Genomic DNA, 72,089 nt, shown 5'->3' on the forward strand with positions numbered 1-72,089 from the left:
TGCGGGTTAGTGTTGTAAACGGCTTGGCTATTTTGGAGAAATTCTCTATGAATCTACGGTAATAGCCAGCAAGTCCTAAGAATTGACGCACTTCTGTTGGCGTCTTTGGTGCTTCCCAATTCTTAATTGCTTCAATCTTGGAGGGGTCAACATGAATTCCTTCGTTGCTAACTACATGACCTAAAAATTTGTACTTCTATAATCCAAAATTCACATTCAGAGAATTTGGCGTACAACTTTTCTTTTCTTAGTAGTTCCAAGATTATTTGCAAGTGTTGACCGTGTTCTTCCTTGGTTCGTGAATATATCAATATATCATCGATAACTACTATCTCGAATTTATCCAAGTACGGTTTGCAAACACTATTCATGAGGTCCTTGAATATTGTTGGAGAGATGGTCAATCCAAAGGCATAACTAAGAACTCTTAATGACCATATCGAGTCCTAAATGTTGTTTTTGGAACATCGTCTTCTTGTACTCCGAGGTGATGGTATCCTGATTTAAGATCTATCTTGAATCTTCTAGAATCTTCGGGTGTTTTAGTCTATCAACCACCGTATCCAAGTTTAGTTGTGCATCGGCCTGACCATAATTAAACATAGGTGATCAGTCTACGTTTAGTAGTGGTTCGTCCCATGTACAATAAAACTCGACTAAGTAGTTTGACCTAAAACATTGTGTTGTATAGTTTTCGAGGGTTTGGGTTTTCTATATTTTGGTATATACATGTGTTCTCATCGCAGGATTGAGTTCATACATAACTCTATATCTTTGTGTTTGTTATGTTCATGGGTATTATTAATTATTGTTTATTACTTCAGGTCTAGCTGATAAGGCACCGACCAGTCAGGACAGTCGAAAGGGCAGGATCATTTTAGCATATAGCCGTTCTGAAATCCAGCAACCCAAATCGACATGTCTATCCTTGTCACCGCTCCCGTAAGTAGTCCTTCAGTAGTATAATTACTAATACTTTTTATTGTAGGCTAAGGGATATACCCAAACCTAACAGAGTTAGCCCTAAACTATAGTCGTGCTTTCCTAAGAAAGTAGTAATTCACTATAGTTAATAGCTCTGATACCAATCTGTCACACCCCGGCCGTCGGCGGAAACACCGGGCGGTGTAACGTCATTTCTCGTATCATACTTATCAACTTCCTGAAAACACATGCAATTTAAAATACGTCAACATAAAGTTGGTGAGTTCACAGGTTTTGACTCCATAAAATAATACATTTTCCAAGTTCAAAAGTATAGTTTTGAAAGTATCATTTTGATTCTCCAACGTTTAGTATATATATCCTAGGTATAAAAGTTTACTTACCAAATAAGTAGTTTAACTATAAGTCTCATATATTATACATATAAGTGTTTGTAATTGCATACAAACGAAAGTTGCTACGTATAAATGTTATTTCAATTCTATACGAGTAAAACCGCTACGTATAAATCTATTTCAATTCTATACGAGTAAAACCGCTGCGTATAAATCTATTTCAAATCTATAAGAGTAAAACCGCTACGCATAAATCTATTTCAATCCTATACGAGTAAAACCGCTACGTATAAATCTATTTCAATTCTATATGAGTATGTGTGTCAGGTATAATTATCTACTTAATATGCAAGTAGTATACCTACAAGTTTCTTGTACCTAGAGTATAAGTGTTTGGGAAACTTATACTTAACATTAATACTTGTATACCGACAAAGTATAATGCTTCTAACAATTTGCTACCATGAGTCTGTAACCGCGGCTATATGACTAGTTTCAAACCTCTGCTTGATGCTACAAGTTTCGCATCTTGAGATAAGTTCCACACGCTTCATCAACGTCGGAACAATAAACAAACAAAAGGACAGTTCGTCACTCGCACACTGTTGTGTTCTAGCTAGCAACCACGAGTGGGGTTGTCAACCCGTATCTATTTCATACACGACTTCCTCGCTCACACGGGATTAACGGTTACAGGTCAGAGGATTTTCCCTAAGATTTCCAATCTTAGTTGATGAATACAATAGCTCATGTAGACTTGTCGAGTTCCGTTAGTTCTAGTAGTAAAATCATATTCGTGTCTAAAACCCTAGTTTATTAGACTATGCTTTTAACATTACTCCTAATATTTATAATACTTAGGCAGTACAACAACTATAATTAGAATTAAAACCAGGTTTTATCTTGACATAAAACCAATAACAACAACATATAACATACCTGGTTTTATCTTGACATAAAACCACCAATAACAACGTACGTATCAATTAACATATAGAACTTCCGAGTATAACTCTGGAACTATATCGCACACGAAATATATATAGAATCCTATGTATAACTCAAGATCTACATTAATACAAGAACAAGTTGGTAATAGTTGTATATATTCAAAATATTATATTTAGAACGACTATATCCCGGTTATTATAACTATCTACGTTAATACTAATATATTATCATATAGACATGATAATAACGTATATATAATATTTAGCATGCGTTTCCCCCCGAAATATTAGAAAGTAGGGCCGTGAAACTCACGTTAATAGCGTGATCTATAGAATCTAAACGGTCAGAGGCTCGTCATATTGAGGCTCGGGAAGGGAAACAACCTTCGGAAATGAGAGAGAATGAAAGTAGAAGGTTTAAGGATTGAATGAGCATTGATTGCTATTTATAGGGTGTTCTGGGCCATTCCACGTCGTGGAATACATATGGCCATGTCGTGGACATCCATGAGTTATCCAGTAGCTTTAACACGTGTTTTCTAGCCCCGATTAGTGTCCCAGACACGTTTCACGTCTTGGCCTTAATTGCCACGTCGTGGCTTAAGGCGGCTAGGGTTTTTGCCATGTGTCATGCCCTTAGACAGCTTCATCTTCGGAAGGCCATAACTTTTGCATACGAACTCCGTTTTTGACGTTCTTTATATCCACGCGTAGGTAATTCCAAGTACTACAACTATCTAATAGATTACAATAGGTAATCCTAAGCCTATTTTAAATTTCCTAGTTATAAAGATTTTATAGTGTTCGGTTTATCATAACTTCTTCACACGAAGTCAGATTTAGACGTTCTCTACATTTTTGGAATTGTATGGACGTATACTTTGAGTTATATGATAAATTATGTATGAATGTTCATACTTTTACATGAATTACATAGTAAGTTTATCACATTACTATTTTAACAAAATCACATTACATGATTGGCATAATCACATGTGATTTGTTGTTGACCTAATTTTGACGGGTGTTACATATTTCTATTTCTATTTTCCATGTTCTCATAATTTAGATTATGAAAAGGGATGCGGTAATCACAATCGAATTTTAGAACGCAAATAATGTTCCCATATATAGAATTTCCTTATGTTGAACCATTCCAACATAACATCCATATATATATACTTGACTAAATTTGAGTAAAATCTCATGATCTAAGATTTTAGATTTGAAATGAAGTATAATTTCCTCTCCTTTAATTATAGCAAAACAAAATTTTCCCAATTGAAACTTTTGTTTTTCTATAATTAACATTGCTAACTTGCAACACTTATTATAATTATCATACTCCCACTTGCATGATGATTATTAGCATAACACTTATGCTCCCACTAGCTTTGACATGTACTTAGAAATCAGCTGGACTTCTAGAAATCAATACTTTATTGACTTTCTTACCAAAGTTCAGATTTCTGATACGAGATGCTTTGATCAAACTTTATCAAAATCATACACCTTTCCTTAGATAGCACACATGTGTATCTAAACAATTTCAGAACTATGAAAAGGGATGTCGTAATCATAGTCTCAATTGTTTAGACCCTTGCCATTTCTCACAAGTCCATGTTAGTGTGCCGGTTTTCATGAAAGCGTTTCTTACAAGTCCATGTTAGAATGCAACTATCACAATTGCTATCTACTTAAAACCTCTTAGTGAAAGCGTTTCCTCACCATCATTTTCATGAATCGGAGAGAAACCTTATGACACTTAGATTTTATGATGTATGTGTTCCTTTTCCATGTGAGTTTGTTACAACCATAATCACAAGACACGGTTAGTGACAAATTCATATGGACTGAACTTGTGCAGTCTTAACTTCTTGCCACCTGGCAGCACAAGGGCCTGCCATTGCTTCAAAGTTGTTATGCAATCAATTGAGAACTCTCAGAACTCATATGCAAAGCCAAATTTAATTAGAATGGGCACAGAAATAGGAATATGTCAACACGAAAGGTTATAAACCTCAAGTCGTGTGCTAGTCATAAACTATAGGTTTTATTCTTGATTAGACTCTTTCAAGATCTTTTAGACTCCCACTACACTCTTGACATATAAAACTCTCTTGCCAAGACCCATTCTTTGACAAACAAATATTCAAGAGATAGTGCAGTTTCTTATCAAGACAAAAACTTCACACAATTTGCCTTAGTTGGTCTTTGTTTTATCCAAAACATCACAAACTTACCAATTTCAAATCTACAAGAGTAGAAAACCTTTTACTCTACATTTGACAAGTGTTAATAAACTTTCTTTAAGATGTGTCACTCAAATTACAATCTTGGAGTATGACTCTAAGACTTGTTTTGGAAATCAGTATGATTCATCGTTTGATTTAACCAATTCAACAATTCACTATTCCTTTTCTTAGTTAAACAAATGCTCTAAGATGTCCTTAGAGCATCAATTGTGATATGGTTTCATAATCATTAAGATGATCATAAAACATGATACTAAAGTACTCTCCTATCTTTTCAAATTTGAGAAACTTTTATTTTTCAGCCAAATTTGATTCTTATCATTCGTTCTGCCATACGTCGAAACTTTTCCAATGTTTCATAATTATACTTAAACTTGTAAGTATAACCATATTTACTGAACTTCGGTAAACAATGACGAATAATCTTATCGATCTTTCTGGTGGACTTGATCAGTGCACAAGAATGTGTAATCGATCCCTTAGTCCTTCACTTGACTCACATATACATGTGAACAAGGAACTAGTCTTAATTTTCCAAAGATGAAAATTCTCATTCACCATATAATACAACTTGCATAATTCCATGTTTCTATCCAACTGAAACTTGGTTTATGAGAATCTTTCCTTATTTGGTAAATTATAACACTACCACAAACGAAAGAATCAAATCCATTTTCCAATGTTACCATCAATGGAATCATATAAACAACAATTTTTTCCATAAATGCCACTGCAAGGATATTTACAATAAATAAAAACGAAACTTTTCTTTTATTTAAAACTTGCGGAAAAATTTATCCTTACAATGCAAATGCATATGAAAACTATGTTGTTATCTATTCCTAAGCAATCTATCACAACTATTAAGCGGAAGCTCAAACATTCTGATCACCGGACCATGCGATCGAAATAGATCTTCGCGATCAGAATCAACTTACTCTTCTTTAAGCTTCCTCTACTTTTTTTGATTCTTAAAACTTCAACATGTGACCCAGTCACAACATGTAATAAGAATCTCCAAATAGGAACTTAAGAGAGTTAGATATTGGACTTACCAACCTTATGATCTTTCAGGTAAATAGGGCAGCTTCGCAACCGATGCCCCTTCCTTTGGCAATATAAGCATATGGACTCTACAAGAATGGTAAATGAGACTGTCTCAGACTTAGCCTTTCTCTTTACCATTTGGTCAACCGAGTTGACTATGGCCGATCCCTTTCCATTGGGAAGAGAAAGCTTTTGTGGATTTCCAATGTTACCATTGTCAATGTCCATGAAGTTGGGGAAGTCGATCTTCCAATCAAATTTGCTTTACCAGTCCCCCAAATCATTGTTGATTCAGCAGCACCAAGCAAATAGATAAGATCAGTAAGGGTCATTTCATAGTCTTTTTCATAGTAGTCCCAAAGGAACTCACTATGTGACTTAGAAAGTGATTGAACAACCAACTTTCTCAAGACTTTGACACCCAACTCTCCCGGCTTTTCAATATGTGACTTTATCTCCAAGATGTGAGCACACATAGACTTTGCTTGCCAATAGGGCTTGAGTGACCTTGAACTTTTCAAAAAACTTGTGGGTTAGGGAGAATAATTGGAGGAGGTGAAGTATGATTTCCATGAACCAACCATGGGACATCATCTTCATTGGGAAAGCTTGTTCCTAGGGATTTGGGAAGATCATAGTTGTCTGAACCTGACATCTACAATGGGAGAAATTCTGGTTAGTTGATTTAAAGTCCTTAATATAACACCCAATATGAAATATTAAGGCTAGGACCCAACACAATATTTTATAACTTGGAAGAGGGATGTCGTAATCCAACCTATAAAATATTTGAAGGTAGGTGAATGACGATTCACCAATTTCCACCATGAAAAACGAAATGGGAATTAGGTTTTAATTGGTTTTGAAACTCCTAGATCTTTTGAGATTCATTGAACTTTCCAATGGCATGTTTCAATCTCGATTGTGCCCTCTCAAGTTTTGTGACTGGGATGCCGAGGACCACAAAACAAGGTGTGAATAACCATGCAAATATACTTGGTACCCTTAATATTTATCACTTAATCGATGTGCCGGTTAACCACATGTGCTCCACCGATCCTATGATTAACATTAAGTTACCCTTTACCTACCTTGTTAAATCCAAGTTAGTGTGTCGGTTAACCACACACGCTCCACTAACGACTTAACCAAATTGCAAAGTGTAATTTCATGGGTTAGCACTAAATTCACATTTTCCTAAAGTAACTAAGATTGGGAATTTATTATAGGTTTAGTTACTTTATATTTATCATTAATACTTTTAATGAAGGACGAATTATAGTCCTGTCAAACCCGTTCGGCAAACGACCCTCCACCAGTCAAGGAAGCGGTGGGTGAGAGTGGACACCCATTAAGTTTCCATTTTATAGACAACAACCTTATACCCCCCTTATAGACCGGCTTCGTGAATGAGGCCTACTAAAGGTAAGACTGACTTGCTCTTATAAATATATATATTATTAACTTATAATACCATAAAGTATAAGGGTTGAATTTTAACTTTTAAAACTCTAGGGTTTGGAATTAAAGTGTATGTGAGACTTTACATATTCCAAAACTTGAGGGCAAGTTTTGAACTATTCAAAAACTTTTGGATTTTCATAACTTATGAGTTTAATTAAGGTTTTTAAAAAACATTAATGAAGAGACTCTTGAACATCCATAACTTGAGGACAAGTTTTGGAGTCCATAAAACTATTTATGAGAAAAGACTCTTCAATTATGTAACCTTTGGCTTTTTAATGGATATTTAAAAGAAATGGCTTTTGGTAATCCATAACTTGAGGACAAATTATGGACTCCATTAAAACACATTTAGATCAAGAATTAACTAACAACAGTTTGCAAATAATTCCTATGATCTACCAAAACTCATAAGTGTATGAACAATCATATCAACAATTTCAAGAATCACATAAACACATATAAAACTTGAAATTTTGATAATAACCTTGAAATTGGTTTACCATAATCATTATCTCGTCAAAAACAGGTTTACAAGTTCAAAAAACAACTTAGGGTAATGATTCTAGTCCAATTTCAGCCAAAAACATCGAAAATCTGCAAACTGGAAGGCCAACTCGTCGAGATCTATAAGGAACTCGTCGAGTTCATGCTTTAACTCATGAACTTGTCGAGTTTTTGGCCAGAACTCGTCGAGTATTCAGTCTGGGCAGATTCTTGGTTTTGAAAAATAAGTTGCATCAAGTATAATTGAAAACAAACCTAGGCTCTGATACCACTGATGGGTTTTGAGCATTCTAACACTCCTATGGTGTACATGCAACCCTATAAACCTTGGATCTATGTTTTCTCTATTATACTTGAAAATATTCAATATTCCAAGGTTTCATCCTAACTAGCATAATATAGAGCAACTATACTACAAAGCCTAGTTAGATGACATACCATTTGATGGAGCTTGTGGTCTTGAAACTTTAAGAGCTTAGCCCCAATAGTGTGGAAGCCTCAAGTGGAATCACAAATCACCAAAAAACACCTCAGAAAACTTGAGAGAATAGAAAGCACTTCTAGAAATCGGCCCACGCTTGTATCCTCACACACTAGTCCCATTTCATGTGCCAAAGACCTCTTTATATAGTATGGAGGATTAGGGTTACATTCATGTAAACCCTAATACCCATGACCTTTTATTTCCATAGGATCCATGGGTTAAACACTCCATGGACTATCCATGAAAGCTTAGCCCAACCTAAATGAAGTTGGCCCATTACATATATATATATATATATCTATATATATATATATATATATATATATATATATATATATAAGAGTCCATATTTAATTAGTTCCTTTTTTATCACTAAATTAATTCTAAATTAATTCTTGATCAATACTAATTAAATAATATGATTCTATATTAATATATTAGAACTTATAATATATTAATATAAATCATAAACATACTATTCTAAAAAGACTATCCAAAAAAATTGTTCTGGTAAAGTGCAACCCAAATGGACCATGCCAAGTCGGGTCAAGTACATACCAATTATAGTTATGGGCTTAGACACTAATCCAACACTAACTACTACGTGCAATGGATATTTATTCATTATTCACCGATTCCTAATATGACTAGCATTATGATCAGATTACTAATCCTTTGATTTTAACAAAACTATTAACTCAGTGATCAAATGAAAAAATAATCACGTAAATCAGTGTTTAGTTCGAATTATGTAAGACTTGACTTATAAATTGATATTAATGTTCATAATACCATTTATATAGATGAATGATCATCAATATGTTGTCTGGATTTTATCACGACATGGTAAGTAAATTTTTATCGGGGGCAAGTTGAATGACCAGGGCGTGGCCATTAGTGGCCATGACGTGGAAGGCAGTTAGAGTTGACTTTGACCATTGACCTTGATCATTGATTTTTGACCTGGTTTGACTTTTAGTCAAATGGCTAGTTTTAGAAGGTAGACTTAGAGTTTACCTTGTGTGATTCGTTAGGAGGTGTGTAGCATCCACTTTTCCACTGTGTGAGCATGTTAGCTGTCGACTGCGTTTGTGAGGTGAGTCTTCTCACTATACTATGTAGGATGCTAGCTGTCTTGGTTACTCTTACATGGACGACTAGGGTTTGGCCCGTGGTATTTGTATGAAAGACTAGGGTTTGGCCCATGACATTTGCATGGAAGACCAGGATTTGGCCCTTGATAATGGTATGGAAGACCAGGATTCGGCCCCTGGCACTTGTATAAGTAAAGAACGTGATTTAGCCCATGACAGGAAGTAAGACTATGATGTGGCCCATAACATCCGTTTGGGGTTGAAATGGGCCTGTTATGTTATGTATGGTATGTGGTATTTTGGGGAACTCACTAAGCTTTATGCTTACGGTTTTATGTTTAAAATGTTTCAGGTACTTCAGGTTTGAAAGGGAAGGGTCGACTTGATCGCACATCATCCCCACAGATTTATTATGTACTATCTGTTTGATACACTCTGATGTTTTGAGAATTTTACATACATTGATTGGTTTTGAACAAATGGTTATATGGTTTTGGTGGTTTAAAATCAAAAGTTTTACTTAGTATTTATGGGAAGTTACACTTCTCGACCTATCTTTTGCAATGCATGGAGTAGTAAAGTAACATTCATAAAATTCTGGAAAATTTTAAACTTTTTAAACAACCCAAAAATCATCATTGTTTACAAATTGTTTTCAAAATAAGTGTCACATCTGAGAAATCCCAAAATCGTGAAATAAAATATGAGGATGTGCAAGATCACGCCTTCGCCTTCCCACGATCCTCTGAAGTACCTAAAACATAATCCAAAAATGTAAGCCAAAAGCTTAGTGAGCTTCCCCCAAAATACCAATACATAGCAAACAGCACAAATATAATAACAATATACAATGGGTCCAGAACTAACAGACTGGATTACCTCTGAGCCCACAATATAATTCTGGCTTGGCCGCTCGGCCCACAGCTTATGTCTGTCTTTCTCCCCGGCCCTCAGTACAAGTCTGGCATGCCCTACCCAGCCCTGAGCTCGTATCTGGAATGGTCATGAGTCCTCAGTATGAGTCTAGCATGCCCTCCCTAGCCCTCAGCTCATATTTGGCATACTCCAGGGTTTGTTAGCTACAGCACAAAGTACTACAACCTCAACCCTACCCACATAATATGTCGACATATAATAGATAATATCACATACATATAAATAGACAATGTCACAGGTAGTCCTACAGATCTGCCAGACTAGCATATCAATAACTATCATATTCATGCATATCTATTCCATACTCAACATATTAGCAATGTCAGATTATCAAACCAAAGGGCCGGCCTTGGTGGCTTCGACCCGAAAGTATATTGAGGAAGACTCACCTCACAAAGTCGAACTGTACTGAAACCTCCGACTGCTGACTAACAGAAAATCCCGAACTATCACAATAAACAAACACCCAATTAACAATTGGGACACCATTCTTGACTAAGGCCCAAACATAGGGTAATTGTCCACTTAACCCTTTCCTAATTAGGCCAAGGCCCAAATCCAAATCTTTGATCCAAAAGGCCCAACTTACTTCAAGGCCCATGATTAGTCCAATTTTCCCAATTGGGCCTAAACCCCTAATTGGGCGTCATCAAAAGGTCCGATCCTTCAATTAGCCCAAAACACACTTATCCAGATGGTCCATTAGGGCCTAAGTATCAAAGCCCAACAGATGGCCCAATACCCGAAGCCCAAAGTTCGAAACCCAAATAGAAGGTGTACGCGGGGCATACCCCTTCGGTACGATGGGCGTACTTCGCCTCGCATTGATCACCATCGGGGTGGTTGACTTAGTACGCAGGGCGTACCTCACTTATGCGGGGCGTACCCTTGCAAGTCTTAAAATCCTTATAAGTGCTTAATCGATTAAGCACTTAACCTCAAACCTCATATCCATGACTCAGAAGCACTGAAGAACCATAAAGTCTCAAACTTTAAGACTTTGGTCGTCCAAAAAGAGCTTAATACATGGTATTAATCCATTAAGACCTCCCACAAAGAACAAGGGACCAAACTAGCTCAAGGGACCTCATTTTTATGCCTTAGGACCCAACCTAGGGTCTGAAAGGACAACCCAACACGATCAAAACAAAGCATGCACAATATTGGGACTCTTGGGACAAGAAGAATACCAAAAAGCTACCAAAACAAGATCTAAACAATCCAAGCATAAAGGTAGAAGCTTTATACCTTCTGGAGCTCCTCAAGAAGATGATAATCTCATATTTACAAGCTTGCTTCCTTCCTTGACTCCTTTGATGCACTATTTTCTCCTTTTGGCACACAAAGATCACACTATAAGCTCAAAATGCTCACTATGGGGATTAGGGTTCTCTCAAAATGGCTAAGGGACTTGGAAGCTGAAAGAGTGAGCCAAAATGACCCATAATAGTTCTTAAATACCCTACAAACCCTAAAAATTTGGGTGTCACTCGGACACGCATACGCCCTGCGTATACATGTGTACGACCAGCGTACCCACATGTACGCCCAACGTACAACTCAAGCTCCCAAGATTTACCAATTTGCCACTAGGGCTTCTTAGGGCTTAAATCCAACCAACATCAAGGACCAAAAATGACATATTACAATACCAAGGGAAGGATTTGAAAATACCTGAAAACCCGGGATGTTACAAGTAACTTGTGGTTGTGAATATGTTGATTTTTCAAAAACAACGGACTCATCTGGGAAGAAGAAACTTTTTCCTCAATTGTACTTTGAATGGTAGTCGGTGGGGTAGGAAGTCTCATCAAAAGTAACATACCTTGAGATAATAAACTTCTTCAGATCAAAACCACATAATTTGTACCCTTTTACCCCTAGATTGTACCTAAGAAAAACACATTTTATTGCTCTCGGTTGTAGCTTCCCATTGTCAACACATGCATAAGTTGGACATCCAAACAGTTTTAAATCTTTCTGAGACCATAACTCAAATGGATTTTTTCTTCTCAATTGCTCGTGACGGTGATTGGTTGATAATATAGCAAGTTGTCGAATCCGCCGAGAAGGACTTTGGCAATTTGGAATTAGAAAGCATACACTGGACCTGCTCCATGATAGTGCGATTCATAATTTCGGCTACACCATCTTGTTGAGGTGTATGGACCACTATGTGATATCGAGTAATGCCTTCATTTTGGAATTAGGCACTAAACTCTTCTGAAAAAGATTTGAGTCCATTATCCGTATGAAGATACTTTACCTCCAAACCTGATTGCTTTTCAACCTGTACTTTCTAATTTCTAAAATTCAAAAAAATGTATCCCTTATGTTTTAAAAATAAGTACTATACATTTCTTGAGAAATTGTTAATAATAGTAAGCATATAGAAAGCTCCACCTTTCGAAGCAACTCGAGCAGCTCCCCATAAATACGAGTGGACATAATCAAGTGGTCCTTTCATTGTATGAATACCACTCATAAACCTTACATGTTTTACTTTTTTCATATAGACAGTCTTCACAAAACTCTAAATCGACAACCTATTGTTCACCAAGTAATGCTTTTCGACTCAATTCAAACATGCATTGAAAACTCATATGGTCGAGTCGAAGGTGCCAAAGACGGGATTGATCTGGGTCAGATAGAGACTTTAAAACCATAGCTACATCACTCGAAATTGTTTTCCCGTCAAGAAATAGGGATTTAAGGTCTTCCATTTGGCCCTTAAAGTGTAAGAAACATCTTTGAATTCCCTAACAACATCACATTTACTAGCAAACTCGTACCCATTTTCATCAAAGGAGCTGTGAGATAATGCTAGAAACCATGAAAGTTGAAATTTCATACTATTCAATTTACATTCTAAACCAAGATATATGTTGATGATTAGGTTCTCTATCATAAGATGATAAATGAAATAGTTTATCAATAAAGTGTAAGTTATTCTCGTGCTTAGGGATAATCATCAAAGTTCAATACCGATCAACAAAATTAGCATCGTTCAGTTTCTCAATTCCTTAAAAAGACTAGAGTGAAAGTTTATTTATAATTATGGTTAGCATCTAGTAAAAGGAAATAAAAGTTATTTTGTATTTTTTATATTTTTTGTTATAATTCAATCACCTTTATGTTTGTTAAACAATATTATTTAATAAAGGATAAGATCCACATTAAATTTTATTGTCATTCGTTGTTGATCATACATAAATAATAAATTTATTAGGTAGCAAGTATCATGTAACATCCCATTTTTTCGGTATGTTATTATTTCGTATTTTGATTATTTCTAATTATAAAAAGAAAATATATAATGAAAAAAATATAATAAAATAAAATAGCTAATAATAATAATTAAGTGATTTAAGGACTTAAGTTTCATAAGTATATGAATTTGGGGATGAAGTTGGAAACTTAGAACATTTAGATGCAAAGAAAATTATTTTGAGGGTATTATGTGCCATTAAAGAAAAAATGAGGGTCAAAAATGAAAAATCCAAAATTTTGTCCATGAAATCGCCGTGATGGGAATTGTTTTGTTTTCCTTTATACTAATTCAAAGAATTTGTGTATATATACACATATATTAAGCAAACCCTATTTTTTCCTTGATTATTATTTTGTGTGCGGCCGAGAACAACCATCACCACCATGTCGTCGTCATGCTCTTGTGTCTCATAGCCTATGTGTCGCCACCACAATGCCACCTCTCCATGGTGGTTGTGGTTGATTGTTTTATTGTTGTGGAGTGTCATGTTTGAAGCAAAACCCTAAAGTTTTGAGTTTATCTATTAGGCATTGCACTTTAGTTTTTCCTTCCTTTTTAGCAATGTACTTTGGGTGTGTCACACCCCAAAACCGGAACGGCGGAAACGTTCTGGGGTGGAGGACGTCATGTTTAGTATCACAACACATGCATCATAGTAATCAAAGTAATAAGCAACCATTTCATTAGAAAGAAAGTGTTTACAAAGTGTGTTCACAAAACATAGAATACATATGCAAATAACAAACAGGACTTGAGCTATGCTGCTCCATCTTCTAAATTCCCAGAGCGAGTACATGTCTACTAGTTTCCAGAGTATACAAGTTATTTGAAATAATTGATCAGCAATTAAGCTGGTGAGTTCATAAGATTTTAGTGATGTAAGTAAGTTATAAAATGTTATGGTAAAATGCTGTTGAAAATGTAGTTGAAAAATGTAGTGAGTTGTAATTTCTGTTTAGAAAAGTTCGCCTGTTCCTCTTAGAAAATCCTATATTTTCTACTTTGATAAAACATAAAGTACAAATGATTCTACAATCCTTTCTATGAGTACTAAATGGATACAAGTGGTATAAAACTCTGAGTAAACAAACAATCGATTGTGTGCGTCTGTCCTAAGGCGGAAAGCACACATCCCATTGTTTGTTTGATCATTGTGGTATATGACCCTGGTGCATTCACTTGTTACTCATGGAGTTAATTGTAATGGTCCCTTTATATTTAATGAAAAGATTCTTTAAGAAAACCCTTATCTCTTATAATAAAATGGTGACCACAGTGATTACTTCTATAATCACTTAGTTTATACTAGTTGTATAGGATCTGATATCGGATAGAGAGTTAATTGGGTGAATCTGCCCTAAGCCCACAACCAAACAAGGAACAGGAAGTAAGGCGGAAAGCACACATCCAACTATCTATTAGATATTAATGATATATAACCGTGAGGTATAAACTAAAATATTATAGAGTTAATCACCTAAGGTCCTTTAAGTATATACTGGTTTAATAAAATGGATTAAACCCTTAGCTGGTAAGTTTCTAGTTTTGTATACAAAAAGTTCTGATTTGGAAGTGTGATTTGTACTAGAAAACTATGCATTGACTCTGTGTCCTATGACTTGGCTCATACCTGGTGCCCTTATGATGACTCAATGTATACTGGACATATATATCTAGAATCGAATAGATAATAGACTGGGTGAATCTGCTCCAAGCCCACAACCAAACAAGGAACAGGAAATGAAGCGGAGAGCACACATCCTATTATCTGTCGGATCCTATTGATATATATGTATCCTTTTATGTATACATTAAGGAATCATAATGTTAGCATTTTAATGTAATCTTCTTGGTATGTTTCAAACTTGTTATCGCGTTATAGTATTCTAACTCAAATGTACTCGTTCTAGTATTCTCTTGACTTAGTATTTGGTAAGATTTAAGACTGTTGCAACACCACGTCACTCCCAAACACATGTCCGTCACATCTCGAATGAATATAGTTGATTAAGCTATATTGATCCTAGCTATGATTACATAACTGTTCAGGTTTGACGACAGTGTTCAACCTTTCAATACTTTTAGTTCTGTTCTTCATGTGATACTTGGCCTAGTATGTACATGTATAAGCAAGTAGGTATATTTTTATAACTTATCGTTATACTTTTAAACTATACCATTATCCAGAGCACTTAAGCCCCATTGTATTTATAGTTGTAGATCTTTTATCGGTTGATATACTTAGTTCACTATAAACAATGCTCTGATACCAATCTGTCACACCCCAAAACCGGAACGGCGGAAACGTTCTGGGGTGGAGGACGTCATGTTTAGTATCACAAGACATGCATCATAGTAATCAAAGTAATAAGCAACCATTTCATTAGAAAGAAAGTGTTTACAAAGTGTGTTCACAAAACATAGAATACATATGCAAATAACAAACAGGACTTGAGCTATGCTGCTCCATCTTCTGAATTCCCAGAGCGAGTACCTGTCTACTAGTTTCCTGAGAATACAAGTTATTTGAAAGAGTTGATCAGCAATTAAGCTGGTGAGTTCATAAGATTTTAGTGATGTAAGTAAGTTATAAAATGTTATGGTAAAATGCTATTGAAAATGTAGTTGAAAAATGTAGTGAGTTGTAAATTCTGTTTAGAAAAGTTTGCCTGTTCCTCTTAGAAAATCCTATATTTTCTACTTTGATGAAAGATATGTAAAAATGATTATACAATCCTTTCTATGAGTACGAAATGGATACAAGTGGTATAAAACTCTGAGTAAACAAACAATCGATTGTGCGCGTCTGTCCTAAGGCGGAAAGCACACATCCCATTGTTTGTTTGATCATTGTGGTATATGACCCTGGTGTATTCACTTGTTACTCATGGAGTTAATTGTAATGGTCCCTTTATATTTAATGAAAATATTCTTTAAGAAAACCCTTATCTCTTATAATAAAATGGTGACCACAGTGATTACTTCTATAATCACTTAGTTTATACTAGTTGTATAGGATCTGATATCGGATAGAGAGTTAATTGGGTGAATCTGCCCTAAGCCCACAACCAAACAAGGAACAGGAAGTAAGGCGGAAAGCACACATCCAACTATCTATTGGATATTAATGATATATAACCGTGAGGTATAAACTAAAATATTATAGAGTTAATCACCTAAGGTCCTTTAAGTATATACTGGTTTAATAAAATGGATTAAACCCTTAGCTGGTAAGTTTCTAGTTTTGTATACCAAAAGTTCTGATTTGGAAGTGTGATCTGTAGTAGAAAACTATGCATTGACTCTGTGTCCTATGACTTGGCTCATACCTGGTACCCTTATGATGACTCAATGTATACTGGACATATATATCTAGAATCAAATAGATAATAGACTGGGTGAATATGCTCCAAGCCCACAACCAAACAAGGAACAGGAAATGAAGCGGAGAGCACACATCCTATTATCTGTCGGATCCTATTGATATATATGTATCCTTTGATGTATACATTAAGGAATCATAATGTTAGCATTATGGTCCTTTCTACTAAACGTAGCCTTGGTATTTGAGAGCATTACGCGATCCATTTCTATGTTCAATGCTGGAATGTACTGAGCCTTGAACCTTTTAAATGGACTCCAAATGAGGCTAAATGTAGTTGAAAAATGTAGTGAGTTGTAAATTCTGTTTAGAAAAGTTCGCCTGTTGTCACAGGGTGGTATTATTCAATGATTGGGTTTCGTAAAAAAGTCGTTAAGTCATTGTTAAGAACTCAATATACAGATTATGGTTGTTCTGATTGTGACTTAATAGGTTAAGAAGACACTTAACCCTTAAAAAACCAAAACTGAAAATGTTATGAAATTGACTAATCTTCCCATATCTTGGAAAAATTATAGAAAAATCTTAGAGAGTCGAAATTAGAATTGGCCAACTCTCAAAGTTCATAATTTGAGTCTACTTTGTGCCTGATTTTTTTCCCTGACCTGAAGTCGGTTCTTACTAAGGTGAAAGTAGTCATTTTACCAGACTGGTCCGAAATTAGTTGCATTGATATGCAATTTTGTAAAATTCATTATAAATTGTAGAAAAATCGTATGGACTTGTGAGAATAGTCACAAAAAAGGAATTAACTTGTAATTCATGAAAATGGTTTCATAACTTGGTTGATATATTTAGTAGTCTAAATATATGTTTAGAGTGAAAGGGTAGCCATTTCTAACCTTGATTGATATACTTAGGAGAACTGAAGGGTGACCTAGTGTGAGTTAGTCTCGAGATATGTTCGGAGTTTTACCTTAGTACTTGAGGTGAGTTTCTCACTACATCGCGTTGTATTGTATTTTCTTTATGTTAGCTCATGTGTGCAAAGTGTTGTTTATGTGGGTAGCGGTAGGCGAGATTAGAGTCTAGTGATGGTATAGCTTCCCTCACGTATTGAGGATATTCATGGTAGGACTCGGCGCATCTGAGTGGGGATCGGGCGTAGCTAATATGTCTGAATGGCTCCATAAACTGCGCAAGGGTATGTACTTGGCCAATGTGTTGGATTTGGTGTCTAAGCCCATAACTATAACTGGTATGTACTTGACCCGATTGTAGCATGGTCCTTTTGGGTTGTCTTCACCAGTGCAATTTGATACGATGGACTTTTGAGAATAAGGGTATTTATGATTTATTAATATATTACAAGTATAATATATTAATATGAAATCATATTATTTAATTAGTATTGATCAAGAATTAATTTGGAATTAATTTTGTGGTCAAAGGAGACTAATTAAATATATGGGGATCGATTGTGTAAATCAATGATTCTTATAGTGTGGGGCAATGATCCATGATTATTTAGATGGGCTAAACAAATGAGATAATCCATGGAGCTTAAACCCATGGAGCATAAGAATGTGAAAGGTCATGGAGCATTAGGGTTTGCATGAATGTAACCCTAGCTTAGCAACACTATAAAAGCATACTCCTAATGCCAAAATCGACCAACCCATTGCATTCTAAGAGAGTGAAGTTGATTTTGTGCCAAGTAACCTATTCTCTCAAGCCTCCTCTTGCATATTGGTGTTTGTGAACCATTAGAGGCATCACACTTGAGGTGCTCAAGCTTTCAAAGGTCAAGAACTACAAGTCCTTCAAAAAGGTAAGTCATCTAACTAGTTGTATTGTTCATTTGACAATTTGTATGCTAGTTAGGGAGAACGCTTTGGAAAATTGAAAATATGCATGTATAATAGAGAAAACATAGATCCAAAGCATTTACGATTGCATGTGCACCATAGGAGTGTTATAGTGCTCAAAACCCAACAGTGGTATCAGAGCCTACGATTGTTTTCTGTTACACTTGATGCTAGTTAGTTTTCCAAGTTGAAAAAATCAAATTTTTTGCATCTGACTGATGAACTCGCCGAGTCCACTGGCTGACTCGACGACTCCACTCAGTAACAGAGCAACTCGGCGAGTCTGTTCATGCACTCGACGAGTTGCAGACTCTGTTTGCAGAATTTCAAGTTTCTTGGCCTGGATTGGACTGGGAACACTACCACAAACTGTTTTCGATCATTAAAAATGTTTTTTTTTCTGATTTGGTAGTGCTTGTACTCATCTAACCACAAGATAATTGTCAAAGTTTTGATAAAATTGCTGTTTTTATATGATAAACAAAGTTGCTTGCAGATTGTTGACTTGATGTTATCTTGTTTATGAGTTTAGCCAGATCAATCTTGAATTATATGATTATTTTAGTTGTTAGAAAATTGATCTAAATGAATTTTAATGACCTCCATAACTTGTCCTCAAGTTATGGAAAGTGAAAGGTCTCATCTTTAAAATTGCATTAAACTCATAAGTTATGAATACCAAGAGTTTTGACAAGTTTCAAAACTTGCCCTCAAGTTTTGGAATTTGTAAAGTCTCACTAATGTAACTTTAATTCCAAACCCTATAGTTTTAAAAGTTAAAATTCAACCCTTATACTTTATAATATTATAAGTTTAATAATATATATATATATATATATATATATATATATATATATATATATAAGACAAGTCAGTCTGACCATTAGTAGACCTCATTCACGAAGCAGGTCAATAAGGGGGGTATAAGGTTACTGCCTATAAAATGGAAGTTTAATGGGTGTCCACTCTCACCCACCGCTTCCTTGACTGGTGGAGGTCGTTAGCCGAACGGGTAGGATAGGACATTAATTCTCCCTCATTAAAAGTATAATGATAAAGATAAAGTAACTAAACTTTTATTAAATTCCCAATCTTAGTTACTTTACGAAAATGTGAAAATGGTGCTAATCCATGAAATTACACTTTGCACCTTGTTAAGTCGTTAGTGGAGCGTGTGTGGTTAACCGACACACTAATCTGGGACTGACAATATGTGGCAAAGGGTAACTTGATGTTAATCATAGATCAATGGAGCGTGTGTGGTTAACTGGCACATTGATTAGGTGATTTGTAACATTGAGTGTACCAAGCTAATTTGCATGATTATTCACACCTTGTTTGTGATCCTCGGCATCCCAGTCACAAACTTGATGGGCACAATCGAGATTTAAACATGCCATTGAAAAGTTCAATGAATCTAAAAGGATCTAGGAATTTCAATCCAATTAAAACATAATAATCTATTTCGTTTTTCATGGTGGAAATTGGTAAATCGTCATTTACCTACCTTTAAATATTTTACAATTGGATTACGACGTCCCTTTTCCCAATTGTAGAATATTGTGTTGGTTCCTAGCCTTAATATTTCATTTGGGTGTAATATTAAAGATTATCATATAACCTAAACTTTGTTCTTCTTCCTTTTCAGATGTCTATCCCAAACAATGCTTCCAACCTAATCCCTTCAGGCTCTTTCTCCCTCATGAACCTATATGGGGGGGTCATTTTCGAGGGTTCGAACTTCAATGACTGGATTCGAAACATCATAATGGCTATTCGCTACGAGGATAAAGAATATGTCCTATATAAAGAGCTTAAGGAGATTGATGTCATCACTGCTACGCCCGAACAAATCGCTGAACATACTACTCATGAGAGGGATGCGACAAAGGTTTCGTGTCTAATGATTGCTACCATGACTGCTGAGCTACAGAAGTCCTATGAGGACTACTATCCTTTTGAAATGTATCAAGATTTGATGGAAAGATACCATCAAAGTGCTCGGCAGGAGAGGTATGAGATCATTGCCTCCATGATCACAACCAAAATTAAGGATGGTGAACCCATCACGGCCCACTTGCAAAAGATGTAGAGATTTGTGGACCGCTTGCTTAAATTGAATGTCAATTTTGATGAAGAGTTGGCCATAGATATCATTCTACACTCTTTACCTTCTTGTTATGATCAGTTTCATATGACTTATCATATGAACAAGGAGGACGTCACTTTTACCAAGCTTCAAGGCCTTCTAAGAACTGCAGAAAGCAACTTGAAAGGCAAGTCGGTTGTGTCTACTCCTACTACTACTACTTCTGCCCCAGTTCTGACAATCGGACATGGGAAGGGAAAGAAGAGGAAGGCTCCTTACAAGAGTCGCAAGGGAAAGTCTCTTGATGGATCCTCTTCCAGTGGGACCAAATCTGGTTCTGCTAATCCCTCTTCCAATTTGAAGGAAGCAGAGTGCTTCCACTGTCATGAAAAAGGGAATTGGAAACGAAGCTGCCCCAAGTACTTGCAGGACATAAAGGATGTCAAGATCAAGCCCTCCTTTGCAGGTATTTACACTATTCAATCTAATAACTCATCACATGCTAATTCTTGGGTCCTTGATACATGATGTTGTATTCACATTTGTTCTGATTTGCATGGACTAAAAAGAAGTAGGGATGTGGAGCACGGGAAGATAAACTTAATCATGGGAAATAGGAAAGTGTCGCCTGTTACTAAGATTGGAGTTTATTCTTTATTTCTTAGTAATGGTTTAAATTTAGCTTTGAATAATTGTTGTTACTCGGCCGATATGGCGAGAAATATTATTTCTTTTCACAGTTTGTATATAAAAGGTTTTACCTTTTCTTTCAATAAAGAAAATGGTGGTATTTATGCTTATTGTAATGGTGTATTTTATTTTGAAGCATTACCTTGCAGTGGTATATATGAAACTGTGATGGTTGTAGATAACTTAGGAAATAATGTGTTGAATATTGATTCTTCCAATGATTTGGATAAGGCATGCTTATGGCATTGTCGTCTTGGACATGTCAACAAGAAGTGCATAGCCCAACTACAAAAGGATGGAGTTTTGGAGTCATTCGACTTAATGTTGGATGACACTTCCGAATCTTGTTTGCTTGGAAAGATGACCAAGTCACCCTTCACTGGTACTTATGAAAGGGGTGAAGGTTTGTTGGATCTCATACACACTGATGTGTGTGGACCATTCAGAACCGCCACAAGGGATGATAACCGCTTCTATGTGACTTTTACCGATGATTACAGTAGATATGGGTATATTTACTTAATCAACCATAATTCGGAAACTTTTGAAAAGTTCAAGGAGTTTAAGCAAGAAGTGGAGAATCAATTGGGCAGGAAGATAAAGATGTTGCGATCCGATCGAGGAGGAGAGTATCTTAGTATCGAGTTCCTAGACTATCTTAAGGAATGTGGAATTGTTTCACAATTGACGCCACCAAGGACACCACAGCTTAATGGTGTGGCTAAAAGGTACAATCGAACATTGCTAGACATGTTTCGTTCCATGATGATTCGAGCTTCGTTACCTATCTCATTCTGGGGGTATGTCTTAGAGACTGCCGCCCATATCCTTAATCTAGTCCCTACCAAAAAGGTTTCCAAAACACTTCACGAGATGTGGACATGGAAAGTTCCCACATTATACGACATCAAAGTTTGGGGTTGCGAGACTTTTGTGAGAAAAGAAACTCAAGACAAGCTCGAACCTCAGAGTGAGCGATATATTTTCATTGGCTACCCACAGAAGCCCTTTGGATATCTCTTCTATAGACCGAGTGACAATGTTGTCTTCGTTGCAAGGGGAGGAGTCTTTCGTGAGAGAGAACTCATATGCCAAGGGGACAGTGGGAGGAAAATTGACCTTGAAGAGCTTCAAGAGTCAAGCGGTGAAGGAACCTCAAACACTAGCAGTCAACCTAAGGAGGAAACTCTCGTTGATCCAATTGACGAGTCCTTACCTCTGAGGCGTTCCAGTAGAGTTAGAAATACACCTAAGTTTTATGGTTTCCATATTATCACTGAAGGTGATACATTTATCAGTGATAGCACACTGGTAAATCTGGATGAACCTAACAACTACAAGGAAGCCATGGCAGGCCCCGAGTCTGCAAAATGGAAAGAGGCTATGGACATGATGAATCATGGAATCAAGTATTAATCAATATCAGAGTGAAACAAATGCAGATTGAACAAACGATGTAAATAAGATCTGGTTTCTGCTCATTTATGCTTTCAACGTTTACAGAGAAAAATAGACAGGTTCTGTAAAGGACTCCTATCTAACTCTAGTAAAGTTCCATATTTATAGGAACAGTGAAAGCATACAAAAAAAATACTAAGGCATTGACACTAAAGCTTCGTACGAAATACACCTTAGTAAATAAACTTAACAAACATACGAAGGGTACAAAAGACTTCGATATATTACAACTAAATTCGTCCCTTACAATCTCCCCCTTTGTAATAATGTCGACCTTCATCAGTTCAAGAGTATCTGTATAGCATACAGCATTACCCTTCGAATCTCAGTGTACCATGAGATAATCTTCTTCAGCTCCTTCTTATCTCCTTCGTTATTCTTCTTGTAGCTATTCATACGAACAATGAAATTCGTATATTGGGATGTTGTTTATCTTTCCACTTCGGAAGCTTGGAATAAAAATCTTTTAGCCTTCCCAACAAATACCAAGCCAAACGGCTTCAAACAAATTTCCCCGTCTGCATACTTCTTCAACTCAGGTTGAGTTAAAGGAAGTTCCATTGACACTTTTACTGTCAATCCCTTTGCAGTAGCTAACTCAACATCGGTAAGAGCTAAACACTCATAATAGTTGTCAATGAAAATCTTGATGTGAGTAAGCCCAAGTCGAAAAACTTCATGATCAGTTTCTCGAAGATATGAAGCATCTTTATCCTTTAACAACAATGCAACTTGTATCAGATCATACAAGTTCATCAAAGGAAAGTCTGCCACTGAGAAATCACAAACTTGACAACTTGCACTCGAAACAAAGAAACGAAGATTCTGCATGATATTTTCGAATAACACGTCCTTCTTTATACTTATCACCTTCTTTATCTTCACGAGTGACCAAATTTCCTCTGGAAGCTTTCCATGTACAGCATGAAATCTGATTTTCATGTATGTGTACTCATCATCATTGTCAAACTTCTCAGCTATTTTGTACTGAGCCATAATAAACATCATCTCATTAATTGGAAAATCCAGTTGATTCATGTCTGTGTTGAGAACATAGCTCTACTTCGGCTTCTTTTCAAAAGCATACATACAATTATATGCAACTTTTGACTCAATTGTTTCATAGTTGTAATGGTTTGAAGGATCACCCTTGTTCATTCCAGTTGGATCATTCGCACGAAGTCGCATTATGCTTTGCACAATTCGTAACTTTTCAACCTCAGCCTCTGCTTCAGCTTTCTTTTCCTCCTTCGATTTTTCGATCAAAATTGTTTTTCCTTTATCTTTGATCGAAGAGCCACCAACATTTTCTTTAGGCTTTGAACTACTGCCACCTTCCCCAATCACAATTCCTTTAGAGATTGGCTTAGTGAGAATTGGCACCTTAGTAACAATTGTTGAAGTAACTGGCCCAGTTGTTGACATAATTGGTTTTGTTGTTGGAATCTTCGAAGAAAACACCGTTCCAACAACCTTTGCATCTGCATGCGAATTTTCACCACCAGCCTTCGTACCACCAACTTTCTTCTCTCCCCCTTGCACCCCTGTATAAACAGGTGGGGCATCCGTTGGAAGAAGGCTCGAAATTTGAGAAAGAGGAGCCAATTGCTTGTGTAAAATGGCTTCGAAATAGGTGAACTTCTGAGACAAAAATTCCGGAGTAATCAACGAAGATGAAACTGATTTTTCAGTTAAATCTTTCAGCTCCTTCAGCAGCTTGAGCACTTCCATAAAACTTTGATCTTCCATTGTAGAAAGTTGAGTAAGTTGAGGACTCAAATTTTCGTACAACTTGACATATTTGGTAACTGCATCACAAATAATGTCAACTTTTTGATTTATCGAAGCATAATCCCTTTGTACGATTGTAATCTCCTTTTGCATATCCTGACGAAGCTCCTGAATTTGCGAATTCACATCCTCCCTGAGTTTCTTTACATCCTGAACAAATAACACATGTCGTTCCTTCACCAAATTCTTGAATTCTTTCACCTCCCCTCTAAACATCGAAGCTAGAGAATTCACTCTTAACTCATCATTCTAATCATTGTGATCAACCTTCTCCAAGACTCTAGTCTCTGAGTCGCGAACCATTCCTGAAACTTTACTCACCACCTTTGCTTCGAAAGTTTTCAACAAACTGTCAACTTCCATACTTGACACAGACGAACTACTCCCCAAATCTTCTTGAGATTGAAGAATAGAATTCAATTTCTTGTTTAGAATCTTGAATTGTTTCATCGTCATCAACATATGATCAGGAAAGTTGTCTTCTTCATCATCAAACTCCAAGTCTTCAAACATTCCTCCAAAACCTTCGTTGTCAGTATCAGTTTCAAGAACAGGTGAACCTTTAATAGGTGAATCGATTTTGGGTGGATCAGTGGATTGAGATGGAAAAAGAGTTGTAAAAGGTTGATGGAGAATGTTTTCAAAGGTAGGTGAATGTGTAGTATTCGGACCAATAAAAGGAGGTAATGATACAAAAGTATCCGTTATCGAAGATGCAGGAATACCTTGAGTTGTAGCACCAATATCTTTGTTAGACTCTCCTTCACCCATATTGACATTTACATCCGTATCAGATACGTGTGTAAAAATGCCTGAAGATCGAACCTCCTCAGTATGTGATTCAATTAATGAAACTTCGGGTGAGATGACAGTAGTCTTCTCAGGAGTAGATAGAGATTGAAAAATAATTGTTTCTGGTGTTTCAGGAACAATCTCTTCTTTAGACGACTCCTCTTGTATAACCAACTTTTGTTGCCTTTTCTTCTTCTTCGAAATGTGTTCAGCCACGTCTTCATCTCTACGTTTCTTTGACAAAGGTGAAACTGGAGCTGGAACCTCACGAAAAATTACTCCTTGATGATAAAAGTTGTGGTTTACGAACATTTGAAGGAGAACATTTGAACAAAACATCTGAAGATTTTCGTGAACCCCGAGTCCTCTTCTTTAATCTTCGAAAAACACCAGATTTTGAAGGAATTTTCTCCTTAACAAGAGTATCATCAACAGGTTCCACTGGCTTGAGTACAACTGTCGAAACATTTACTTCTGACTTCTTAGGCTTCTTTGGGGACAACTTGGATTCGTGCACATGCTTCTCAGGAGACTTCTTAGTTTCGTGCACTGGTTTATCAGGTGTAGCCTTTGCATCCTTCTTAGAATGTTTTGGTTTCTTCGAAGGACCAGCCTCTTCTTTCGACAATAACTTTCCAGTTGCAACATCAGGATTGATTGTTTTCAAGTACTCAACCAACACCGAATTTGTTGGCTCAACCCTCTTTAGCATTGCATCAGGAATCCGGGAAATGTGTGTGAACACTTCCATATCATCAGAAACTTCCTTTCGGAAGTGATACTTCATAAACTCAACTCTTTCTTCATCAGCAGGTACTGCAATTCCTTCTTTTTCATAAAAATAACCAAGGCTCAAACTCCAATACCTAGCACACAAAATACCTTGAACCACATTCGTGTTTTCGACACTCTTTTGAAATTCCTTCCATAGCTGTGTAGAGTAGTCGACTGAAAGATCATAGTACAATCCTGCCACCATCGCATAAACCTCCACGTGACCTTTGTCTAATCCAACACTTCGACCAGTCAAGCATCGAAGAAAAATTCCGAACAAGAAATTCCAAATAGTTGGAAGAGCTGACTTCTTGAAATCACTAATCTTCGTGAGTGGGGGTTGATGACCCATATCATTAAACATGTGAACAACTTGTGCATAAGTGAGATCAGTAACAAGTTGAGAATTGGGAATATCAAGAATCTGGCAAAAGATCTTCTTAGATAAATGGATTTTCTTGTCATTCACCAGTTGAAAAGTGATGATATCCATTGCTTTGTTATACGTAGCAGTGGATCCTTCCTGTGAAAGCCAAGAGAGAGGAACTGCAAATGAGTTGAACATCGCCTTCGGAAGAACAAAACTCTTCAATGCGACGGTCAACATCTTCAACTCTTTAGGATATAGAGACACATCCCCTTCCACTTGATAATTGGTGCTTTGAATCTTCATTATTGGTTGAGAAGTGATGTCTTCGGTTGTTCGAGAAGCAGAATCAACACCAGCCATGATTAGGGTTTTGAAGCTTTGAAGAACAGAGAGAATTTGGGTATTTGTTTTCTTTTGTGAGCGTCAAGAGACAAAGAACCCATAAATACCCTTTTTATATGTAACCCTGAATTTTGAATTGAACGCGGGATAAGCATTAATTGAGAGCTGACGTGGCACCTTGAAAATCGCACCAGTCTGCCAATAAAGTTGCCATGCGTCAAAAAGTAACTGTCACACCACCTTGAAACCCGGACTGAAGACAAAACGTCTCATCAGACAGTCTGTTCGAGTCACCTCAAGGAATAGTAATCGTCATCAACCTTCGGATGGAGGTTAAGCTCTTTCGTCTTTGGGTTTATAGACGAAGTCATTTGCTAGACTGTCGAAATCATCAGCTTGAGTTGGTATTACTCATAACCTCAAGGATTTCGTGTGTGAAGTGTGCCAAAGAAAAGATAAGAAGCAAATTAACGAAAATTTGGATCTGTGATGACAAAAAAAATTCGACACAAAAGCAGAAAAACCCCGGGCAAAGGTTGCTTCATTAATTATCAAGAGAGATAATCAACTGCTTGTGTATGTTCCCGTGAATTACAATCGAATACTTATAGAGAAGTATCGAAGGGCTTCTTTTGTTAGGCTTATCGGGTGGGTTATAATTTCGTTACATATCAACCTTAACATAAGGTGAGTAATTGTAACAAAAATTAATTGTTTGACCAGTGTAGTCAGTGTCAAGTATGCTTTGAATTATGTTGATAGTAACTTTGAAAGCAAATGAAACTCATATAGAAATCATATTCGTGAAAAAATATTTGTTCTGGATCCTGTTGGGTAACAAACATCGTGGGCTTCGATAGTTTGATCAAGATCACTCATGAGAAAGAAATATGATTTTGAGTTTCGAAAAATGGTACTGAAACACATGTTTCATCAAAACTAGAACATAGTTCCCCGTCAATTCCTTACGAAGATAGAAAGTTGGGTTTCACTTTCATCACGACCTCATGATGTCAGATCATTAACACAAAATTTTGATATATCTAAATCTTGATGGGTCGAATCAAAGATCTCTTGGACATATGTCTTCGTGTGTGCAAGTGTAAGAAATTTGGTGATGAAAAAGATTGATTTTAAGTAACGAATTGTACTTCTGTTATTTTCGGACAAAACAGATAACTCTTAACTCATGTGAGAAGAGTAAGGTAGCTCAATTGACTAATGTGAATATAAGCCTGACTTGGGAAGAAATTTTCGTATGAAAAACTTCATTAAGGCTTTCGTAAACACACATTGAGTCTACAGAGGCTTGGGTCAACATGCTGCAGCATGCTTCTAAGGACAGTCTAACTAGTACATAGTTGTCGAATGTTTACCTTCCCATAGAAACGCAAGCACGACCCTTGAAAAAAATTTCGTGAAATCTGCACAAAGAAAAAAACAAAGTAAATAACATAAATCTTTTTAATATTTTTGATTTTTCTAACAAAAAGAAAATATTTTTGTGTTTTTGTGAATTTTTCGAAAAAGAAAACAATTAACAAAATAAAATCTTTTTGGAATTTTTGATTTTTTGAAAAGAAAACAACAAAACGAAAATAAAATCTTTTTGGAGTTTTTGATTTTTCGAAAATAAAACTAAGATACAAACTTACGAAAAACATTTTTACAATCATACGAAAATTTGTAAACAAACTGCAATTTGCCATTCTTACGAAAATTTGACAAACTAACGAAAATTTTGTACCACACAACCAACATGCAAATTGTCGAATTCGAAGCGTGTCGAAGCGTTGACTATGAACAGTAACCGCTGTATGACATCTTATTGCCTCTGAATCGACACATTTGTATAGCCCTCCTTTGCTATACATTCGAACTCCTTCCTGGAACAGAACTCGCTTCAATCATTCCCAAACCTGTCAATATTCGAACAAATGACTTTTCATCCAAAGCTTTTGTAAAAATATCAGCAAGCTGATCAGTTGTTTTTACAAAATGAACTTCAATGTTTCCATCTTCCACATGATCTTTGATAAAGTGATAACGAAGAGCTATATGTTTTGTTTTAGAATGTTGTACTGGATTATGACAAATGCGTATAGCACTTTGAGAATCACAGTACAATGGAATCTTTTTCATATTCACAGCATAATCTCTCAACTGACTTTGGATCCAAATAATTTGTGATGTACAAGCAGCAACTGCAACATATTCGGCTTCAGCAGTAGAAATCGAAACACACGTTTGCTTCTTCGACTGCCAACTAACCAACTTTCCATCCAAAAATTGACAACCACCACTTGTACTTTTTCGATCCAAGGTACAACCTCCTAGATCTGCATCTGAATATGCCTGAATAAAAAATCCTGTTTTCGAAGGATACCACAATCCTAACGAAATTGTTCCCTTGAGATAACGAAAGATATTCTTCACTGCTGTTAAATGTGGTTCTCGTGGATTTGCTTGATACCTAGCACAATTACATACAGAAAACATGATATCAGGTCTACTTGCAGTAAGATAAAGCAATAAACCTATCATGCTCCTGTATAAAGTAAGATCAACCGCAGGCGTTTCTAACGAAGGTGTTAGCCTTGTGCCAACAACCATTGGTACTCTTCTTCGTGCTATTTGTCAATCCAAACTTTTCGAGCAAATTCCTTGTATATTTTTCCTGATTGATGAAAATGTCTTCTCTTTTTTGACATATGTTTAAACCAATAAAATTATTGATTTTGCCCATCATGCTCATTTCGAATTGGCTTTTCATCAAATTTTCAAATTCACTAGACAAAGCAGGGTCAGTAGAGCCAAAAATAATATCGTCAAAAAAAATTTGAACAACCATCAGATGATTCCCAACTTTCTTTCGAAATAATGTGGGGTCAGCTGATCCTTGTTTAAATTTCGACTGTTTTAAGAAACTGGTAAGAGTTGCATACCATGCTCTTGGTGCTTGTTTTAACCAATAAACTACTTTATCTAAAATGCATACATGATCAGGATGTTTTTCATTTACGAAACCTGGAGGTTGTTCAATGTAAACAGTTTCTTCAAGTTCACCATTGAGAAAAACACATTTCACATCCATTTGATAGACATCAAAATCCTTATGAGCTGCAAAAGCTAAGAATATTCGAACAGCCTCGAGTCTTGCGACAGGGGCAAAGGTTTCTTCATAATCGATCCATTCTTGTTGTGAATATCCTTTTACAACTAGTCGTGCTTTATTTCGAACAATATTTCCATCTTTGTCGGTTTTGTTTTTGAAAATTCATTTTAACCCGACAATCGAAACATTTTCAGGTTTAGGAATTAATCTCCAAACCTTGTTTCTTTCAAATTCAGCCAGTTCAAATTGCATTGCAACAACCCAATCTGAGTGTTCCATTGCCATCTTAACTGTCTTTGGTTCAATTTTAGATATGAAAACATTGAACATGCAAAATTCTTGATGAGTATTTAATACCTCATTCTTCGCACGAATTTGAGCTCTTGTTAATACTCCATCTTGAGGATTTCCAATGACTTGATCTATCAGATGAGTCTTTGTCCATTTCTCCAACGGTGGATATGCAGGATCAAATTCCAAAGGTGCATCTTCGTACATCTCTTCATTTTCAGATCCTACAACAGAAACATTATCATTTAGATCATGAAAATCATTGTTTTGATTAAAATTTATTGTATCATTTTCCTCCTCATCACGATTATCATTTTGATGCTCCGCCTCAACTAGATGCTCCCCCTCAACAACATCATCCATTCTCCCATTCTCCCCCTCGAAAGAATGCTCCCCCTCAACCAGAGTATTCGAATCCAAGTGCTCTCCTTCCACTGGATTATTATGCATACTTTCGCCAACTCCGGGAGAATTCGCTGTTGAATGAACATCTACAATATTTTGAGGAATTTCCAAGTCATCATTATGCTTCGAACATTCAGAGTGATGATTATCATTCGCATGAACTTCAGCATCCACAGCCCTATCAGGAATACCAAAAATTAAATCATAATCAAAGTCAGATGACTTTGATTCTTCAGTTTCATCAGATGATTCATTAATAATTGGTTTTTGTTCAAATTTCTTTTCAACTTATTTGACATAATAATCATCGAAAGTAAGATTGAAAGTCTCTTCGACTTTTCTTGTGCGTTTATTTAACACTTTGTATGCAACCGAATTGTGCGAATATCCCAAAAATATGCCTTCGTCAGCTTTGGCTTGAAATTTTGAAAGGCTATCTTTAAGATTCATTATAAAACACCTGCAACCAAAAACATGAAAGAACTTGACATTAGGTTTTCGGTTATTGATAATTTCATACGGAGTGATATTGAATCAACGATGAATGAAAGATCGATTTTGAATGAAACAAGCTGTCGAAACTGCTTCAGCCCATAGATATTGAGGAAGATTCGCATATGTCAACATAGTTCTCGCTGCTTCGCAAAGTGACCTACTTCATCTTTCAACCACACCATTTTGCTGCGGTGTATAGGGCGAAGAGAAGTTATGCGAAATTCCATTTTCTATTAAGTACGAATCCAGCACTTTGTTCTTAAACTCAGATCCATTATCACTTTTGATCTTTCGAACATTTTTCTTCAGACTCATCTCAATCTTTTTAATAAACTCGATCATCGTTTGAGCAACCTCAGATTTTAACCTGAGAAAATATACCCAAGTACATCGAGAAAAATCATCAACAATAACCAAAATGTATCTTTTCTTGTTGAGAGTTTCAACAGTCGATGGTCCACAAAGGTCAATGTGTAGAAGTTCCAACGGTTCCACAACTTTCGAATCTATCACAATTGGATGTCCTTTCCTGTGTTGTTTCCCTTGTTCACAAGCTGCACATAATGTATCATTGTCAAATTTTAGTACAGGTAAACCTCGAACAAGATCATCAACAACCAATTTATTCAAATTTCGAAAGTTTAAATGCGATAAACGTCGATGGCATAACCAGCTGATGTCAGAGGAAGCTTTCGAAAGTAAGCACACTGAAGGTTTGCCGATGATTGGTTTGATATCAAGAGTAAACATGTCACCATGTCTTTTGGATTTAAGCAACACTTCGTTAATTTCAACATTTGAAATGATGATGCCTTCTTCGTTAAACACCACTTGATTGCTAGTGCCCACAACAAGTTGAGAAACACTTATCAAGTTATGTTGAAGGCCTTCGACACAAGCAACATGATTAACAGTGAACTTTCCATTCGTGACTTTGTCATAACCTTTTACTTGGCATTTGTGATTATTGCCAAACTTCACAACTCCTGCATTTTCCAAGCTTCGAAAATCTCTCAGATTTTCCTTTCGTCCTGTCATGTGACGTGAGCAACCACTATCGATATACCATTTCTCATCATATTGCTCGTCACATAGTACCTGCGATCAATAAAAGAATTTAGGTACCCAAGGCTGTTTGGGTCCTTGGAAATTGGTTTTGAAAACAGAATGAAACGAGTAACTTTTAACCCAATCACAAACTTTACTTTTGAGACTATCAATTAAGTGTACATCAGTATTTAACGGAACAGAAACATAAGACTTTGTTATTTTGGGATTGTCACTGACACATGCCTTTGTCTTTTTAGATTGTGTTTATCGGTTGCCAAGTTTTTACCGAAACATTCGAATCTTTTGAAGATGAGCTTTCAGTTGACGAATTATTCACATAATTCTCATAATCTTCGTGAATTTGTTGTTGAGAATATTTCCTTGATTGATATTTTCGTCATTTTCCTTCAAGCCAATGATCGATGTTTTTGTCACGAGACAACCCTTTTGTGTACGAAACTTTTAACATTTGTTTCCCTTTAGGATTTAGAAAATTCGGTTTTTTGTGGGAAGAAATCAACATTTGATTGAGGTCGAAATGCCATGGCGTATCGACTTCCATCATTGTTTCCAACACTTCGATTTTGAGAAAATCGATTTGGAGATTTTTGTTTTTGAGAAAACCTTGTTTGTTGATTAGAAGAGAATTTTTGTTGTGATGGTTGATTTTGAACATTCTTTGAAGTGTTTTTGTTCTCTTTTGACAATGATGAGTTTGAAACTTTCGAAGAATTTGTTTTTGGATGAATTTCAGATTTAGCTTTATTTGTTTGAGCGGGATTTAGCTTTTGATCTGAATGAACTACTGAATTAGAAGACTTGTTCTCAACAGATTTAGTCTTTATGTTTTCAGCTGTTTTCAAGTTCAAACCATTTTGTTGTTTTCGAAGCTCCATGGTTTGCCAAAAAATCTTCTTTCGAGCTTGTCTTTTTGAAATTTCATTTTCTTTTGAAAACTTGTCAATTTGTTCTTTAAATTATTTAGAATTTAATTTGACAACATTTTCATTTTCCACAACAACTTCTTTTTTAACTTCTTTCACAATTTTCGATTTTTCAACCCATTTGCGTTCTGGTTTTTGTCTTTGAAAAACATATGAATTCTTTGTTAGATTATTTTCAACTGTGCTTTGATTTGAAAATAACCCTTTGTTTGTTGTTTTCTTGTTGTCATCTTCGACCATTTTGTTGAATTTTGGTTTAATGTTCTCAACATTTCCAGTGGTGACAAACACTTGATTTGGAAAAACAACATCATCAGTACACTTGAAATTCGGATGCACCACTTGATTTGTTTCCAAATAATGGGCTCCTTTATCAGACAACACTTTTTCGAAATTTTCAGTATCCCCAAGTACTTGATCAACAATAACACGTGGAATTTCTTTTTATTTCGAATCTTTTTTTGATGTGACCTTTTTATCCAAATTGTCATCAACACTTTCATCATCACTGCTATCCGTTTGACTATCTCGGATATCCACAAACTCACAATCACAAACTTTCGAAGTGGAAGGTTTGTCAGTGTCAATCTTAACTTCCAAATCCTTAAGTTTTTCTTTTCCTTTAGATTTTGATGCGACATTAATGATAGACAACTCAGATAAATTAACATCCTCAATATCACTAATTTCGCTAATATTGTCAGAATTATCTTCAATATCGGCAAAATTAGATTGAGAATTAGATGTCAAATTCTCAGTCTTTTTCAAAATTTTAATTTGTTCTGATTTGTCAAAGTATCATTCACAATGTTAACTAATTCATTTGTATCAAGCCATTCATCAATTTTGACAATTCCATAAGCGTATCTATCATCAGGAATTTTGTCAAACTCAGCAATATTTTTCTCACAATCATACAAAATATTATCTACCTTCGCTCTTTCATATGCTATAAAAAGTAATAATTTCCTATGTTGTTCCTTGCTAATATCACACGAATGATGCAATGCAGTTAATTTGCCATATAGACGTTTAACAGAATTGCAGTAGATATTTCGTTGAGCTAACAAAAGTTTTACATCACTAGATAACGAATCTCGATCACACATTATGTTTGTTATTTGCAATTCTAAACATTCTATCTTGACAACTTTCGAATCTAACTTCCTCTGTGTCTCTAACAACTGATTGCTTAATTTCTTAGCTTCATTGCTTGTAGAAACAACCAAATTATCGAAATAAGCAACAGTATCATCAAAAGCAACAATTTCAGAATCATATGCACTTAAAGGTATATTGAAAGATTGAAGAATATTACGTACATTTGTTGTCATTGGAGACTTGTCAGCAAATTTTGACACAAAGCAATGGCCCTTGACCTCTTCGTCTGAATCTTCCTCCAGCTTCGCATACATTGCCCCATGTGTAGGATTACGTATTTCCTCATCATTGGAGCCCAAAGACCAGATTTGATATGTGCCATCATTCTCCTGTTCACCTTGAGCCACCAAAGACAAAATTTTCGCCTTCGTAAGTACCTCTTCCAACCTCTCCACATAATACGCCTCATCCTTCACTTTATTCTTCTTCTCATCTTTCTTTCGAAGCATGCAATCATTTGCTAGATGATTAGCTCCATTGCAATAATGACAATCCATACGAGAATCTCCATTCAATTTCTTCTCTTTCTTCTCCTCAGCACCCTTCGCATCATTCTTCTCATACTTTTTCTTCTCTTCTCCTGCAGCCTTGTTCACGAAACTTCCTTTTCCCTCATTTTGCTTCATCTTCGAATTAAACGGTTTCTTGAAAAACTTTTTGACTCGGTTGTTAGAGTAAAAAGAAATTGCCTCATCATCCGAACTCCTGAGAAATCCCTCTTCATCATCAGAATCACCTTTTTCGACAGTTTCCTTTTCAGACACTTTAGAGACAAGTGCTAACGGATCTCCCAGACTAAGCTTCGACTCTTCTGCCATTTCGTTCACTTCACTTTCGTGAGTTTTCAGTTGATTGTACAAATCATTCAAAGAAGATGTGTCGAAACTCTGTTGATTTTTCACCATCATGCTAACACTCCTCCATTCTTTACGGAGTCCCATAACAAAGGTGAGATTGAATTCCATGGAAGACCTTGTGATTCCATAACGATTGCATTTGTAAATCAGCTCGTTCATCCTATCATAGTAACTTTCAATCGTTTCACCGTCTTTTAGCTTGAAGTCCTTTAATTCAATCAAACATTGCTTAACTGAATTGATTTTCGTCTTCTCGCTACCTTGAAACTTTTCATTGAGATTATTCCAGATGTCCTTTGTAGTTGTACAACTTCTTACATAGTTATACACAACTGGAGGCAATGCACCACGTAGCTCCCTTATGCATCATTTTTCAAGTTTCTTCATTCGATCAGTTTGATTTTCCACACTCGTAGTACTAGATGACAATCCAACTGGTTGAAGGTTCGTTGGAAGAGTAATATTCCCTGAGATGCAAGACCAAAGCTCTTCATCGATTCCATACAAGTAATCCTGCATACGATCAGACCACTGATCATAGTATTCAGGAATGAGCATAGGGATCTTAGTTGAAGATCCTAGCAGATGAGAGTATGAAGTCATCGAGTTGAGATTGAAGTTCGCCATTGATGCACGGAATAAATTTTTTGAGAGTTTTTAAGAAATCAAAGAGAATTTGAAAGCAAATTTTTGAATTGATTAGAAAAACAAAGTAGAATACTCGATTCAACAAATCTGTTGCAGAATCAAATCACAACTTAAGATCTAGAAAGCTTTTTCACGTCAAAAGATGCGGAACTTTTTGAACCAGAATTTTGATTCAAAAACCTTTTGAAACAGAGTGAAAATTAGATCTCAGATCATGATTCCTGCTCTGATACCAATTGATGAGTCGTGGAATCAAGTATTAATCAATATCAGAGTGAAACAAATGCAGATTGAACAAACGATGTAAATAAGATCTGGTTTCTACTCATTTATGCTTTCAACGTTTACAGAGAAAAGTAGACAGGTTCTGTAAAGGACTCTTATCTAACTCTAGTAAAGTTCCATATTTAAAGGAACAATGAAAGCATACAAAAAAATACTAAGGCATTGACACTAAAGCTTCGTACGAAGGGTACAAAAGACTTCGACATATTACAACTAAACTCGTCCCTTACAGGACAGCGAGATTCAGTCCATATATGAAAATCAAGTTTGGAACTTGGTTGACAATGTATCGGTTCGTAAGACAGTCGGGTGCAAATGGATCTTCAAGAAGAAGACCGACATGGATGGGAAAGTACACACATATAAGGCGCGACTGGTTGCGAAGGGCTTTACTCAAACTTATGGAGTTGGATTTGACTATGATGAGACCTTCTCACCAGTAGCGAAGATTAAATCTATAATGGTTATGTTGGCCATAGCTGCATTTCATGATTATGAAATATGGAAAATGGATGTTAAAACCGCTTTCCTTGATGGAAAGTTGGCTGAAGATGTATACATGAGTCAGCCAGAAGGTTTTGTCAATGAAAAATACCCTAATAAAGTGTGTAAGCTTGAGAAATCCATTTATGGATTAAAACAAGCATCTCGCAGATGGAATCTTTGTTTTGATGAGAATGTCAAAGAGTTTGGATTTTCGAGAAGCGAGGATGAGTCGTGTGTATATGTCAAAGCTAGTGGGAGTATAGTGAGCTTTCTGGTATTGTATGTAGATGACATATTTCTCATCGGAAACGACATCCCAACCTTGCAGGAGGTTAAGTCCTGGCTTGGGAAGTGTTTCGCTATGAAGGACCTCGGTGAAGCTGCTTATATTACGGGGATAAGGATATTGAGAAACAGGAGTAAAAGACTAATAGGACTTAGTCAAAGTACCTACTTGGACAAGGTGTTGAAGCGTTTCAGCATGGAGAACTCCAAGAAAGGTGACTTACTTATCCAAGGCAATGCCAAACAGAGTAAGACTCAGAGTCCGAGTACAGAGGCTGAGATAGCAGAAATGAGTCGAATACCATATACTTGTGCAGTTGGCTCGATCATGTATGCTATGACTTGTACTCGCCCTGATGTGGCCTTTGCTTTGAGCATGGTCAGCAGATATCAAGGGAATCCTGGTAAAGCTCATTGGACTGTAGTTAAGAACATTCTTAAGTACCTGCGGAGGACTAAGAACTGGGTCATTACCCTTGGTGGGAGTGATGACTTGAGAGTGACAGGGTATAGCGATGCCAGCTTTCAAACCGACAGAGATAATTTCCGCTCTCAGTCGGGCTAGGTGTGTACCCTGAATGGAGGAGCAGTAACATGGAAAAGTTCCAAGAAGGAGACTGTAGCTGATTCAACGTGCGAATCAGTGTACATAGAAGCAAGCAAAGCATCGAAGGAGGCGATATGGTTGAAAAACTTCATTGGAGACCTTGGAGTCATTCCATCCATAAAGGATCCTGTGGAGATTTTCTGTGATAATGAAGGGGCGGTTGCCTTAACCAAGGAACCAAGAGATCATGGTAGATCCAGGCATATCGACCATTAGTACCACTTCATAAGACATCAAGTAGAAGAAGGACACCTCGTGGTAAAGGGGATAGCGTCAGAAGACAACCCAGCAGATCCCCTTACAAAGGGACTAGCTAGTGTTAAGCACTTGCAGCATGCGAGGGGCATTGTGCTAACGGAAGATATTAGTTTTAGTAATTAGATAAATCGAAACTTGTAATAGTTAAATTGTAATTGACATTTGATGATTAAATAAAATGTGTTTTATTTATAAGTAAAGTTACTGTCTTGTGTCAATTATTTTCTATTGTTTCACTTTGCATGTTGTGACTTCCTGAATAATAAGAATTATTCAAACTATCCACAGTCGATCATACGTTAGAAGTAAGTATGAAAGAAGACTGTCATGAGTTAGCTTGTAGATTGTCTAAGGTGTTAAACAATGAAAAGTTTGCTACACCATTCATGAGTGCTCCTGAAATAAGATTTGAGTATTGGATTCAACCCGCGCTCACCTGAATTACTTCATGGAATTTATCACGAGAAACTGTGAGACGATAATATCATATAATCTTCAAACCAAGATATATGAGTTGTTGACAACGAATTGGTTGTGCATTGATGGTATGAAAATGCATCAGTAACTTGATGTTATAAAACATGTCGTTGTGCATGATTTGATGAGTAGTTAGTACAGGCATATAATGTCGAAGTTTATCTATTCCTTTTATCCTAAGAGGATTAAAAGCGATATCTTGGGCCCATCGATGATTCTGTTTTGACTATGTGCCAGGCTCGGTCAAAACTAAATTGATGTGTTCAGTTATTTTCTATGTCAGTCGAATCGGAAATCGGGAAACAAATTGCAGGACAATAAGTATGACTATATTCCATGTATTTGTCCGCATAGATATCTTGAGAACAGAGGAGTAAATGTGCCTTATCTGAAGGACGCGTCACTAACTAGGTCAGAGTTCGACAACGGCTTTTGAAAGCTTACGATTGCTAAGTTGGATCCTGAAGTCACATTGGTAGCTATAGTTATTAGACTTATCCAAGTGGGAGACTGTTGGATTTGGTGTCTAAGCCCATAACTATAACCGGTACATACTTGACCCGATTGTAGCATGGTCCTTTTGTGTTGCCTTCACCAGTGCAATTTGATAGGATGGACTTTTGAGAATAAGGGTATTTATGATTTATTAATATATTACAAGTATAATATATTAATATGAAATCATATTATTTAATTAATAGTGATCAAGAATTAATTTTGTGGTCAAAAGAGACTAATTAAATATATGGGGATTGATTGTGTAAATAAATGATTCTTATAGTGTGGGCCAATGATCCATGATTATTTAGATGGGCTAAACAAATGAGATAATCTGTGGATAGTCCATGGAGGTTGAACCCATGGAGCATAAGAATGTGAAAGGTCATGGAGCATTAGGGTTTGCATGAATGTAACCCTAGCTTAGCAACACTATAAAAGCATACCCCTAGTAACCTATTTTCTCAAGCCTCCTCTTGCATATTGGTGTTTGTGAACCATTAGAGGCATCACACTTGAGCTTTCAAAGGTCAAGAACTACAAGTCCTTCTAAAAGGTAAGTCATCTAACTAGTTGTATTGTTCATTTAACATTTTGTATGCTAGTTAGGGAGAATGCTTTGGAAAATTGAAAATATGCATGTTAATAGATAAAACATAGATCCAAAGCATTTAGGGTTGCATGTGCACCATAGGAGTGTTATAGTGCTCAAAACCCAACATAATGTGTCCCAATGGGTTTGGGTACGGGGGATCGGGTGTAGCTAATGTGTCCTATGTGCTCGATGTACTGATCAAGGGGGATCGTGCCTATCCAATGTGTCCTAGTAGGAGTATGTATGTTACTGATTCATTCTTTGGCATGCATGTGTAGTTAAGTGTTTGATATTGTTTGTATTTGTGTATAGGAGTAAGGATTATATGATATGTTATTTTGTATGTGTGAAATTAACTAAGCTTTGTGCTTACCCCTTTTCCCTTTGAAATGTTGTTTCAGGTACACAAGATGGTAGAGCATGACCATACATACTGTGTAACACCCCGTTTGAAAGTAAAATAAAATAAGTAAATAAATAATAAATTCTAAAACCCTGAGATGTAAATTATATTCTATTTTTGATTACTGTAGCCAAAATCAATAATAATTTAGCAAGGTGTTGGCTTCGGGGATTTAAACATCATAATTTTTGAATTGGGGATTTAAAAGTGTAAGTCCGGACTGGTTTTGTAAAGATTTTCAGAGGTCAGGGAGTGTTTGGTAAATATTGGACGTAAATTTAAAGATTTCGGAGGCTAAGGGGCTGAATGGTAATATATGGACTTTAGTTGAAATAATTTGTAGAGGAGGGGCTGTTTGGTAAATATTGGGCTTGTTATGAAAATATTTTTAGAGGCTGGGGCTAAAAGGGTAAATTACGGACTTAAGTTGAAAGAAAAAGGAGAAGGAGGGACCATTTGCGTCATTATGGGATGAAGTTTATGTGATTCGGGGTATATAACCCATCAACCCCGGTAACCCTAACCTTAAACTAAACACAACCACCACCCTCCTTATGCCTCCCTTTACCACCTCCGGCGCCGCCATCCCCCTACGCTCTCAAGGTCATGAATCGTTGCTGCCAGCGAAATTGTTCTCTGTTGCTGCTCCATTGCCGCCGCCGATGACAAACGTTGGATGTCGCTGCTTCCGTTCGTGGTTGAAGAAGAACGGACCTCTCCCATCTCCTTCTTCGTTTCATTTCTGGTGCTACGCTGCTGTTGTCGTTCTCAAGCATGGCATCTTCTCCATCCTCGGTTGCTACGCCCATGCCCGTGTTCCGTCGCCACCATAGTTCCAAGCGGCCACCTGTTTGCTATGCTCTGATTGCGTCTGTCACGCCGAAGTGGAGGAGATGGGTGCGTGTTTCGGTTACATCTGATGTTCATGATGGTGGTGCCGATTGCAAGCTGTAGGTGCGTGTTTTTGTAGGCCGGTGACCAAGAAGAACCACAATGGTGGCCAACCATGGTGGCTGCCGCCCTCAACACCCCTGCTGCCCGCCTTCCCGTGTCGCTGCCGTCGCCGTACGCCACCAGGTGGGTGGTTGGGTTCATTTTCCAAGCAAAAAGGGTGTGTGTGTGTTTTGTTTGACTGAAGGCTTAAAAATAAAAGTTGTCACCACCATCGTGATGTAACAACCCGTTATTTCAAGTCTATGTAAATCAAACTTGTTCAAATAAAAGTCTAAACTACAACCATGTACAAGTAAATTAACATCATAACAATAATACAATAAGAACTCGAAATACCAAGAATACATACTTTGCTAATCATACTTAATTATAAGTTATGAACACTTATATTGAAACTATACATTTATAACTCAATATACAAGTCAAGATAAGTCAAGGGAGTTAAGTTTAAAGCACAAAATGACACACCATAAAGGGTTCATGGTCCAAGAACATCTAGAACATGAGTTCACGGTCCAAATTGTGAAACAAAAAGGTGTTCATGGTTGGAACCAAACTGTGAACCCCCTTAAAGATTCAAACCGTGAACAACTTTAGGAAAGAAATTCAAACCGTGAACACCATTTAAGAATGAAATCAAACCATAAACACTTCATATTTGGGAGCATTTTGACCGTGAACACATCAAATATCTTCATAATCTTATCTAAAGTTATCTTTTCAATGTGATTACACTGTAAAACTTACATTCACCGCCTTATGAGTTTCCTTCATATTTAAGGAACAAATGAATTCATTTGACACAAGCAGTAAACTCATTTCACTCATATACTCTCAAAACACATATCAAAGTTCTTCGTATCTTCAAGCAGTTACCCAGAAGTCTACAAACTTTCATAAGAATTTCTTCACAATTAGTAAGTAATTTACATAAACTAATTTTAATTATCAAGATAAATTATTAGTTATCTAATTTATACATGTAATTATGTGTATAAATATTACTCCCTCCGTCCCAATATTATTGTCCACGGACAAAAAACGCACAGATTAAGAAAAACATTAATTACCATTAACTTTATATAATAAAGTGACAGTTTTGTCCTTACTTTGCATTTAATGTTCCATTAAATGCTTAGTTGGTTAAGTAATAATGAGGGGGTATTTTGGTAAAAATGTAATTTATTTTTAGAAGTGGACTATTATTTTGGGACAAACCAAAAAAGAAAGATGGACTATAATTTTGGGACGGGGGGAGTATTAGATACGTTTATAATCGAGTGTTCTAAGCAAAGGATCGTCACAACCACTTCGTAACCAACCAATAACTCACACACGAGGTGAGTTAATACCCCTACGTTTTCATGATTTTTCACTGTTTTAGGTGGGGGGGGGGGGAATACAAGTGTAACACAAGAAATTTGTGTTAATATATAAATGTTTTCAATATTTATTAATTGTTGTCGTTAATAAAATTATATATTTATATATGTATAAATTATATAATTTGGATTCAACGGGCTTAGAATTGATAATTTGGCTCCATTTCATGTTCCTTGTTTGGTTGTGGACTTGGGGTAGAATTAGTTATTTGATTGTTTATTGAATCAAAATTATATAAATATTATATTTATATAAGAATAAATTCATTTTAAACATGTTAAACAATAATATATTTTTTGTAAACTATTTTAATACCATTCGGGTATAAAGGTTGAATTTCACGGAATAGTCGTAATACAAATTTTACAAATTAAACAAAGGTTTTCATTTCGGTAAGACATAAACATATAAACTATAATAGGTATAGTTTATGGAACTTACATGTTGCCCTTCAATGTTCAGATTACAATATAGAAAACAAACATATAAACTATAAACTTACAGAAAACAAACATAACTTTTCATTTGTTGTAACTTTTCATTATTCTACACGTAACTTACAGAAAAAGTATAACTTTTCATTTCTGGTGAAAACACACTTACATTTTTAAGGAACAAACAACAGATTTCAGTTACAAATATGCTTATGAACTCACCAACTTAATTGTTGACACCTTTTCAAAACTACTTGTATTCTCAGGAAATCAGGAGACATGTACATCCACGGATTTTTGAGAAGACAGAGCTTCATTAACTCGTGTCTTTTAGCTTTTTGGTGTCATGTATATACAATGACTTGAACACACATGTAAAAACTTATACTTTTTAATACATGGTTGTTGTACTTTTATTACTATTATGCAATTGTTGTGATACTGTACATGCCGTCCTCCGCCCCTGAAACATTTCCCACGTTCCGTTTTGGGGGTGTAACAGATTGGTATCAGAGCATTGTTTATAGTGACCTAAGTATATCAAACCATAAAAAATATACAACTATGAATACAATGGGGCTGAAGCGCTCTGACTAAAAGTATACTTTTAAAATCTAAGTATTTTATAATATGTATACTAACATGCATACATACAAGAAACGGTATCACAGTGAGAACTAAATAAAAGTAAATAGATGTTGAACATTGCAGTTAAATGTAACGCCCCGATTCTCAGGTATTGTTTAAATAAGATTTATTGGGTGAAGCTCTACTCGACGAGTTGGTTGACCTACTCGTCGAGTAGCAGCGGGGTGGGATCGCGTGTTAAGTGACCTACTCGACGAGTCCATATTGGGACTCGGCGAGTAGGAGCTGGCAGATGAAACCCTAAATCCCGGGGTTTGCACTCTTTGAGAGCTCCTTAAAACCCTAATATGTGTGTGTGTGTGCCCATTGTATGTTTGAAGCTTGAAAAGAGGATCTTTGGACGGAGAAGGCTTGGAGGAGAAGGAGATTGGAGCAAGTAGAGTGTGGGAATCAACACTTATCTCAGTTATCATCTTCTGGAGGTAACCAAATCGCCTTTTACCTTGTGAATCTCTTTTATTGGTTGAGTTTTAGGGTTTTTGGTGAAATATTAAGTTGGAAAGATGAGCTATGGGCTAGATCTGAGGTTGTAACTTCATATCTGGACCCTCCCTGGATTCTAGTAGCATAAAGTTACAATGTTGGTCATGATTGAGGTCCCTCTTGAGCATGAAGCTCCATTAAGAACTTAAAATAGGCATTTAGAGCCTTTATAGCCATGCATGCACGTAAAGTTTGCAACTTTACGTGATAAGCATGCCCTAAAAGCTTGGATCTGTGATTTGGAGCCGCTACATGGCTCAAAGCAAGTCTGTATGGAAAAAGGACTGAATGGACTCGACGAGTCGCAGGGTTGACTCGGCGAGTCACATGAAGATGGTCGTGAACTCGACGAGTTGGATGAACAACTCGACGCGTCCGGTGAAGATTACCATAAAACTCGACGAGTTGATGAACAACTCGGCGAGTCGGATGAGTTGTCCCTAGGATATGTATGCATGTGTATCCGTCGAATTGAGAGGAGGGAACTCGACGGGTGTCCTTAAAGTTTGATCGAGAATCGAAGGAACTCGACGAGTCACCCCGATAACTCGGTGAGTTGGAATGTGCTTCAAGGAACTCGGCGAGTAGCCGAGGGTACTCGGCGAGTTGGGGTCAACATGGACTGTTGACCTTGACTGAGGACTTTGACTTTGACCAGGGGTTGACTTGTGGGTTATGGAGTACCTTATAAAGTTAAGGACTTATGAGTATATTGTACTATGATAATAGGTGGTGGAGCCTGTGTCAACTGATACGAGAGTGGGAGATTATCTTCCGAGTCGACATCTGCAAGGTGAGTTGTCCTCACTATATGGATAGGGTCTACGACACCAAGCCCGGCCCTTTAGTTGTTATTGTTATGGTATTCTACATGTGGTTATGATCTGTAAGATCGGAATCAGGGTAGATAGTATGTTATGCTCTTATGATCCGTAAGGATTGGTATGTTAGTGACTTGCTAGGTCGGTACTCTAGTTACGAGAGAATTCTATGATTGATGATCAGTGTGATAGATATGTTTGATATTTGTATATGCCAGTATATGATAGTTATGCGCACATGGTTATTTGCTTGTTGGTTGGGTTGACGCGGTCCTGCTTTGTGCTGAAGGCCAACATACCCTATGAGCGGTCCGGGGAGACTGCAGGCCCACGAGGCGGACCAGTCATGCCGAAGGCTCGAGATAGATTCAGATAGACTGTAGGCCCGGTAGGGCGGTCTAGTCACGCCGATGGCCAGTATGCATGTTGATTGATTGATTGATTGTTACTGATATGGTATTGTCAATGTGGTATTGGTATTTTGGGGGTAGCTCACTAAGCCCTCGGGCTTACAGTTTCAGTTTATTGTTTCAGGTACTTCAGGAGATCATGGCAAGGCAAAGGCATGACCGTACCGCTCCTCATCCTTATGTTATGATTTTGGGACACTCTTATGAATATTGAATTGAAAACATTTTTGTAAACGATGTTATTTGGTTTTTATTTATGATCGAAAAAGTTTAAATTTGGTGTAAAATTTATGGATGTTACAAGTTGGTATCAGAGCCTTGGTTTGAGTGAATTGGAGGAACACTCGTGTGAATCCAGTCTTAAATCAAGGAGATTTCGGAAAGTAAGTTTTAAAAATGGTTTTCAAAATAAAGGATGGAGGATGCAGAGGGTACGATCATCCGGAGCCTGTAAGTAAACCCGAAAATACCATACAGTTGTGGTGATACTTGAGACAAATATGGGTAGGTGTGAAAGGTAGTATGGGCCCGTACTACTGGAAGCACAGGACCCATACGCGTAGCAAGGAAGTCACAACCCCTAGGATTTGTGGGTTTTGGTCTCCCAATATTATGTTGCTTATCTGATGTCTTGAATGTACCTTTCAGTATGGTGGTGACGAGACGTCTTGCTGTTGGGTCCGGATCAGGATCGGGATCCGGATCAGGGTCAGGGTCGGGGGACAGAGGGTCAGAGGTGCCGGTAGCACCTGAGCCCGTGATTCAGATAGGGACTGAGGAGCTGGATGCCAGGATCCGAGAGATTCTGCACGACGAGGTCGCTGCGGCTTTCCGAGCGCAGCTACCAGAGATGTTTGGGTCGGTCAAGACTGTGATGGTTGAGTACTTTGATGAGCGATATGCAGCTCTGCCAGAGACAGCAGCCGCTGCAGCCACTTCGGCTGTAAATGCGGCAGGGGTTGGAGGAGGAGCAGGCAGGGCTTTCCAGTACCGGGATTTCGATAATACGAAGCCCCCGACATTTGATGGTACACAGGATGCGATTAGAGCTATACGGTGGTTGTCTGACGTGGAGGGCTGTTTCTTCACGTGCTCATGTCCTGCTGACCAGAAGGTCAGGTGTGCTCTGAACCTGCTTAGGCTCGGGGCAAAGGACTGGTGGAGATTGACGACAGGTTCATATTCTGATGATCAGCGGGCTGCTATTACTTTGGAGCAGTTCCGGGATATGTTTCGCACCCGCTACGTTCCGCGCGTGGAACAGGAGCGGCTTGCTCAGGAGTTTTTGACGTTGAGGCAGGATGGGGAGTCTATGATGGAGATTACCCAGATGTTCACTGAGAGGGCTATGTTTTGCCCGGAGTTTGCGTCAGAGCAGTCTCAGATGACTCGTTATCTGAGTATGCTCAAGACGGATATACGGCAGTTTGTGGCTACGCAGCGTTGTGATACCCTCCTGGATCTACAGGAAGTCGCGAGGCGGCGTGAGTTGGAGATAGAGTTGCAGCTGAAGGAGCAGCGTCAGGCACCGGCACCGGCACAGGCTCAGCCGGCGCCTAAGCGGTCTAAGACCGATGATACACAGTCTGGGGGTCAGCAGAGCCGCACTTGTGGAAAGTGTGGCAGGACTCATTCGGGAATTTGTAGAGCAGGTGGTGGGCGCCACAAATGTGGCAAGGAGGGGCACTATGCCAGGGACTGCCGTCAGTCCGCCCCTCCCGTAGATATGAGGATTTGTTACCACTGTCATCAGGTTGGTCATGTGAAGACCAACTGTCCGCAGATCGCCGCCAAGTCGGCGCAAGGTTCCGCGCCAGCTACTGCGAGGATTGGAGATGGGAGGCCAGTCAAGGTGGAGCCTCTGAAGGCTCAGGGTCATGCCTTCCAGCTCACGGCCGAGGAGGCCAAGGCAGCACCGGATGTGGTCGCTGGTACGTTTCTAGTAAATGCTTTGCCTGCTTTGGTTTTATTTGACTCGGGGGCGAGTCGGTCGTTCATATCTCAGACTTTCAGTAGAGGGTTTAGTGTGCCGATTGATGATCTTGAGTGTCCGTTGTGAGTTTCGATCGCCAACGAGCACGGGGTTTTTGCTTCTTCGGTCTACCGGGGATGCGAGTTGGAGATTTTCGGGGTGTCCTTCCCGATAGATTTGATTCATATCCCCATGGGGGATATATGCGTGATTGTAGGGATGGATTGGCTTAGTCGTTTTGGCGCCATGATCGACTGTGACGGACAGCGGGTGGTGGTTCGAACCCCAAGTGGGGGAGAACTGGTAGTATATGGTGAGGGCACCAGGTCGGGATCAGGGTTTTGTTCGGCAGCCAGGGCTCGACAGTATATTCAGCACAGGTGTGCCGGCTATTTGGCGTATGTGGTAGATACGCGGGTTAGAGAGCAGCTCTCAGTTTCAGAGGTCCCAGTGGTTAGAGAGTTTGCTGATGTGCTTCCAGAGGAGTTACCCGGAGTGCCTCCGGTGAGGCAGGTTGAGTTCAGGATTGATCTAGTGCCAGGTGCGGTCCTTATCGCCAAGGCGCCGTACCGTTTGGCACCGCCTAAGATGCAGGAGCTATCATCTCAGTTGCAGGAGCTGCTGGGTAAGCAGTTTATTCGTCTGAGTAGTTCACCCTGGGGAGAACCGATCCTTTTCGTTAGGAAGAAGGACGGTTCGCACCGGATGTGCATTGACTATAGGGAGTTGAATAAGTTAATGGTGAAGAACCGTTATCCACTCCCGAGGATAGATGATCTTTTCGATCAACTGTAGGGTGCATCTTGATTCTCCAAGATCGATTTGAGGTCAGGATATCACCAGGTCAGGGTGAGGGAGGAGGACGTGGAGAAGACCGCGTTTCGGACTCGTTATGGTCCTTACGAGTTCGTGGTGATGCCTTTTGGACTCACCAACGCACCGGCAGTGTTCATGGATTTGATGAATCGAGTCTGCAGACCGATGCTCGATCGCTCGGTCATTGTGTTCATAGACAATATATTGGTGTATTGCAAGACACGAGAGCACCATGGGGAGCACCTCAGGGAGCTGCTGGAGGTTCTGCGACGAGAACGGCTGTATGCCAAGTTCTCGAAGTGTGAGTTTTGGTTACGAGAGGTCCAGTTCCTAGGGCATCTCGTTAACCAGGAGAGGATTTTGGTCGACCCGGCCAAAGTCGAGGCCGTTATGCAGTGGGAGATTCTGAAATCTCCCTCCGACATCAGGAGTTTCTTGGGATTAGCAGGGTACTACCGGATATTTATTCGAGATTTTTCCAAGATTGTAGTTCCCCTCACTCGTCTAACGAGGAAGGGGGTGGATTTCTGGTGGGGCCCTGAGCAACAGAGGGCGTTTGAGACCCTCCGGCAATGTTTGTGCGAGGCGCCAGTGTTAACACTCCCCGAGGGAGTGGAGGATTTTGTGGTATTCTGTGATGCATCCATCACAGGCTTGGAGGCGGTCCTCATGCAGAGGGGACGGGTGATACCCTATGCATCGCGGCAGTTGAAGCCGCATGAGACAAGATACCCCACGCACGATCTTGAGTTGGGAGCGGTGGTTTTCGCTCTCAAGATTTGGAGGCATTATCTGTACGGGGTCCGATGTACAATATACACGGATCACAAGAGTTTGAGACACATTATGGATCAGCCGAACCTGAATATGAGGCAGCGCAGGTGGCTGGATGTAGTCAAGGACTATGATTGTGAGATCCTTTACCATCCTCGTAAAGCGAATGTGGTTACGGACGCCTTGAGCCGCAAGTCACCTGGGTCTTCTACCCCGGCAAGGTGTATGAGGTTAGCGGTGGATTCCCCGCTTGTGAGCTTGATTAGGGATGCTCAGATTGAGGGTATGAGACCAGAGAACTGGAAGTTGGAGAAGATTAAGGGTGAAAGCGCCCAGTTTGTTCAGGATAGCCGCGGATTGTTGACCCGTTACGGTCGGGTTTGGGTTCCAATGTCCGGAGGGGTCCGGCAGACAGTGATGGATGAGGCTCATAAGTCTCATTTTTCTAATCACCCGGGAGCCACCAAGATGTACCGCGATTTGAGTTCGAGTTACTGGTGGCCTGGCATGAAGCGAGATATCGCTTGGTTTGTTGAGAAGTGCTTGACCTGTAAGATGGTCAAGGACGAGCATCAGAGGCCGCATGGTAAGCTGCAGCCTATAGAGATTTGCATGTGGAAATGGGAACGGATCGCGATGGATTTCATCACGAAGTTGCCAAAGATGGCAAAGGGGTTTGATGCGATATGGGTCATCGTGGATCGATTGACCAAGAGTGCCCATTTCCTAGCCATACGGGAGAGTTCGTCGGCACAGAAGTTGGCCGACCTGTACGTCCGCGAGATTGTCTCTAGCCATGGGGTTCCAGTTTCCATTGTTTCCGATCGGGACGTTCGATTTACTTCCCGTTTTTGGCAGAAGTTCCACGAGGAACTGGGTACGAGGCTGCATTTTAGTACAGCGTTCCATCCGCAGACTGATGGGTAGAGTGAGCGGACCATCCAGACCCTCGAGGATATGTTGAGGGAGTGCGTCATTGATTTCGGTGGGAGTTGGGATTCCCACCTACCGCTTGTAGAGTTCGCCTACAACAACAGCTATCATTCCAGTATTGGCGCCCCGCCTTTCGAGCTGTTGTATGGGCGGAAGTGTAGGACCCCAGTCTGCTGGGGCGAGGTTGGGTACAGAGGGATGGGTCGGACAGAGGTAGTTCTGCAAACTACCGAGATGATACAACAGATTAGACAGCGACTGCAGACTGCTCAGATTTGGCAGAAAAGTTATGCCGACCGACGCTGATCTGAGCTGGAATTTCAGGTGGGTGACATGGTTCTCCTGAAGGTCTCACCCTGGAAGGGAGTGATCCGCTTCAGGAAGAGGGGAAAATTGGGTCCCCGTTGCATTGGGCAGTTCAGGATTATTGCCATGGTTGGCAGGGTGGCTTATAGGCTAGAGCTTCCGGAGGAGCTTAGCCGGATCCACAACACATTTCATGTTTTGCAATTGCGAAAATGCATTATGGACCACGAGGCAGTGGTATCGTTGGATGACATTCAGGTCGATGAGCGCCTGAACTATGTGGAGAGGCCTGTGGCTATTTTGGAAAGGAAGAAGAAGATTCTGCGGAACAAGGAAATACCTTTACTAAAGGTACAGTGGGAGCATCGGAGGGGATCCGAGTGGACATGGGAGCCGAAGGCGGAGATGCGCAAGCATTACCTGTCATTGTTTATTCCAACGGACTTCGAGGGCGAAGTCTAGTTCAAGTGGGGGAGAGTTGTAACGCCCCGATTCTCATGTATTGTTTAAATAATATTTATTAGATGAATCTCTACTCGACGAGTTGGTTAACCTACTCGCCGTGTAGCAGCGAGGTGGGATCGCATGTTAAGTGACCTACTCGACGAGTCCATATTGGGACTCAGCGAGTAGGAGCTGGCAGATGAAACCCTAAATCCCGGGGTTTGCACCTCTATTTAAAGGAGCCTCAGCCTCCTTTGGCCTCTTTGCAGTCTTTGAGAGCTCCTTAAAACCCTAATACGTGTGTGTGTGTGTGTGCCCATTGTGTGTTTGAAGCTTGAAAAGAGGATCTTTGGAGGGAGAAGGCTTGGAGGAGAAGGAGATTGGAGCAAGTAGAGTGTGGGAATCAACACTTATCTCAGTTATCATTTTCAGGAGGTAACCAAATCGCCTTTTTCCTTGTGAATCTCTTTTATTGGTTGAGTTTTAGGGTTTTTGGTGAGATATTAAGTTGGAAAGATGAGCTATGGGCTAGATCTGAGGTTGTAACTTCAGATCTGGACCCTCCTTGGATTCTAGAAGCATAAAGTTACAATGTTGGTCATGATTTAGGTCCCTCTTGAGCATGAAGCTCCATTAAGAACTTAAAATAGGCATTTAGAGCCTTTATAGCCATGCATGCACGTAAAGTTTGCAACTTTACGTGATAAACATGCTCTAGAAGCTTGGATCTATGATTTGGAGCCGCTACATGGCTCAAAGCAAGTCTGTATGGAAAAAGGACTGAATGGACTCGGCGAGTCGCAGGGTTGACTCGGCGAGTCACATGAAGATGGCCGTGAACTCGATGAGTTGGATGAACAACTCGGCGAGTCCGATGAAGATTACCATAAGACTCGACGAGTTGATGAACAACTCGGCGAGTCGGATGAGTTTTCCCTAGGATATGTATGCGTGTGTATCCGTCGAGTTGCGAGGAGGGAACTTGACGGGTGGCCTTAAAGTTTGATCGAGAATCGAAGGAACTCGACGCGTCACCCCGATGACTCGGCGAGTTGGAATGTGCTTCAAGGAACTCGGCGAGTAGCCGAGGGTACTCAGCGAGTTGGGGTCAACATGGACTGTTGACCTTGACTGAGGACTTTGACTTTGACCAAGGGTTGACTGATGGGTTATGGAGTACCTTATAAGGTTAAGGACTTATGAGTATATTGTACTATGATCATAGGTGGTGGAGCCTGTGTCAAGTGATACGAGAGTTGGAGATTATCTTCTGAGTCGACATCTGCAAGGTGAGTTGTCCTCATTATATCGATGGGGTTTACGGCACCAAGGCCGGCCCTTTAGTTGTTATTGTTATGGTCTGCTACATATGGTTATGATCTGTTAGATCGGAATCAGGGTAGACAGTATGTTATGCTCCTATGATCCGTAAGGATTGGTATGTTAGTGACCTGCTAGGTCGGTACTCTAGTTACGAGAGAATTCTATGATTGATGATCAGTGTGATAGATATGTTTGATATTTGTATATGCTAGTATATGATAGTTATGCGCACATGGTTATTTGCTTGTTGGTTGGGTTGAGGCGGTCCTGCTTTGTGCTGAAGGCCAACATACCCTATGAACGGTCCGGGGAGACTGCAGGCCCACGAGGCGGACCAGTCATGCGGAAGGCTCGGGATAGATTCAGATAGATTGTAGGCCCGGTAGGGCGGTCCAGTCAGGCCGATGGCCAGTATACATGTTGATTGATTGATTGATTGTTACTGATATGGTATTGTCAGTGTGGTATTGGTATTTTGGGGGTAGCTCACTAAGTCCTCGGGCTTACAGTTTCAGTTTATTGTTTCAGGTACTTCAGGAGATCATGGCAAGGCGAAGGCGTGACTGTACCGCTCCTCATCCTTATGTTATGATTTTGGGACACTCTGATGAATATTGATTTGAAAACATTTTTGTAAACGATGCTATTTGGTTTTTATTTATGATCGAAAAAGTTTAAATTTGGTGTAAAATTTATGGATGTTACATTAAACCTGGACAGTTATGTAATAATATCTAGGATAAATATAGCCTGATCAACTATGTTTTTTTTTTTTTGAGATATGACCAACATGTGTTTGGGAGTAATCGTGGTGCTGAAACAATTCTAAAACTTACCAAACCTATATACCAGAAGAACTCTAGAACCAAACATAATTTTAAATACTATAGGAGTATTTATAACACAATAACACCATCTCTAGATTTATTAATAGCTCTTACACCCCTATTCTCGCATAGATAACATGGTTGGATTTCATTTGCTGGGGGATCCGTACTATCCCAATCAAGGGAACGGAGGATGGCTCGAAGAGGAACCAGAAGACGGCCCTGTGGCTCTAATAGAAGAAGACTTCGAGGAAGAGGATATTCAGGAAAACTCTAACTCAAAACCAGAAGTCTATGATCCACCTAAAGTTACCCAAAATCCCAATCCCCGATAGAACTTCCAAGGTCTGACACCACTGTGGTCAGTAAACTTAGAGGGGTGGAGTCGTGAATAGGGTCAGCACCTTCCCTATAATGGAGACCGAAGTTTTTACAACCTTGATGAGTGAGGCTCAGCAGACAGAGCCCTCCCTGTATTAGTACCTCGAGTATCTCGTAATGATGAGCAAGCAAGAGCAGCCATCCACCGAGTTGTGAAAGTTGGTGCTACCACTGTAGTTAACACGGTTCGCCTCCGCCACTTGAGCTAAGACCAAAAGTTAACCAGAAATCACACCGAGGCCCTGCAGAGAGATCTAACTGCAAACCAAACCGATATTAAAGAGCTTAGGAAATGCCAAGCAGCATTAGAAAGGCGTGTGCTGGAAACAGATCACCAGTTGGCCACATCCAGGGCTGAAACTAGTACAAAGCAGAACAACTCTCCTCACGAGTAGGGCATACCCTACTCGCCCTTTTGGATATAGATTAAGCCTACTTATAGACTCTAGTATTATTTTTCATGTCTATGGTTAGACCTCAAAATGTTATTTTCGAAAGGTCGGTATGATGTCAAAGTTTTCTCGTTAAGTTGGTATGTTCTAGACCTACTTCAGGGTCAAATTTTTCGGACTCTATACATCTAATATACCAATGAAATTGACATGCATTCTCTTTTCTTTGTAAAATATCTATCAAAATTCTTGATGATATTTTACAAATTATTACTTGTGGAAGACTCTATTTCAAACTCTTTACAGAATACGTATTGAACCAGTGTGTATTGGTTCAAAGTCTCCTGATTTATAATCACTGTTAAATTCCTACCATCATCTTTGAAAACTTTGTAGAAAACGATGCCGCCACGTGAATCAAATACGTGTTTCAACAACAATCCACCTATTCCACCACCTCCACAGTATGATCTTGTTGTCTTCCAAGCAGCAGTAACCGTCGTCGTGGTTGCTGCCATGACGCAAATAAATGCTAGTCGTACTAGTGGAGGCGGAAGTAGTGCTCATAATTAAAATCACATAGAAAGTCTTGGACACCCAAGGGAGTGCTCATATAAATATTTCTAAAATGCTAAACCCAAATATTTCGATGGAACTGGAGGTGTCATTGCTTTGACATGATGGTTCGAGAAAACCGAATCAGTGTTTCAAATCTGTGCTTGACCTGAAGCAAGCAAAGTAAAGTTTGCAGCATGCACCATCCTAGACAGAGCCCTCTCCTGGTGGAATGGCTATGTCAAATCATTATCCCTCTCAGTACTCAATGCCATGAGCTGGGAATACTTGAAAGTTTTAATGCTGGCAGAGTATTGTCCTCGCGGCGAAATACAAAAGTTAGAGCAGGAGCTCTGGAGTCTGACGATGAAGGACTTCGATATTACTGCATATACTGCCAGATTCAGTGACCTGGCTCTACTGTGTCCCGGGATGGTCACCCCGGAGAGCAAGAAAGTAGAAACATACATCTGGGGGTTAACTCCCCCGACTCAATGAAACATTATTGTCGCCAACCCCCTTACATTTGATAGCACCAAGCGTCTGGCTCAGACACTTGTAGATCATAGAGTTCGTCAAGGCTCCATGCCAGCTGTTCCTGAAAATCCCAAAGAAGGAGGCAGCAAAAAAAAGTTTTGGAATAAGCGAATGGGGCAATCGTCACAGGAGCCCTCCAAGAAACAGCAAATTGTGGTAGAACACACTGCTATTGTTCCCGCTGATGTTCCTACTCCTACACGTACCACCGTTTCTGCTACTCCAGCAACCCCGAGTCGTTATGTTGGAACTTTGCCAAAGTTCAATAAATGCAACTTCCATCACACGGGAGTTTGCAGGGAAATGCACTGCAGAAACTGCAACAAGAAGGGGCATACTGCCTGCTTCTGCAAAAGCACCAACACAACCCATCTCTCAAGTCCCTGCTGTGGGAGTAAGCAAGCTTCTGATGAGTGTGGAGAAATTAGGCACTTCAAGAGAAACTGCCCAAAGACAAAGACTGTTGGTGGTGTGGGGAGAATCTTTGCAATTTCCATGAAGAAGCAATGACAGACCCTAACGTGGTTACCAGTACGTTTCTTCTCAACAATTCTTACGCATGCATTCTTTTCGACAGTGGTGTGGAGAAAAGCTTCGTGAGCCATAAATTCAAAGAGCCATTCGTATGTTTGAAAGAGTCATTCGTCTGTGATTTCCCTGATGCATTCTTTTCTTCTCACCATTTGACATTATAATTGGCATGGATTGGTTAAGTCTTCATCGTGCTGATATCATATGTTTGAAAGAGCCATTCGTCTTAATCTGCTAAGTAACGAATCTCTCGTTATCTATTGTGACAAATCCGGTGAAAATCTTCAAATAATTTCTTGCGTCAAGGCCAAGAAGTATCTTCGCAAAGATTACTGTCTTCTTAGCCCATGTGGTAGATAAGACACAAGAAGTAAAAAGCATCAAGGATATACCTGAAGTCTGTGATTTCCCTGATGCATTCCCCGAAGATCTCTCAGGAGTTCCTCCTGAATGTCAAGTTGAATTCCGAATCGACTTGATTCCCAGACCTACCCCCGTAGCTAAATCTCTGTATCGTCTTGCACCATCAGAGATGAAGGAACTATCTAACCAATTGAACGAACTTCTCAGTAAATGATTTATTAGACCGAGCTTCTCACCATGGGAGCACCGGTCTTGTTCGTGAAAAAGAAGGATGGATCGTTCCGAATGTGCATAGACTATCATGAACTAAACAAGCTTACCATTAAGAACCATTACCCTCTACCACGGATAGACGACCTCTTCGATCAACTTCAAGGGGCAAGTTTCTTCTCCAAGATTGACCTGAGATCAGGATACCATCAGCTACGAGTCCAGGAGACTGATATTCCAAAGACTGCTTTTAGAACTCGCTACGGTCACTATGAATTTGTAGTGATGCCCTTTGATCTAACGAATGCGCCCGCAGTGTTCATTGACCTGATGAACCGTGTGTGTCGACATTACATAGACAAGTTCGTTTTAGTTTTCATTGACGATATACTATTCTATTACCGAAGTAAGGAAGAACACATCCAACACTTATGACAAGTCTTGGAAACATTAAGGGCAGAGAAATTATATGCGAAGTTCTCGAAATGCCAATTTTGGATTCGAAATGTGGAATTCCTAGGTCAGGTAGTCAGCAAGGAAGGGATACATGTCGATCCCTCCAAGATCAAAGTTATCGAAAATTGGGCGACCCCACGAAACCCAACAGAAATTCATCAGTTTCTAGGTCTCGCTGGCTACTACAAGAGGTTCATCCAAAACTTCTCAAAGATCGCGAAACCACTCACCACCTTGACCCAGAAGGGTGTAACCTTCAGTTGGGAAGAGAACAAGAAACTGCTTTCCAGACACTAAAGAGAGCCCTCTGCAGCGCACCGATCTTGTCCCTCCCAGAGGGGACGGAAGATTTTGTAGTCTACTGTGATGCGTCCAAGCAAGGGCTAGGCTGCGTTCTTATGCAGCGAGGAAAGGTCATATCCTATGCCTCGATACAGCTTAAGAACCATGATGTCAACTATACCACACACGATCTTGAACTGGGAGCAGTGGTTTTTGCACTGAAGAACTGGAGACATTACCTGTACGGTACGAAATGCACAGTCTTTACTGATCACAAAAGCCTCCATCACATCTTCGATCAGAAATAACTGAACATGAGACAATGACGATGGGTATAGTTACTCAATGATTACGAATGTGAAATTTGCTATCATCCTGACAAAGCCAATGCAGTAGTAGATTCCATTAGTCGTAAAGAGTACTCGGGCTGACGAGTAAAGTCTCTAACTATGACTATCCATTCCCACCTGTCCACACAGACCAAGGAGGCTCAACTACAAGCCTTAAAACCCGAAAACGTGACAGGAGAAGCCTTAAGAGGAATGGAAAAGAATTTGGAAATCGAGGGTGACGGAGTTCGTTATTTCATGAATCGGATCTGTACACTGAATTTTAGTGGTTATAGAGATGTTTTCATGAATGAAGCCCATAAAACTTGATACTCCATTCATTCGGGTTCAGACAAGATGTATCTGGACCTTAAGAAAGTCTATTGGTGGCCGAACATGAAAGCTGAAATTGCTACCTATGTGGGCAAGTGCCTAACTTGCGCCAAAGTCAAGGTAGAATATCAAAAGCCCTCAGGTTTATTACAACAGCCATAAATACAAAGTGGAAGTGGGAGCGGATTACAATGGATTTCATAACGAAGTTACCCAGGACAACGGGTGGTCATGACACCATTTGCGTGATCGTCGACAGATTAACCAAATCCGCACACTTCCTACCAATAAAAGAAACTAATAAAATGGAGAAGTTAAGAACGACGTACATTAAAGAAATAGTATGATTGCATGGTGTGCCAATATCTATTATCTCTGACCGGGATAGTAGATTTACCTTGCGGTTTTGGCAATCACTGCAAAAGTCCTTGGGAACCAATCTTGACATGAGTACAGTGTATCATCCTCATACGGATGGGCAAAGCGAGAGAACCATACAAACGTTGGAAGACATGTTGAGAGCTTGTGTGATAGATTTTGGTAAAGCTTGGGATACCCATTTACCACTCGTCGAATTCTCGTACAACAACAGCTATCATACTAGCATCAAAGTTGCTCCATTTGAAGCCCTCGATGGCCGCAAGTGCAGATCTCCTCTGTGCGGGGCTGAAGTGGGTGATACACAACTAGCCAAGAACCAAATCCCTGATAGTACACTAACCGGTCCCGAGATCATTGGAGAAACCACATAAAATATTTTACAAATCTGGGAACGATTGAAAGCTTCTAGAGACAGACAAAAGAGTTATGCGGACAAACGACGAAAACCCTTGGAATTCCAGGTTGGCAACCGCATCTGTTAAAAGTCTCACCCTGGAAAGGAATGATACGTTTCAACAAATGTGGAAAACTAAATCCGAGGTACATCGGACCATTCGATATTCTTGCTAGAATTGGTCCAGTTTCTTATAAACTCAAACTACCGCATGAACTCAATAACATTCATCCTATTTTTCACGTCTCTAATCTCAAGAAGTGTGTTTCTGATGAGACTCTTGTAATCCCACTCGACGAAATCGAGTTAAATGAGAGTCTACACTTCGTAGAAGAACCAGTGGAGATCATGGATAGGGAAGTCAAAAGAACAAAATAAAGTCGTATACCAATAGTGAAGGTTCGCTGGAATGCCAAGCAGGGACCTGAATTCACTTGCGAACGGGAAGATCAAATGAAACAAAAATATCCACATCTTTTCCCTAGTTCGTGAGTGCCACTTTAGAAACAATTTTTGGACGAAATTCCCTCTAATGGGGGGATAATGTGACAACCCGTTATTTCAAGTCTATGTAAATCAAACTTGTTCAAATAAAAGTCTAAACTACAACCGTGTACAAGTAAATTAACATCATAACAATAATACAATAAGAACTCTAAATACCAAGAATACATACTTTGTTCATCATACTTAATTATAAGTTATGAACACTTATATTGAAAATATAAATTTATAACTCAATATACAAGTCAAGATAAGTCAACGGAGTTAATTTTAAATCACAAAATGACACACCATAAAGGGTTCACGGTCCAAGAACATCTAGAACATGAGTTCACGGTCCAAATTGTGAAACAAAAAGGTGTTCACGATTGGAACCAAACCGTGAACCCCCTTAAAGATTCAAACCGTGAACACCATTTAAGAATGAAATCAAACCATAAACACTTCATATTTGGGAGCATTTTGACCGTGAACACATCAAATATCTTCATTATCTTATCTAAAGTTAGCTTTCCAATGTGATTACACCGTAAACCTTACATTCAACGCCTTATGAGTTTCCTTCATATTTAAGGAACAAATGAATTCGTTTGACACACTCTGTAAACTCATTTCACTCATATACTCTCAAAACACATAGCAAAGTTCTTCGTATCTTCAAGCAGTTACCTAGAAGTCTTCAAACTTTCATAAGAATTTCTTCACAATCAGTAAGTAATTTACATAAACTAATGTTAATTATCAAGATAAATTATTAGTTATCTAATTTATACATGTAATTAGGTGTATAAATATTATTAGATACATTTATAATCGCGTGTTCTAAGGAAACGATCGGCACAACCACTTCGTAACCAACCAGGAACTCACACACGAGGTGAGTTCATACCCCTACGTTTTCATGATTTTTCACTATTTTAGGGGGGGGGAATACAAGTGTAACACAAGAAATTTGTGTTAATATATAAATGTTTTCAATATTTATTAATTGTTGTCGTTAATAAAATTATATAATTATATATGTATAAATTATATAATTTGGATTCAACAGGCTTAGAATTGATAATTTGGCTCCATTTCCTGTTCCTTGTTTGGTTGTGGGCTTGGGGTAGAATTATTTATTTGACTGTTTGTTTAATCAAAATTATATAAATATGATATTTATATAAGTATAAATTCATGTTAAAGATGTTAAAAAAAATATAATTTTTGTACACTATTTGAATACCATTCGGGTATAAAGGTTGAATTTCACGGAATAGTCGTAATACAAATTTTACAAATTAAACAAAGCTTTTCATTTCGGTAAAACATAAACGTATAAACTATAATAGGTATAGTTTATGGAACTTACATGTTGCCCTTAAAAGTTCAGATTATAATATAGAAAAGAAACATATAAACTATAAACTTTCAGAAAACAAACATAACTTTTCATTTGTTGTAACTTTTCATTATTCTACACGTAACCGTCAATATAGCATTTGTGAGACTTACTTCAAGTACTTATCTAAGTACTAACCAATTCCCGAAATTATAAACAGAGTCTCCTGGAGGGAGAGCGTGACACTTGTGTATAGATCTACACGGGACTGACAATCTCGCACCAGAGCTGCTTGCAACAGCTAGGCCGGCAGGCCTGTGGTGACAAATGTCATACCGATAGCGACGCCTGAAGAACGTCGTATTCAGGCCATCTTAGGTAATCAAGCATGGTTATAATAACTCACAATTTGGTATTGAACTATACAATTAGTGTATGAATAAGTAAACAAATTCACATAGTTTTATTAAATAATAAAACTATAATACAGTATTTTACAAGTACAGTTGGTAAATCCAGATAGTTACAATTTTACTATGTTCATACGATTACAAACACAGAATACTATTCCAGTGTAGAGAAAACATACTTTTCATGGTTTTATGTGAACTAAAACTAAGTTACACCATTTCAGAGTACAATAACAATTACATGTTTTGAGTACCACATATTTCAACAGAAAATATAGGATTTTCTGGGGAAAACACACTTACATTTTTAAGGAACAAACAACATATTTCAGTTACAAACATGCTTATGAACTCACCAACTTACATGTTGACACCTTTCAAAACTACTTGTATTCTCAGGAAATCAGGAGATAGGTACATCCACGGATTTTTGAGAAGACGGAGCTTCATTAACTCATGTCTTTTAACTTTTTGGTCTCATGTATACAATGACTTGAACACGCATGTAAAAACATATACTTTTTAATACATGGTTGTTGTACTTTGATTACTATTATGCAATTTTTGTGATATTGTACATGACGTCCTCCGCCCCCGAACGTTTCCGCCGTTCCGGTTTGGGGGTGTGACACGTGAGGTGATGGCTGTCACTCTCTACCACCGTCTGCCACCACAAGGGTGGTTGTGTGTGTGTGTATTTTATTGTGTGTGTTCATTTTTGATATTTTGTTGTATGTATGTTGTATCATTGTATCTTGGCCAGAATAATCAAGGAAAAACTCACCACCACCACCGTGAGGTGGTGGCTGCCGCCTTCTGCCGCCACCAGCCGTCGTGTTGGGTGGCAGTGTGCACTGTGTGATTGCATTGTTAGTTTAGATGCTTGGAAATATTTAGCCTAAAATCATAACCACCACCGTGAGGTGGTGGCCGCCGTCATGAGTCGCCTTTGACCACCACTACCCGAGGTGGTAGTGGGTGGTGCCCGACTTATTTAACCCTAATTGACCTAATGAAACCCTAATTGACCTAAAAACCTAACCATTTGAGTAATGGGCACACGATTGGGTTGGAAACCCTAATTAGGGTTTAGAAAACCCTAATTTTGGATTTGTTAGTTTGGACTTATCAGGACCCACGTTTTGGGCCATTGGAATTGAATTATGAATTACACCCAATCACACCGTATGATTTACCTAGTAGAATGATGGACTTAGTGGATTAAGTCCTTAAGGGGTTAAATAAGAACACTTAACCCTAATCATCATTTTATATGAAAACCCTAATTTTGCTTAGTCCTTGAGTTGGGCCTTTTGTTGGGCTTTGGTGATTGGGCTATTGATGGGCCATCCAAGAACAAGTATATAGACTAGAATTTTTGGATTGGGCTTTAGGATAAGGCCCATTGTAAAGGCTTGGGCCTAATTTTGAAAATTGGTCCATAATTGGGCCTTGATGATTATGAGATATTGGATCATTGGAATGACAAGTGTTGGACTAGAATAAATGGTTGGACCTTAAGGTAAGACCATGTGAGGGGTTTGGGCCCAATTTGGAAAATTGGTCCATATGTTGGGCTTTGGTCCATTGTTTGACTTTTGGGCCTTTGGAGTGTGAGCTTGGGCCTTGGGCTTGAATCAAGCTAGGTTGGGGTAAAGTAGTTTTTTACCCCAAGCATGGACTTATGGTTATGTGTTGGAACCCAATTATTAATTGGGTGTCATTTTGATGTTGACAGTTCAGGAATCTGTTATCCAGCAGCTAGAGTTTATCCGCAGGACTTCAGCAGTGTGAGGTGAGTTCTTCTCACTATATCAACAGGGTATATGGCACCAAGGCCGTCCCTTTATGATTTGTCGGCTGGTTATAGGATGATATTATGTTAGTGATATGTTAGATCTGTATCCTGGTTATAGGATGATCCTATGTTAGTGACCGGTTAGGTCGGTATCCTGGTATGTAGGATGATGCTATGATTAGTGATCTGTTAGATCGGTTTGACTATTTGTATATGCTAGAATTTGTTATTTATGTGTTGATTGTATGATTGGGGGTAGGTTGAGGCGGACCTGCTTTGTGATTTAGGCCAACATACCCAGGGCGGCCCGGATACACTGCAGGCCCGGTAGGGCATATCAGTCAGGCCGAAGGCCCAAAGAACGGTCCAGACAGGCTGAAGGCCGAGGTAGGGAAGACCATACATGCTGATGGTTCTGATAGTGGGCCAGATAAACTGATGGCCCGGTGAGGGCGGTCCAGTCACACTGTAGGCTCTATATGCATGTTGTTTGTTATGATATGGTTATGGTTTGTATGGCATTGGTATTTTGGGGGAACTCACTAAGCTTCGGGCTTACAGTTTTGGATTTTCTTTCAGGTACTTCTGATGATCGCGGGAAGTCAAAGCGCGTGATCGTGCACCTCCTCGCATTTCTATTTGATTTCTGGGATACTCTGATATGAAACTATTTTGAAAACGTTTTGTAATAAATAATGGTTTTAATTGGTTGAAAAAGTTTTAAATTGGCTTGAATTTTATGGATGTAACATACTGGCTCGAGGCAGATTATTGGAATTTTAAATTTTGTTTGGTTTATGTTTACTTAAATTTCAGAATTACAACTAGTAATGGTTTGTGAAATTTGAATTGATCTTGAGGTTTTTTTCACTTATTTTTAATAAAGATATTCATTGGATGAATTATGTTGTTTTAAAAAGTTCAAATGTTTTGGAAATTTTGGCATGCTACATATCAATAATATCTCTATGAAACTATTAGGTTTTGTATAAGACTCCGTACAAGAGTGAGTGTTCGATTGACATGTTTAGTCCCATATTTTCCCTAAGATTAGGTCTTACCATGGTATTGGTCAAATCAACCAACTTGAAACTGTGAATTTTGGCTTAGATCTTGCCAAAATAAAATTTTACCTTGGGATGGTAATATGACTTAGGTCTTAACACAACACAAAATCACACATGTAAGTGTTTCAATGATATGTGTATGTATTTTTCACACCCTTGGCTGACGGTGGAAATGCTGAGCTAAGCGACGTTCAGTGAATATTGTAACCATAAGACATAAAGCCAACAATATGTATTGTAAGTTCAGTGATTACATTGAATATTTTACATTCCAAAAGTTATCTATTTCCATACGTCTTGTACTCTCTTGGAATAATCTTCTCTTCTCCGGCTTCTTAGGAATACATGTGATTTTGAAAACATTCAACATAATGCTGGTGAGTTCACATGTTTTTATATGTTATTGAAAATACTCATTGTAATAGTTTTCAATATAGGATCTTTGTTTATGAATATATTGGCTTTCGTAACTCCTCTTATACTCCAAGTCTCTAAAGAGTGTTTTCTTTCACTATCTTTGATTCATAATTTGTTATCTTTCCTTTGGTATTCTCTTTTTGTTTCATTTCTTTCTTCTTTCAGGAATATTCAGATTTGTACACTCGATTAACTTCGAGTAGGTGTTTGATAAGATGCTTAGGAAAGTACCTATCATTATTCTTGTATTTTCTTACTTGGGTATATATATTAATATCTCTTCTGGTAATTCTTTATCTTTTTATTTTAAGATAATTCACCCTTTTCGTTCTATTGATACATACTATTACTACTTCAAGGAGTTCCCCTCTAGGTAGTTTGTTTTATTAAGGTTGGCTGAACATTTGTTACAATGAGTTCCTATAATCGAGCTTTTGAATAGATATTTTCCCCGCATGATGCTTCATCGGATGTCGTAATGTAGTTTAGAAAGTTATGTCTGCTGTGACTCTACCATTAGAGTTGTAGCTAGCAACCGCAGGTGGGGGTATCAACCCCGTGTAGATCTATACATATCTTTCTCACTCACTTAATATTTAACGATTATAGGCTGGAGTTAGTTATAAACTAATCAGCTAAAGGATGAATTGTCATTCTCATTTAACAACTACTTTACTTAACCTTATAATATGTTTATTGATCATGTTATCTTTAGTTCTCCTTTGATATAATTATCTTACATAATTATACTAATATATACATATATATATATATATATATATATATATATATATATATATATATATATATATATATATATATTTGATAGGATATTAGGACGTAGTAACAACTAATTATCATGCTTATCCTTATGTCTAGCCAACATAACAACTAGGTATTATGTTACCCTAGAGCATCTGTCAATATAACGACTAGGTATAATATTATGATATAGTTTTGTGCAGAGTTTCTACCAGTTATAATATCACCCTATGGTTTGTGCAACATAACGACTATGCATAATATTATTCCTAAAATTTTGGCAACGTAATATCATCCTAACGTTTCATGTGTTTTGTAAACTACTTGATATATTACAAATAATAATATTTTGTAAAATCAATAATATTTTATTATAACATGTATCCCTCCTCCTCCCACCCCCTCCTCCCGGTAAAATATTTGAAAATCATAAAAGTGGGGCTGTGAACTCACCCTTGTAGCGTGATTTGACTGATCCGGGACTTTGTATCGGGAGGCTCGAGCCATTCGGGAGAAGGGAAAATCTATTGGTTGAATGGGAGACATTAGAGAGTGATGTGAGGTGTGAAAAGAGAGATGGTAAGGGTCTCTGTTTATAGTGTCCAGTTTTGATGTGCGCACGACGCACCTTCATATGCAGCGCGCATACACACGTTGGCTCCATCCAACATTGGACATGTGTTACTCTCTCGTTCGCCCAAGTTTCTCGTATCTCAACGAATCTCGTCGTCAGAAGTGTACGTTGCACATGGTGCGCACGAAAATGCTTTTCAGAAATTCATATATATATATATATATATATATATATATATATATATATATATATATATATATATATATATAGCTATCATCGATTACTACAACTTTTCTTTAGGTTGTATCGGTTAATTTCTACTTTATTTTTAGCCCTTATTTTATAATCCTAAATGATTTTGCAAAAATCATATCTCTCTCGTACGAACTCCGTTTTTGGCATTCTTTGTCTCAAAATTCTTATCTCGAAAAGTGTTACGATTCTCATTTTGGTGACTTTATCCAAAGGTCAACCGTTCTTTCCCTAGCTTTTTGTCATTGCAAATTTTTACACGCGACTGATTCTTATATTTTATAAAAATCATATCCAATTTATATGGAGTCGAATTTTTACGAAATTTATATTTCCGGCATCGGGATATCGTGTACTCTTGGCATATGGTTTTATTTCTTAAAGATAACATAACTTTCTGTCCACTTATTTGTAAAGTTTTTATCTATTTGGACTGGTTTTTCTTACATGTTGGAGCTTAAAATCTTGTGTTTTGGTAATTATCGTTCTCTAAGTCTTTTATACTTGTTGTGATTAGTGATTTGGGGTCAGTTTTTGCGATTGTCAGAATATTGTTAGAAGAATGGTTGTTTCTATTGCTTGGATACACAAAGACGTGCGATGCACTTTCAGATTGAAATGTTTTGACGGTACAATCGAAATTCTAACCGGATAAAACTTAGTGTTCTTGAACAAAGAGAATGTGAAAATGTTATTATGTGTACCAGATTCGTATGACCAATAAACAGGAAAAAACTCATGTTTGAAAACTGACAAAAAACTGTTATACTAACAATTACAAAACCACCACAAATCTCTCACTAAACCGCATTCAAAATCAAGGTCAAAAAACGAGTTAAAAACACAAATTTGGATTTTCATGCATTTTTCAAAAAACAATATCAACCCTAGCTAAGGGCAGAGCCCCCTTGAATCCCGTTTTTAAGGGCACTACCCCAAGACCCATGTGATTCAGGGGCTTCGACCCTAAATAACAGTGTACTTTAAATCAAGATAAACTCAAACAAGTCTCCATTTCGCACCACATTTACTTGTTCAATATTTATCAATATTACATTGGTCAACAAGTTCATCTCATTACACTTAAATAATATTAATGATATATATATATATATATATATATATATATATATATATATATATATATATATATATATAAATACGTGTGCGCAAGCATAAGTATTTCAATATTTTATTTGAAAATCTAATACTCTATTATTTTTAAAAAAGACATATATATATATATATATATATATTGTAAATAATTGGTGGTGTTGTAAATAATTGGTGGATGACATAATAATTGGTGCATGGCAAATTTGTCAACATTTCTAACTAGTTACAATTATATGTTAGTAAAATTTGTAGTATAAATACCCCTCCATTGTAAAGAATGAAACACACCAAAAGTTATAAGAGATATAACTTTCATATTCTCTCTAAATATTATTTCTTCTCAATTAAAGTTCATATCAAAGTTTACTAGTTTGGTTTGATTTATAGTTACATTAATTACGCTTAATTCATAACACGTTATCAGCACGAAAGCTCGAATCAAGGTTACTAAACAAGTGGAAAATCACATCTATCTTAATCAAGGTATGTATTACTTAGTAAAAACACTATTAATTATAAAAACCTCAATCATATTAAAATAATAATACTAATGAATTAATGAAACTCATATATTATGGACATTATGGACTACTAACAATTTTTATTTCTTATACTAACATTTCTTTATGTATTCTAATTTTTATACTAACATTTACATTATGCAACTAATTTTTATTTATGCAAACTAACATTTACATTATGCAACTAATTTGTATTTATGCAAACTAACATTTACATTATGCAACTAACTTTTATTTATGCATACTAACATTTATATTATGCTACTAACTTTTATTTGTGCATACTAACATTTAAATTATATTTATTTATACATGTCAATGTTTATTTATATTTTAGATACTCTTCATAATTTTATTTAAACATTTACTAATATTTATTTATGTTTCTAATTAGTAAAGTTATGTATTAGTTATAAGTCTTATTATATGATTTATAAAATACATATACATATATACACAACGGGAATATATATGCAACGGTTATAAACAGCAAAAACAACGGCTATATTTTTTTACCATAAATAAACATCTTTACCCTGCTTATTTTACCCACAACAAATATTTTTCTCTTCTATCAAATAAATCAATTTCAAGAAATCAAGCTTCAAGATGATTCATCCTTTTGTGATAATCATGACTATAATAGTCATGTTACTTTTCATCTCAATCCTTAACATCGAAGATAATATGGAATTTCATCTACTTTTAGGCTTGTATGCAATGTTAGCTTTACCGCTTCTTTTTTGTGTAATATTTATTGAAATAAATGGATTTTAATTTTAATTTTAATTTTGTTTAAAATTTATAGTTACATTATGTCCAACATTGCAAAGCTCGAGTTTGCAGCACTTGAAGTTAGTGGGAAAAACTATGTGCCATGGATGATAGATGTAAAAATGCATCTTGAATCCATGGGTATCTCAAATACTATATATGAATTTAATAATTGCTTGGCACAAGACAAAGCAAAAGCATAGGTTTTCCTTCGTAAGCATATTGATGAAATGTTGAGATTTGAATATCTTGATGTTACTGATCCAAGTATTCTCTGGAATCTTTTGAAAGTAAGATTTGATCATCAAAAGGAAGTTATACTTCTAAATGCTAGAGATGAATGGAGAACACTAAGGTTTCAAGACATCAAGAAAGTAAATGAATACAACTCAGCTTTGTTCAGAATATGTTCACAACTCAAGTATTGTGGACAAGAGGTTACTGATGAAGATATGTTGGAGAAAACTTACTCAACATTTCATGCAACAAACATTACTTTGATGCAACAATATCGGATGCAAAAGTTCACAAGATATTTTGAAATGAATGCATGTCTGCTCGTTATAGAGCAAAACAATGAACTCTTAATGAAAAACCATGAATCTCGTCCAACGGGATCAGTAGCACTTCCTGAAGCAAATACTACAAATATTGATTGTCATCGAAACAATACACGTGGACGAGGGCGAGGTCGTGGTCGAGGGCGAGGCCGTGGCTATTTTAATCGAAACCAAAGCCATAATCATAACCATAATTCTGGTCGTGGACAAGGTAATAATCGTGGTCGTTGCCAGAAAAGAAATAATTACCAATATTCACAAATAAACAATGTCCACACACAAGATAAGGCCAAAGTGGCAAGGCATGACACTGGGACATCACAAAAATCTGATGGTTCATGTTATAGATGTGGTAGCACAGGTCATTGGTCAAGGACCTGTCGCACACCTGCACATCTTTGTCAACTTTATCAAGAGTCCATTAAAGGAAAAGGAAAAGAAGCAAACCTCATTGATAATGTTGAATTCACTCCACTAAATGTTGCTGATTTCTGCAATGACATGGAAGACATAAACTAAAAAAAATCTAGTATTGTTCTAGTAAAACTGTTTTTCCTTCGTTTGTTTTTCATGTAATGTCTTTCCTACAATAAATGAGCTTTCTTTTTAATAATAATTATGATTATGTTTATTCACTTATTATTCCTTTTATATGTGAAGTTTAATATGAGTCCAACTGGAGCACAAAAGATTGGAGATCTTTGTATAGCAGATAGTGGTAGTACACATACTATTCTGAAATCAAAGAAATATTTTTAAGAATTAGTACCAACAAAAACAGTCATACATACAATATCAGGTCCTGCAGACTTGATAGAGGGAACCGGGAAAGCCCATTTTATATTACCAAATGGTACAAGCTTTTGTATAGAAAATGCCTTATTTTCTCCAAAGTCTAATAGAAACTTATTAAGTTTCAATGACATATATTTCAAAGGTTATGACACAAAAACTGTGACCATTGAAAATAAGAAATATATGTATATTATAGACAAAAACCATGTGCTTGAAAAACTACCAACACTTGATTCTGGTCTGCATTATACATATATACATATGATTGAATCAAATATGGTAGTAGAAGGAAAACATTGTGATCCTGGGACATTCAGTTTATGGCATGATAGGTTGGGCCACCCAGGATTAACAATGATGCGAAGGATAATTGAGAATACACACGAGCATCCACTGAAGGACCAAAAGTTTCCTCAATCCAATAGCATAAAACCATGTGCATCTTGTTCCCTTGGAAAGTTAATTATAAAACATTCTCCAATGAAAGTTGAAAGAGAGTCACCTAGATTTCTAGAAAGAATTCAAGGTGAGAATTTTTGGGTGTGCAGTATATGTCCCTATTGCACCACCTCAACGGACAAAAATGGGTCCTCAAAGAAGGTTGGGAATATATGTTGGTTATGAGTCAGTCTCTATTATAAGATATCTTGAACCATTAATAGGTGATGTTTTCACAGCACGCCTAGTAGATTGTCAATTTTATGAGGCAAATTTCCCATCATTAGGTGGAGAAAAGAAGATTCTGGAAAAGGATGTGTCATGGCATGAGCCTACTTTATCATATCTTGACCCTCGCACAAAGCAATGTGACATGGAAGTTCAAAAGATAATGCATTTCCAAGAAATGGCAAATCAATTACCTGATGCATTTACTGACACAAAAAGGGTGACTAAATCATATATACCAGCTGTCAATGTTCCAGCTCGAATTGACATTCCACATGGACAATCTGATGATAAAGTCACTCAAGAGTCTAAAACACACCTGAAGCGTGGAAGGCCATTTGGTCCTAAGGATAAGAACCCATGAAAAAGAAGAGGAGCAGAAGATGCACTAGATCACGATGAAAGTGTTCCTGGAGAAACACGAATTATTCAAATTCCCCCAGGAGAGGAGGATGATGCATTGAATTATGGTCAGACAAATAGAATATGTGACTAAACTGAAACTGACAATATAGGTGCAATATTTTCTTATTCAGTTACATGTGATATTATGAATGATGATCCCAAACCACAATCTGTCATTGAATGTCAAAGAAGAAATGATTGGGCTAAATGGAAGGAAGATATGCAAGTTGAATTAAATTCTCTTAACAAGAGAAAGGTTTTTGGGAACATTATCCTCACACCTGAAGTTGTGAAACCATTAGGATATAGATGGATCTTCGTACGAAAAAGAAATGAGAAAGACGAAATTGTAAGATACAAGGTCAGGCTTGTTGCTCAAGGTTTCTCTCAAAGACCTGGAATTGATTATGAAGAAGCTTATTCACTGGTAATGGATGCAACCACTTTCAGATATTTAATCATCTTGGCAGTATCTAAAAATTTAGAGATGTGAATCCTTTAAGCACTCCAATGTCACAACTAGGAATTTTGATGCTTTGTAACAACAACAATGATAACAATTGTAAACCAATAATGTGAAAGCATGCATGATGCTTATCCAATAACAGCAAAACTTTCATCAAACACTTTATACAAGCACTGCAAATAGTCAACAAAGAATTGGAAGCCCTAGAAATCCCGGTTTAAGTCCATTTTGGACTAGGATTTCCTTATTGGGCCTAATGGACCAATAAGCTTCCAACTTAACTATCATGAATATAGAACTCTCAAATGGACCCTAATTGGACCCATATACATGAAACATAATATTTTGGGCCTTATAAGCCTAAAATAAACTAGGTTATCTTTAATGGGCCTTATTGGACCACAACAAATTTATGTAGCCCTAATAGATCATAAAAATCATTCCTTGATTTATTTTGGGTCAAAAATCACCTAATTGGGTCATAAGATGGACTTAAGCACAAGAAGCCCAAATTTTCCTTTCTCTTCCTCCTCTTCTCGGCCCAACTACACAAAGGAGGGAAGAGTTGACTTCCACATGCCACTTCATTATTATATGTTGGTCATCCATGCATTCATCTCATGTTCCCATGCAACATCCTTTCAATTCTCTCTCTTTCTCCTCTCTCTTTTTCTCTCGGCCGAAACCAACATAAACACACACACACTCTCAAAAATCTCTCTCAAACACATAAGAACTCTCTTCATTCTTCATCAAATTTTCGAGATTTAGGAGCTTTTCAAGGAGATTATTCCACAAAAATCATCATCTAAGGTAAGTTCATGCTTGGATCCATGATCTAGATTCTTTGTTATATCAAAAATCTCTTCCTGATCTATTCAAACTCATGATCACCATCTTAGAAACCTCTAAGTTCGAGATCTTCCAAGATGGCTTGCTAGGATCGAAACTTCTTCACTTCTTCCTTCTAAATCGAAAACAACAAGCAAAGGTGAGCTTCATACCCCTCTCTTTTCGGTTTTCATAAGTTTTATGGGGGAGAATACAAGTAAAAGATGTAGATCTATGTGTATGTGTATGCTATGTATAATTTTATGCAAGTATGTGTGATTTTATGTGTTTTTGTGTTGAATATGTAAACAAAAAGGGAAGAAATCTCGAGATCTATGTCCTAAGAAGGAAAACAAACATGATCTAAGTTATATTACACTAAACAAGTCAAGAGTATTAACTTACAAGATTGTGTTGTCAAAAATACAAAAGTTGGGTTAAAAATTGCCAAATCATGGTTTCTTAAATGTCAAAAGAGTCAAAACAGTTACAAAAATTGTTTTTATGAACATTATAACCTCCAAAGGACTTAAAATGTAAATATTAGCTTACTGGGCTAAATTTTGGGCTTTTTGACCCAACAAGCCCAAAGTTGCGAAAATATGACATTTAAAGGGGCTGAAATGGTAAATTCTTTAAAATAGGGGATAACAAGTGTAACAAAACTATTTCAAGGGTTAAAAATGCTTTTCTTTTCCAAAAAGGATCAAAAATGGAAAGTTTTTAGATTTTGGGCTAAAATTGTAAAAATTGCAAAAATTTGGGTTTTAACTGAAAAATACTATACTGGAAGGGCTGAAACTGCCAAAGAATAAGTCTTGAGTTAAAAATATCATTTAAACAAGTCTATGATGCAAAAGTGTCAAGAAAATGTTTTAAGGGCCTAAAATGACTTTTCTTTTATATAAAGGACTAAAATTGTTATTTATAAAAAGAAAGGGGCTGAAAAGGTCAAACCACTATTTTTAAACCGCTTATTTTAATTATAGAATATTGAGACAAAAATACTAATCTACGGCTTACAAAATCGAAAGACAAATACACGTATAACTCCAAATACCATTATAAACAAATCGCTCGGTCTCAAGTCGATACAAAAATAACAAATCGTTCAATCGAACCCTCCAGTAGTTATGCGATACCTAAGACAAGTAAACATTCGACACTTGGGCTTGAAAGTTTCAAATCATGCTTGTTGGATCTTGCAAATCCATTAACATGATCTTTGGGCCCAAGGGAAAACAATTATATGTTATTGGGCCTCCTATGAACCAATTCCGTATAAAGGGACCTTCAATGGCTTTTATGTGCTATTGGGCCCTAGTGGTCCATTAGTATTGCTAGTAAGGTCAAAGTAATCAAATGCGAGATGGGCCAACGTGTTCTTCGCATCCCCGACAGCCTAAAGTAACTCACAAAAGTGGTAGGACTTCATACTCCTCTTCTCTCGGTTGCTAAGGCTTGTGAGTAATCAAAGTAAACAGACTCAGGTCTTTAATCAATAGTAATCAAGGTGGTTTGGATTAAGTGA

Source organism: Lactuca virosa, chromosome 5, assembly GCF_052849685.1.
Source record: "Lactuca virosa cultivar CGN04683 chromosome 5, Lactuca_virosa_CGN04683_v6, whole genome shotgun sequence".
NCBI lineage: Eukaryota > Viridiplantae > Streptophyta > Magnoliopsida > Asterales > Asteraceae > Lactuca > Lactuca virosa.